Source organism: Eubalaena glacialis, chromosome 6 (assembly GCF_028564815.1).
Source record: "Eubalaena glacialis isolate mEubGla1 chromosome 6, mEubGla1.1.hap2.+ XY, whole genome shotgun sequence".
Lineage (NCBI taxonomy): Eukaryota > Metazoa > Chordata > Mammalia > Artiodactyla > Balaenidae > Eubalaena > Eubalaena glacialis.
The window spans coordinates 65,891,609-65,963,697 of NC_083721.1; the positions used below are offsets into that span (position 1 = coordinate 65,891,609).

At 39.6% G+C, this 72,089-nt stretch overlaps 1 non-coding gene across 1 annotated transcript; it reads right to left on the bottom strand.

The window, feature by feature from the left end:
- Window positions 1–39,334: 39,334 nt before the first annotated feature.
- Window positions 39,335–39,407, bottom strand: TRNAR-GCG (transfer RNA arginine (anticodon GCG)). The gene has a single exon. It is a non-coding gene; the product is annotated as a tRNA-Arg (tRNA).
- Window positions 39,408–72,089: the final 32,682 nt, after the last annotated feature.

The window sequence follows — 72,089 nt, forward strand, 5'->3', positions numbered from 1 at the left end:
TATAGCACAGGGACATATTCATTATCTTGTAATAACCTATAATGGAAAAGAATCTGAAAAAGAATACATACATATGTATATGTATAACTGAATTACTTTGCTGTATACCTGAAATTAATACAATATTGTAAATCAACTCTACTTCAATTGAAAAAAAAAAAGGAAAAGAACTATCCCTGTCAAGAGTCAGGGAAAAGCATCCCATGCAGAGGAAACAGCTAGAGTAAACGCATGATATGGGAAAAAAGTATAAGTTAAGGAAAAGTTGGCCAGAGTGGCTGGATAGAGTGAAATAGCAAGTGACATAAAGAGTTCAAGCAGTAGGCAAGTGCTGGATGAGTAGATCCTCATGGGACATGGCAAGGCAACAGGACTTTACTCTGACCTCAGTGAGCTGATCGTTTGGAAGGTTTTAATTCAGGGAGTATTATATGTCAGCTCTGTTTTAAGAAGAACCCTCTGGCTGTGGTCAAAAGCATAGATTAAAAAAAAGCATGAGAGGAAGTAGAAACAGACCAGTTAGCAGGCTACTGATATGGTCTAGTTGAGAGAGTTGTTGGTTCCTTAACACTGAGTTGATGGCTATAGAGATAGAAATTGTGAACTGGTTCAAGATATACTTTGAAATACAATAGAAAAGGCATATTGATAGAATTGATATGAATGGTGAGTTAAAGGAAGAAATCAAAGATGACAACATTTTTTAATGCAAATTTTCAAACTTAGAAATGGATTGAATAACGAGCAGCCATGTACTCACCATGAAGACTGTACAACTAACATTTTACTATATATAATTTATCACATAACCATCCATCTATCCATCCCACTGTCCATGCATCAATTCATGTTATTTTTTGATGCTGTCAGGGTGAAAAAAAAAGTTGAGAACATCAGAGCATTTCACCCCAACCCCCTACTACAGTATGCATATTATTAACCATAATAAGAAGAACCATATATTTTGGTTCTTTTATTTTTATGGGAAAAATCTGCATACAATGAAATGCAAAAATCTCAAGTATACCATTTAATGAGTTTTAAGAAATGCATACATTTATGTAATCCTAACTCAGGGTTTTTAAACCTTGACACTATTCTCAACCTTAGATAATTCTTTGCTGTGGAGGCTGTCCTGGGCATTCTTGGATGTTTAGCAGCACCCCTGTTCTATGCCCATGGGGTGTCAGTAGTTCCACACACCTCCCTCCTCCAGCTGTGACAACCAAAAAGGTCTCCAGACTTTGAAAAAATTAACCTGGGGGGCAAAATTGCCCCCAGTCATTAACCACTTCCCTAATTCCTATCATGATATAGATTATCACCATCATCCAGAAAGTTTCCCCATGTACCCACCCAGCAAATCCCCACCCACCCCTCTCTCAGAGGTAACTAATATTCTAAGTTTTTGCCACATAAATTAGTTTTGCCTGTTCTAGAATTTCATATAAGTGAAATCATACTGTATGTGCTCTTTTGTGGAAGGCTTTTTTCAATAAGCATAATGTTTTTGAGATTCATCAATGTTGCTGTGTATACCAGTACTTTGCTCCTTTTTAATGCTAAGCAGTATTCTATTGTATTACTATACCCAAGTTTGTTTAGTCATTCACTTGCAGATGCAGAATTTTATATATTAGGAATAAACCTGATATGAACATTCTCATATAATTCTTTTTGTGGATATGTTTTCATTTCCCTTAGGTAGAAGCAGAATTGCTGAATTACAGGATACATATATATTGTTAAGAAACTGCCAGACCTTCTTACTAAGCAGTTATACTATTTTACACTTCCATCAGTAACATATGAGAGTTCCAGTTTTTCCATATCCTTGCCAACACTTGGTATTGTCAGTGATTTTAATTTTAGCCATCCTGGTGTGTGTTTAGCATATCTTATTGTGCTTTTAATTTTTATTTCCTTGGTAATTCTAATGCTGAGTGTTTTTTCATATGTTTATTGGTCATTCACATAGTTTCTTTGTGAAGTATCTGCTTAAAAGGTTTGCTCATTTAAAAAATTGGGTTGTAGTTTCATTACTAACAGGATTTCTTTATATATACTGGATATCAGTCCTTTGTCTCATGTATGTTTTATGAATATTTTATGCAGGACTGTGGATGGCCTATTAATAATGTCTTTTGATAGGCAGAAATATTTTAATTTTGATGAAATCAAATTTCCCAATTATTTCTTTTTGGTTATTATTTTAGGTGTAATTGTAGACTCCCTATTCTGTTCCATTACCTATTTGTAAATCCTTTTGCCAGTACCGCACTTTCTTGACTGCTGTGACTTGGTAGTAAATTTTGAAGCCAGGTTAAGTCCTCTAACTCTGTCCTTCTTCAAGATTGCTTTGAATATTCTAGATCCTTTGCATTTCCATACAAATGTTAAAATCAGCCTATTAATTTCTTTAAAAAGAAAAGTCTGGTAGGATTACTATTGGGACTGCATTGAATCTATAGGTTATTTTGGAGAGAATCAGCACATTCATAGTAATAGGTCTTCTAACCAATGTACATGGTATATTTAACTAGTTCTCTAATTTTTCCTAACTGTTTTGTAATTTTTAATGTAGTGGTCTTGTTAAACTTGTTCCTAAGTATGGTATGCTTTTTGACTCTGTCGTGAAAGGAATTTTGTTTTAATTTCATTTTCCTCTTTTATGCAGTTAAATATGGAAAATGCAATTGATTTTTGTATACTGATACTGTATCCTGAGACACTGATAAATTCAAATGTTAGTTATAGTGGCTTTTTTGAAGGTTCATTAAGCTCTTCAAAGTTGACAATCATGTCATATGTGAATAAAGACATATTAACTTCATTTCTCATCTGTATGCCTTTTATTTCCTTGTCTTTTCTTATTGCAACGTCTAAGATTTACAATAAAATATTAATAGAAGTGGTGAGAGTGGACATCCCTAACTTGTTTGTGGTCTTGGAAGAAAGCATTCAATATTTCACCATAAAGAATAATGTGCTGGTTTGTCATAGATGCCTTTTATCAGAATGAGGAAATTCTGTCTATTCCTAGAATGCTGAGAATTTTTATCAAGGAATAGATGTTAATTTTGTCAAATGATTGTTTTTCTCCATCTATTGAGATAATCATATGTTTTTGTCCTTTATTCTATTAGCATGGTGAGTTACATTGATTGACTTTCTAATATTAAACCAAATATTATCAGGGATAAACCTCACATGGTATTATCCATTTTATGTGCTGTTGGATTTTATTTGCTGATATTTTAAGAATTTTTGCATCTATGATCATGAAGTACATTGGAGAGTAATTTTATTTTTTGTAATGTCTTTGTCAGGTTTTCCAATCAGGATTTTTCATAGTTTTTTAATTTGGGCAACTGGTTGAATAGTCTTCTAAGATGGAAAAGAGGGGCAAGAACATGTTTGGGGGAATTGGGAATCACGAGGTCCATTTTATACTTGTTTAGCTGAAATCCTATTCAACATCCAAGGGAAAATGTCAAGTAGATAGTGGTATAAACAAATTTAGAGCCTAATAAAAGGGCTGGCAAGTTAAGTGTGAGAGTTATCAGTATCTAGATGATATTTAAATCCACAAAAATGGATGAGACAACCTACTATAAGGGTGTAAATTGAGAAGAGAGTGGAGGGAAAGCTCTGGGACACTTTAACATTTGGAAATTCATTAGGGGAGTAAGAGAAAATAAAAGACTGAGAAAGAACAGCCTGTAAGGGAGGAGGAAAATTGGGAGCTTGTGGTTCACAGAATTCAAAAAAGGAAAGTGTTTCGTGTTGAATGCTGCTGAGAGTTCAATAAGATGAGGACAGAGAATTGACAGTGATTTGGCAACATGGAGTCACTGGAGACAATGACATGAATCTTTCTGGGGGTTGGAGGTGGGGTGGAACAAAGGTAGACTGCAGCGTGTTAAAGACAGAATGGGAAGTGAGGGAAAGATGAGAGTATCACCAACTTGTTACAGAATTTTTCCTGTGAACAGTAGCAGAGAAATAGGGCTGGAGAGGATGAGGAGTGAAGAAACAATGAGGAAAGAGTATTGCAACCTTTGAGGTAAGTAAGCAAGACAAAACAGAAGACAGGAGAATTTCACTTAAAATATTTGTGATAGTGGAGAGAGCTGTGGACAAAGGATCAGACCAAGGTTGTTTCCAGCTTTAAAGTTAATCAACTACATGACTGAGGGTAGGTCATTTCCTTTTCTCTGAGCTTCAGTCTTCTCCTTGGTAAATGGATGTCTTTTGGACTAGATATAAAACAAGATGGTTTAAATATTCCTCAACTCCTGTGACTTCTCTGACAGGTCTCAAAATTAAATTGGTCTCTAATCTGTTCTGCTTACATCTTAAAATTTATGGTAATTTTGTTTTATCTACTGTGTCTCTTAATTGTTTGGTTTACCTGTATTTTGTAAGCAGTATTAAAATGAGAGGCCAAGTCTACTTTATTACTCTACAAAAGAAGGTATACAGAAAGTGAGAATTCTATTTATGTGAAAATAAGCTGTAAAGAGGAGAAGTCAGGCCAGCATGAGAAAGTTCCAGGGGAAAAAAGTGGATACAGAGCCAGGGGAATTTCCTAAACAGAGGAAACACAGCCACAGATGCTTTTTTAGATCCCTTACAGCCTTTACAGCAAATGGAAGAGAGACGATAGGGTACTTGAAGGTTAATGACAATCATCCAATCACATCATGGTAGATGAAGCGCATTTGATAAACTATAATAACTAGTCACTAAAATAACTAGGCCAACCAAATTATCTTGTTTGTTAAGATAAATGTATTAGATTAGCCATTTTACTAAATCCACGGATTAATGTTTAACTAATTAAACTCATTTCTTCAAAAAGAAGTGATTAATTGTGTTGATGTAGTGTCAAGTAAACAGGACAAGTTGATTTGGAGAGGAACAAAAATTAAATAGATTTTTCTGCAAAGAATATGTATATTTAAATAGACTCAGAAGTCAAGACATCGCCATGGATCTGTTGAGTTTTTACAATTCAATGTTTTCTTTCTACAATTATTAGACACTAGGAGGGAAACAAAGAAACTTAGAGGAAATGATTCCTGCTTTTAAGTAGCTTCTAACTGAATTGAAGATAGAGAAAACAGTAGTGAATATACTGACTAATATAACTTCATGCCTAACTGGGGAAAAGACTAGAAAATTAGTAGTTGTGCAGAAGAAATGGGATATTATAGGGCAAAAGGTAATAAGAGAAGGGTCATGGAAGATGTGGATTTTAAGTACATTAACGGCATTGATAGAATTGAGAATTAGAACACATTTGTTTAGTGACAAAATCCAATATGAACTGTATCAGGTATAAACTGGAACTTGCAGAAGACACAAGTAATCAAACGGATTAGCAACTGTAGTGGCAGGTACACAAGTACCTTCAGGACCCCTTCCCTCCTTTTTCTCTTCTCTGCTTCTTTTGGTTTCTCAGCTTCATCTCAGTTCATATCCAGTGGAGGATCAGAGAAAAAGACAAAAACCCCACAAAATCACAAAAGGGTGCAGCAAACCAGGGAAAGTATGTATACAGGTGGGAAAAGACAAGCTTATTGTTTTTCCATGTAACTCGAACTTCATTAGGTGACCGAACCCCCTTCTTTCACGGTTCAGCTATCTGAAGGAGAAACTGAATGACAGGGAGACTACAGTTAAGAAGCAGAAGCAAGAAATCAGTAAATATAAGAAAGAAGGAGCAATCAAAGAGATTTTTTAAATGCCAATTTTAATGTAATCAAATTATCAGATGCATCAAAAAGAAAAAGAATACAGAAAAGTTCAGGGATAAAACAGTCTTTTAAAGTAGATTCGAGGAGACCTTCAAGATGGCGGAAGAGTAAGACGTGGAGATCACCTTCCTCCCCACAAATACATCAGAAATACATCTACATGTGGAACAACTCCTACAGAAAACCTACTAAACGCTGGCAGAAGACCTCAGACCTCCCAGAAGGCAAGAAACTCCACACCTACCTGGGTAGGGCAAAAGAAAAAAGAAAAAACAGAGACAAAAGAATAGGGACAGGATCTGCACCTCTGGAAGGGAGCTGTTAAGGAGGAAAAGTTTCCACACACTAGGAAGCCCCCTCACTGGCGGAGACAGCGGGTGGCAGCGGGGGAAGCTTCGTAGCTACAGAAGAGAGCCCAGCAACAGGGGTGCAGAGGGCAAAGTGGAGAGATTCCCTCACAGAGGATCGGTGCCGACCAGCACTCACCAGCCTCAGAGGCTTGTCTGCTAACCCGCTGGGACGGTGGGGTGCTGGGAGCTGAGGCTCGGGCTTCGGAGGTCGGATCCCAGGGAGAGGACTGGGGTTGGCTGCGTGAACACAGCCTGAAGGGGGCTAGTGCACCACAGCTAGCCGGGAAGGAGTCTGGGAAAAAGTCTGGAACTGCCTAAGAGGCAAGAGACCATTGTTTTGGGGTGCGCAAGGAGAGGGGATTCAGAGCACCGCCTAAACAAGCTCCAGAGACAGGCGCGAACTGCGGCTATCAGCACTGACCCCAGAGACAGGCATGAAATGCTAAGGCTGCTGCTGCAGCCACCAAGAAGCCTGTCTGCAAGCACAGGTCACTATCCACACCTCCCCTCCCGGGAGCCTGTGCAGCCACCACTGCCAGGGTCCCGAGATCCAGGGAAAACTTCCCCGGGAGAACAAACAGCACACCTCACGCTGTTACAACGTCACGTTGGCCTCTGCCGCCGCAGGCTTGCCCCACATTCCGTACCCTTCCCTCCCCCCGGCCTGAGTGAGCCAGAGCCCCCTAATCAGCTGCTACTTTAACCCTGTCCTGTCTGGGGGGGAACGGATGCCCTCAGGCGACCTACATGCAGAGGCGGGGCCAAATCCAAAGCTGAACCCCAGGAGCTGTGCAAACAAAGAAGAGAAAGGGAAATCTCTCCCAGCAGCCTCAGGAGCAGCGGAATAAATCTCCACAATCAACTTGACGTACCCTGCATCTGTGGAATACCTGAATAGACAATGAATCATCCCAAAATTGAGGCGGTGGACTTTGGGAGCAACAATATATATATATTTTTCCTTTTCCTCTTTTTGTGAGTGTGTATGTGTATGCTTCTGTGTGTGATTCTGTCTGTATAGCTTTGCTTTTACCATTTGTCCTAGCGTTCTGTCTGTCCGTTTTTTTTTTTTTTCTTTTTTCTTTTAGCAAAGTTTTTAGCACTTGTTATCATTGATGGATTTGTTTGGTTTGGTTGCTCTCTTACTTCTTTTTTTCTTTTTTAATTACTTTTTTAATTTTTAATAATTATTTTTCATTTTTTATGTTAATAACTTTATTTTATTTCTTTTTTTTAATCTCTTTCTTCTTTCTCTTTTTCTCCATTTTCTTCTGAGCCTTGTGGCTGACAGGGTCTTGGTGCTCTGGCGGGGTGTCAGGCCTGTGCCTCTGAGGTGGGAGAGCCGAGTTCAGGACATTGGTCCACCAGAGACCTCCCAGCTCCACGTAATATCAAATGGAGAAACCTCTCCCAGAGATCTGAATGTCAATGCTAAGACCCAGCTCCACTCAACGGCCAGCAAGCTACAGTGCTGGACACCCTATGCCAAACAACTAGCAAGACAGGAACACAACCCCACCCATTAGCAGAGAGGCTGCCTAAAATCATAAAAAGGTCACAGACACCCCAAAACACACCACCGGACGTGGTGCTGCCCACCAGAAAGACAAGATCCAGCCTCATCCACCAGAACACAGGCACCAGTTCCCTCCACCAAAAGCCTACAAAACCCACTGAACTAACCTTAGCCACTGGGGGCAGACACCAAAAACAACAGGAACGACGAACCTGCAGCCCGCAAAAGGAGACCCCAAACACAGTAAGTTAAGCAAAATGAGAAGACAGAGAAACACACAGAAGATGAAGGAGCAAGGTAAAAACCCACCAGACCTAAAATGAACAGGAAATAGGGAGCCTACCTGAAAAAGAATTCAGAGTAATGATAGTAAAGATGATCCAAAATCTTGGAAACAGAATTGAGAAAATACAAGAAACGTTTAACAAGGACCTAGAAGAACTAAAGAGTTAACAAACAATGATGAACAACACAATAAATGAAATTAAAAATTCTCTAGAAGGAATCAATAGCAGAATAACTGAGGCAGAAGAACGGATAAGTGACCTGGAAGATAAAATAGTGGAAATAACTACTGCAGAGCAGAATAAAGAAAAAAGAATGAAAAGAATTGAGGACAGTCTCAGAAACCACTGGGACAACATTAAACGTACCAACATTTGAATTATAGGGGTCCCAGAAGAATGAGAGAAAAGGAAAGGGACTGAGAAAATATTTGAAGAGATTATAGTTGAAAACTTCCCTAATGTGGGAAAGAAAATAGTTAATCAAGTCCAGGAAGCGCAGAGAGTCCCATACAGGATAAATCCAAGGAGAAACACGCCAAGACACATATTAATCAAACTATCAAAAATTACATACAAGAAAAATATATATTAAAAGCAGCAAGGGAAAAATAACAAATAACATATAAGGGAATTGGCATAAGGTTAACACCTGATCTTTCAGCAGAAACTCTGCAAGCCAGAAGGGAGTGGCAGGACATATTTAAAGTGATGAAAGGGAAAAACCTACAACCAAGATTACTGTACCCAGCAAGGATCTCATTCAGATTCAATGGAGAAATTAAAACCTTTACAGAGAAGCAAAAGCTAAGAGAATTCAGCACCACAAAACCAGCTGTACAACAAACACTAAAGGAACTTCTCTAGGCAGGAAACACAAGAGAAGGAAAAGACCTACAATAACAAACCCAAAACAATTAAGAAAATGGGAATAGGAACATACATATCAATAACTACCTTAAATGTAAATGGATTAAATGCTCCAAGCAAAAGACATAGACTGGCTGAATGAATACAAAAATAAGACCCATATATATGCTGTCTATAAGAGACCCACTTCAGACCTTGCGACACATACAGACTGAAAGTGAGGGGATGGAAAAAGATATACACATGAAAGAATGCTCACCATCATTAATCATTAGAGAAATGCAAATCAAAACTACAATGAGATATCATCTCACACCTGTCAGAATGGCCATCATCAAAAAATCTACAAACAATAACTGCTGGAGAGGGTGTGGAGAAAAGGGAACCCTCTTGCACTGTTGGTGGGAATGTAAATTGATACAGCCACTATGGAGAACAGTATGGAGGTTCCTTAAAAATAGAACTACCATATGACCCAGCAATCCCACTACTGGGCATATACCCTGAGAAAACCATCATTCAAAAAGAATCATGTACCAAAATGTTCATTGCAGCTCTATTTACAATAGCCAGGACATGGAAGCAACCTAAGTGTCCATCAACAGATGAATGGATAAAGAAGATGTGGCACATATATACAATGGAATATTACTCAGCCATAAAAAGAAACGAAATTGAGTTATTTGTAGTGAGGTGGATGGACCTACAGTCTGTCATACAGAGTGAAGTAAATCAGAAAGAGAAAAACAAATACCGTATGCTAACACATATATGGAATCTAAGAAGGAAAAAAAAAGGGTCATGAAGAACCTAGGGGCAAGATGGGAATAAAGACACAGACCTCCTAGAGAATGGACTTGAGGATATGGGGAGGGGGAACGGTAAGCTGTGACAAAGTGAGAGAGTGGCATGGACATATATACACTACCAAACGTAAAATAGATAGCTAGTGGGAAGCAGCCGCATAGCACAGGGAGATCAGCTCGGTGCTTTGTGACCACCTAGAGGGGTGGGATAGGGAGGGTGGGAGAGAGGGAGACGCAAGAGGGAGGAGATATGGGGATATATGTATATGTATAGCTGATTCACTTTGCTAAAAAGCGGAAACTAACACACCATTGTAAAGCAATTATACTCCAATAAAGATGTTAAAAAAAATAAGTAAATAAAACAAAGACTATTACAAGAGACAAAGAAGGACACTACATAATGATCAAGGGACCAATCCAAGAAGAAGATATAACAATTGAAAATATTTATGCATCCAAGAGAGGGGTGCCTCAATACATAAGGCAAATGCTAACAGCCATAAAAGGGGAAATCAAAAGTAACACAATCAGAGTAGGGGAATTTAACACCCCACTTTCACCAATGGACAGATCATCAAAAATGAAAATAAATACGGATACACAAGCTTTAAATGATACATTATACAAGATGGACTTAATTGATATTTATAGGACATTCCATCCCAAAACAACAGAATACACTTTCTTCTCAAGTGCTCATGGAACATTCTCTACGATAGATCATATCTTGGGTCACAAATCAAGCCTTGATAAAGAAGAAAACTGAAATCATATCAAGTATGTTTTCTGATCACAACACTATGAGACAAGATATCAATTACAGGAAAAAAATCTGTAAAAAATACAAACACACGGAAGCTAAACAATACACTACTAAATAACCAAGCGATCACTGAAGAAATCAAAGAGGAAATTAAAAAATACCTAGAAACAAATGACAATGAAAACATGACAACCGAAAACCTATGGGATGCAGCAAAAGCAGTTCTAAGAGGGAAGTTTATAGCAATACAATCCTACCTCAAGAAACAAGAAACATCTCAAATAAAAAAACTAACCTTACACCTAAAGCAATTAGAGAAAGAAGAACAAAAAACCCCCAAAGTTAGCAAAGGAAAGAAATTATAAAGATCATATCAGAAATGAAGTAAATAATAGCAAAGATCAATAACTACAAGCTGGTTCTTTGAGAAGATAAACAAAATTGATAAACCATTAGCCAGACTCATCAAGAAAGAAAGGGAGAAGACTCAAATCAATAGAATTAGAAATGAAAAAGGAGAAGTAACGACTGATACTGAAGAAATACAAAGGATCATGAGATATTACTACAAGAAACTATATGCCAATAAAATGGACAACCTGGAAGAAATGGACAAATTGTTAGAAAAGCACAACCTGCCGAGACTGAACCAGGAAGAAATAGAAAATATAAACAGACCAATCCCAAGCATGGAAATTGAGACTGTGGTTAAAAATCCTCAACAAACAAAAGCCCAGGACCAGATGGCTTCACAGAAGAATTCTAACAAACATTTAGTGAAGAGCTAACACCGATTCTTCTCAAATTCTTCCAAAATATAGCAGAGGGAGGAACACTCCCAAACTCATTCTACAAGGCCACCAGCACCCTGATACCAAAACCAAACAAAGATGTCACAAAGAAAGAAAACTACAGGCCAATATCACTGAAGACCACAGATGCAAAAATCCTCAACAAAATACTAGCAAAGAGAATCCAACAGCACATTAAAAGGATCATACACCATGATCAAGTGGGGTTTATCCCAGGAATGCAAGGATTCTTTAATATAAGCAAATCAATCAATGTGATATACCATATTAACAAATTGAGGAATAAAAACCATATGATCATCTCAATAGATGCAGAAAAAGCTTTTAACAAAATTCAACACCCATTTATGATAAAAACCCTCCAGAAAGTAGGCACAGAGGGAACTTACCTCAACATAATAAAGGCCACATATGACAAACCCACAGCCAACATCGTTCTCAGTGGTGAAAAACTGAAACCATTTCCACTAAGATCATGAAGAAGACAAAGTTGCCCACTCTCACCACTATTATTCAACATAGTTTTGGAAGTTTTAGCCACAGCAATCAGAGAAGAAAAAGAAATAAAAGGAATCCAAATCGGAAAAGAAGAAGTAAAGCTGTCATTGTCTGCAGATGACATGATAGCATACATATAGAATCCTAAAGATGCTACCAGAAAACTACTAGAGCTCAGCAATGAATTTGGTAAAGTAGCAGGATACAAAATTAATGCACAGAAATCTCTTGCATTCCTATACACTAATGATAAAAAATCTGAAAGAGAAATTAAGGAAACACTCCCATTTACCACTGCAACAAAAAGAATAAATTACCTAGGGATAAACCTACCTAAGGAGACAAAAGACCTGTATGCAGAAAACTATAAGACACTGATGAAAGAAATTAAAGATGATACAAACCAATGGAGAGATATACCATGTTCTTGGATTAGAAGAATCAACATTGTGAAAATGATTATACTACCCAAAGCAATCTACAAATTCAATGCAATCCTTATCAAACTACCATTGGCATTTTCACAGAACTAGAACAAAAAATTTCACAATTTGTATGGAAACACAAAAGACCCCAAATAGCCAAAGCAATCTTGAGAAAGAAATACAGAGCTGGAGGAATCAGGCCCCCTGACTTCAGACTATACTACAAAGCTACTGTAATCAAGACAGTATGGTCCTGGCACAGAAACAGAAATACAGATCAATGGAACAGGATAGAAAGCCCAGAGATAAACCCACACATATATGGTCACCTTATTTTTGATAAAGGAGGCTAGAATATACAATGGAAAAAAGACAGCCTCTTCAATAAGTGGTGCTGGGAAAACTGGACAGCTACATGTAAAAGATTGAAATTGAAACACTCCCTAACACCATACACAAAAATAAACTCAAAATGTATTAAAGACCTAAATGTAAGGCCAGACACTACAAAACTCTTAGAGGAAAACATAGGTAGAACACTGTATGACATAAATCACAGCAAGATCCTTTTTGACCTGCCTCCTTGAGAAATGGAAATAAAGACAAAAAACAAAACCAAATGGGACCTCACGAAACTTAAAAGCTTTTGCACAGCAAAGGAAACCATAAACAAGACAGAAAGACAACCCTCAGAATGGGAGAAAATATTTGCAAATGAAACAATGGACAAAGGATTAATCTGCAAAATATACAGGCAGCTCATGGAGCTCAATACCAAAAAAACAAACAACCCAATCCAAAAATGGGCAGAAGACCTAAATAGACATTTCTCCAAAGAAGATATACAGATTGCCAACAAATACTTGAAAGAATGCTCAACATCATTAATTATTAGAGAAATACAAATCAAAACTACAGTGAGGTATCACCTCACACCAGTCAGAATGGCCATCATCAAAAAATCTACAAACAATAAATACTGGAGAGGGTGTGGAGAAAAGGGAACCCTCTTGCACTGTTGGTAGGAATGTAAATTGATACAGCCACTACGGAGAACATTATGGAGGTTCCTTAAAAAACTAAAAATAGAACTACCATATGACCCAGCAATCCCACTACTGGGCATATACCCTGAGAAAACCATCATTCAAAGCGAGTCATGTACCACAATGTTCACTGCAGCTCTATTTTCAATAGTCAGGACATTTAAGTAACCTAAGTGTCCATCAACAGATGAATGGATAAAGAAGATGTGGCACATATATACAATGGAATATTATTCAGCCATAAAAAGAAACGAAATTGAGTCATTTGTACTGAGGTGGCTGGACCTAGAGACTGTCATACAGAGTGAAGTAAGTCAGAAAGAGAATAATAAATACCGTATGGTAACACAATTATATGGAATCTAAAAAAAAAAAAAAAAAAAAAAAGTGGTGCTGAAGAACCTAGGGGCAGGATAGGAATAAAGACGCAGATGTAGAGAATGGACTTGAGGACACAGGGAGGGGGAAGGGTAAACTGGGACGAAGTGAGAGAGTGGCATGGACTTATATACACTACCAAATGTAAAACAGACAGCTAGTGGGAAGAAGCCGCATAGCACAGGGAGATCAGCTCGGTGCTTTGTGACCACCTAGAGGGGTGGGATAGGGAGGGTGGGAGGGAGATGCAAGAGGGAAGAGATATGGGGATATATGTATATGTATAGCTGATTCACTTTGTTATAAAGCAGAAACTAACACACCATTGTAAAGCAATTATACTCCAATAAAGATGTTAAGAAAATAAAATAAAAAATAAAGTAGATTGGAGGCAATTCAAATCAAATTGAAAAGAGATTAAGAAATAAGTGAATTAAAAGAAAATGGAACTTCATCTTCCCACCATGTTGGAGCAATTTGTACCCAACTAGCGCCCCTACCATAAACCGTGGTCTGCTGGTAAATGTTGAAGAACCAGTTCTCTAATAAAGAAAAGAAATCCTTGATTTATAACACTTGCCTCTTTCCATTACATACATACTCCCCCTGTGGCTGATTTCAAGCCACAAATGGTTTAACAACTGGCTGGTAAAATTCCTAAAAGTTTAAAATTTGCTTTTCACGAGCTGGCATGGGCTAACTCCAAGACCCCTTAATTTGCTACAAAACTCGGTAAAATATTAAGGCAAATTATTTTTAGGCATTGGAAAACCGGGAAGCTTACATAGTGAGCACGAAGTGTACCAGCTACCACCCCACCCTGTTTTCTGCCTGGGGAAAATTTCCCAAAACAGGTGGAGCTAGACCTGGAGTCTAAATAGAATACAGCATTCCACCTGAGATAAAGAGTCTCGCATTCATTTGGATATAGGGAGGGGGCTGAAATCTGAGCAGCCTTCTAATAAATAGGAGGGATCTGTGCAGAAGTGAGAACCAGAAATCTAAGTAGGGTTCTCCAGTGAGTCCTTGGCTGAAGGCTGGGCTGTACAGGTGCAAGGAGAGACTACACAAGGCTTACAAAAAAGTAATTGCTATAGGGCTAAGAATAGAAAAGAAATACTGAAAGTCAAACAGAGTTATGAGTTATATTAGAGTCTGGACTAGCCAGGGTGGAGACACCACCTTAAAGTACTGTTAACACCTCATTTGCACTCAGCATCCAGCAGAGACTTCAGAAAAGCCATACATTAGCGGGAAGGAATGATATCTTTAAAGTGCTGAAGGAAAAACAACAACAACAACAACAGTCAGCCCAGAACTCTATAACCAACCAGCAAATATTTCTCTACAAAATGAGGATGAAATGAAGACACTTTCTTTCCAAAAACATCTAAGAAATCTGTTGTCTACAGACCAGTACTTCAAGAAATGTTAAAGAACATCTTTCAGGTTGAAGGGAAGTGATACTAAAGATTTGCAAGACTTCGATTATAAAAACTATAAAATATTTTGGAAAAATAATTTGAAGAAAAATTTAAAGGAAATTAAAAAATAGAGATATACCACATTCATGGATTGAAGGACTCAATATTTTTTTTTCCTTAAGGAAAAGGAAATAATTTTATTATTGTAGTATAATTGCTTTACAATGTTGTGTTAGTTTCTGCTGTACAACGAAGTGAATCAGCTATATGTATACATTTATCCCCTCCCTCTTGGACCTTCCTCCCATCTCCCCCATCCCACCCATCTAGGTCATCTCAGAGCACCAAGCTGAGCTCCCTGTGCTATACTGCAGGTTCCCACTAGCTATCTATTTTAAACATGGTAGTGTATTTATGTCAAACTTAATCTCCCAATTCATCCCACCCTCCTCTTCCCCCTGTTCCATGTCCACATGTCCGTTCTCTGCATCTGTGTCTCTATTCCTACCCTGAAAATAGGTTCATCTGTAATCTTCTCCTAGATTCCACATATATGCGTTAATATACGATATTTGTTTTTCTCTTTCTGACTTACTTCATTCTGTATGACAGACTCTAGGTCTGTCCACTCCATCTACATCTCTACAAATGACCCAATTTCATTCCTTTTTATGGCTGACTAATATTCCATTGTATATATGTACCACATCTTCTTTATCCATTCCTCTGTTGATGGACATTTAGGTTGCTTCCAAGTCCTGGCTATTGTAAATAGTGTTGCTATGAACATTGGGGTGCATGTGTTTTTTTGAATTATCTTTTTCTCTCGGTATATGCCCATTAGTGGGATTGCTGGGTCATATGGTAGTTTTATTTTTAGTTTTTTAAGGAACCTCCATACTGTTTTCCATAGTGGCTGTATTAAATTACATTCCCACCAACAGTGTATGAGGGTTCCCTTTTCTCCACACCCTCTCCAGCATTTATAGTTTGTAGTTTTTTTGGTGATGGTCATTCTGACCAGTGTAAGGTGATACCTCATTGTAGTTTTGATTTGCATTTCTCTAATAATTCGTGATGTTGAGCAGCTTTTCATGTGCCTCTTGGCCATCTATATGTCTTCTTTGGAGAAATGTCTATTTAGGTCTTCTGCCCACTTATTGATTGGGTTGTTTTTTTGATATTGAGCTGCATGAGCTGTTTGTATATTTTGGAGATTAATCCTTTGTCCGTTGCTTCATTTGCAAATATTTTCTCCCATTCTGAGGGTTGTCTTTTTGTCTTATTTATGGTTTCCTTTGCTGTGCAAAAGCTTTTAAGTTTCATTAGGTCCCATTTCTTTAGTTTTGTTTTTATTTTCATTACTCTAGGAGGTGGGTCAAAAAAGATCTTGCTGTAATTTATGTCAAAGATTGTTCTTCCTATGTTTTCCTCCAAGAGTTTTATAGTGTCCGGTCTTACATTTAGGTCTTTAATCCATTTTGAGTTTATTTTTGTATACGGTGTTAGGTAGTGTTGTAATTTCATTCTTTTACATGTAGCTGTCCAGTTTTCCCAGCATCACTTATTGAAGAGGCTGTCTTTCCTCTGTTGTATATTCTTGTCTCCTTAGATTAGGTGACCATAGGTGTGTGGGTTTAAAAAAAATAAATTAGACTCCATCAAAATTAAAACTTTAGTTTTTCAGAAGATACCATTAAGAAATGAACAGGCAAGCCAAAGACTTGGAGAAAATACTTGCAATACATATATCTAACAAAGGATTTGATTCACAAGTCATTAAAGAAAAGTCTTCTAACTCAATAATAAGAAGACAAGCAAGCCAATTTACAAAAATGTGGGAAATGTTTACAAGACACTTCATAAGAGGAGATATACAATGGCCAGTAAGTACATAAAGAGAGGCTCAACATCATGAGTCACCAGAGAAACACATATTAAAACCAAAGTGATATACCCTGTCATTGGAATGACGAAAATTAAAACTGATATAATACCAAATGTAATATGATTATGGAACAACTGGAACTTTCATACATTGCTGTTTGGAGTGTAAAGTGACATAGCCACTTTAGCAAACAGTTTTGCAGTTTCTTAAAAAGTTAAACATACACTAACCATATGACCCAATAAGTGTATCCTTAGGTATTTCTCCAAGAGAAAAAAATATATACCCTATACACATCCATATAAACGCTCATAGTGACGGTTCATAACAGCTTCATTGACAATAGAAAAGTTGAAATAACTCAAATGTCCATCAAGGGTGAAAGGATAAATAAATTATATATTGAATACAAAAACAACTGTGTATATTCCCACAATGAAATACTACTCTGCAATACAATGAATGTTCATTCAACAAATGTTACATTCAGCAACATGGAAGAAAAAAATTTTTTAATTATGCTGAGCAAAAGAAATCATATACAAAAAGTATATACTGTATGTAAAGTACACAATAACTCCAATTGAATGAAGTCTAGAACATGTAAAACAAATCTAAAATGATAGGGATCAGATCTGTGTTTGGAGTAAGAGACAGAGGAAATTGATTTTAAATGGGCATGAAAGAACTCTCTGGAATAATGGGAATGTTCTACGTTTTGATTGGGGTGCTGGATACATGGTACATATACATACAAATCCTCATCAAACTTAAAATTTGTACATTTTATTTTATGTAAAATATGACCCAATAAAGTTGATTTTAAAAAACGAAAATAGAAGGAATAAGCATAAGAATAGCTAGTACTTACCAGTGTTTTGTATGTCTCAGATACTGTGTAGGATGCTTGTACATACCACTCAATTCTTCGAGCATCCTTCAAGGTAGGAGTTATTATGAAAACGGAGGTTGAGAGCAATGAAGTAACTTGCTCAAGGTGACACAGAAGAGAAGTGACCCACAAGAAGGCCCAGGGGAAGAATTCTATGGAAAAGCAGAAATCAAAACTGTTAGAAGGAAATGATGGGAACAAGCCATAACTTCTGAAACTAGAGGGAAGAATCAAAAGGTGTTTGTAGAGGCAAATATGTATGAAGAAAGAGAGCTAGCTGGATATGGGGGATTTATCTTTGATGAGCTTGGTCTTCTCAATAAAGTAGAAGATGGGATTGCCTGTTAGAGGGGGCTGGAACATGAGGAGAAATCTGGAATAGTCCCAACAGAAATAAGAAAGGATTGATGGACAGCAACAAAGACCCTCTCCAAGGGAGGGAAAATTAGGCATGTACTGGGATAGCTCTACTGGACTCTTCCACTTTCTCTGGCAGGTTCTGCAAACTAAGAACATCAGTGATGAAAGTGATGGTGGACACAGCCTAAGAAAATGTAAATCTGTCCCAGGCAAGAGCGACCCAGAGGCCTCTAGGAGAGGGTAAGTAAAGCCTTCTCAGTTGAAGTTTAAAATATCCACTATCTTGACCATCCTAGCCGAGGGGAAAACTGCCAATTCTCTCTCTTGTTTAATTATAATACGTGACTTACTAGGATTCTGTCAACCTACTAAACTGGAAATGGAATAAAATATAATAGAGTAGAAATTTTAGCTGAACCAATTAAAATATTCTGTAGGGAGTCTTTCCTGTCCAAGCAATATTATGTACCTCTGAATAAATTGGGTCTGGGCCCTGGTTTGTTATTTTTAATTTGGACTAATATAGTTGACATAAAAGACTAAAATTTGGAGGTTATTCAGTCACTCACATCCTCATCAAAATTCCAACATGTCAAAAATTGACATCACCTTCACGATCTCAATTTCCTCTGTTACTGCCAATGTTTGCCTCATACTCTTCCTTCCCAGACTTGAGACAGAGGTCTCTGGACCTAAGAATTGTCCCCCTTCACCCCTCAGCCCCTATCCTTTTCTCCTATTCCTCTGTCAAGAACTAATGCCACATCTTGCTAATAGGTGCTATGCATGAAGATGGTTCTGTAGTCAGCTACGTTTGGGAAACATTGTGCTAAACATAGCTACAAGGTTTTGCACAGGACCTTTCAGAAATTTTAATGTGTTTCTGTGCACTGTGAATCTCCAAGGGAGAGATAAAATATTTGATCATGGAACACCTGTGGTTGTAGCATTGCCTGAAATTCACCCTGGGAAGCATTGGCCTAAATCGCAGTAACTACCCCCTAGTCATCCTCTCTGTCTTCAGTGTCTGATGTCCCAATCCATCTTAAATACAGCTGTGGGGAATTAGCTCAAACCACATTTTCCTTGAGCTGGTCCTCAGCTGTAAAAGCTTTGATGACCACACACAGTACCTATAATGCCACATCCGAGCCCCTCCCGGTGTGACCTGCGAAGCTCTCCTTACTCAAAAGTGAGAAACCACACAGCTGACAAGGATGTCACATGCTCTCAGTGGAAGGAAGTTACTGTTTCCAGAATGCATATGTCCTTAGAGTTTACATTTTAAACATAAGATGAGTGAAAAAAGTCTAGATGACCCTCCCTTTGGGGGAGGAGGAGGAGACCTGGAGATCAGGTTTGCCCATGGTTTTTGCCTGGATTCTAAACACTGTGGGTTACGTGCAGACCAGCAGATAAGAAGTGAGTCAGAACGGGGATGGTGGGGGGGTCACTTGCCAACATCTTCTGAACTGGCTTAGCTCTACCAACAGCAGAGAGACTTCCTTTCACTAAGCACCTTACTTCATTCAGGAGTAACACAGCCCAGCGCCACCCCAGCACCCCCTTAGGTACCCAAAGCCATAGACAAGTTCCCACAGTCGAGCCTTGGAGGCAGCACCACCAGTAGCCTAATGTTGCCCCTTCAAAGAAGTGCTTTGCTTTATCACATGCTATATATACCGTAAGAATTACCTAAGACCCATTTGCTCTCAAATGCCTTGACCTCAAATTATTTGAATACTTCAGGTCAAAATGTGGTGTGGACCTGAATTATCTAAATAATTAAGTTGTGTAGACACGTGCTTGGTTTCAAGAGCATGTGACTGGAATAAAAAGAGCCTGTTTCTTTAAGCAGTTTTTACAAAGGCTTTCTAAAGCCCTCTCCTGTTTCATTGATTCATTTTTTTCAAGAGAGAAAGATGTGTTGATGAATGAGTTGGACTTCTGCAGGATCCCAGGAGAGGACAGGAGGGGCTTGCGGGAGAGGGAGAGGTGGGCGGCTTTTTCTTCTGCTTTGCAAAAGCTCCAGGGTCCCCAGTCTTCCCTGATTACTTTCCAAGATGCTACACTCACTGTCTGGATTGACTCGATGCCAAGAAAACCTTTCTTTCGAGCCTGGGAGAGTTCCATGCTGTGGGATTAAAAAGTAAATGAGAACAGAAAGGGATGAAGGATAGAGAGGGAAAGGAAAAGAAAGCTGAGGAAATGAGTCTATTTGCAAGCTGGGGAGTTTCTGTATCTCCTGGCTTGCTAGGCTCCAGTGATCCTTAGAAATAAAAGGGACGGCACTAATATAAAATGCCCCAATCCAGAAAGGAATAGGCTTTTGCACAGGAGGTGGCCAAGCAGTCTCTCTGCCTCTGGTCTGGCAAATAGCAGGCCCTCAATAAGAGAACAAGTGCGTGAATTTGTCTTGAAAATCAGCTGGAGACTGCAGCACCCACAAGGCTCTTCACAGGGACTTGTGGGTCTCATTGGACCCTTTTCTCATGACTGTGTAATCAGAGCTGTTAAATCTCATTCATGCCAGGAGGGAGGACAATGGAGCAACCCTGTATCACCCACCTGGCAGACTAGAGGAGCAGCAAGGTACCCATCAAAACAGAGACACATCAAAAAAAAAAGTTTTTTGATAGAATGCAATATATTTCAAAAAAACATAAAGTAATCACTGGATTACTTTATGGGACACTAGAATAGTTTCTTGTATTTATGTAACAGTTTCATGTACTTCAGATCAGTCGGCCATTGCTACAAAAATACCGTGTAAACCATCCAGAATTCAGTGACTTAAAACCTCAGTAATCAATAAGTCAGCTGGGCATTGTCTCATCTAGGCTGGACTCAGCTAGTCAGGCAGGTCTTCCTCAGGCCAGAGTGGCTGGAGTGGCTCTGCTTCTCAGAGTGGGGCTGGAGACAGCTGGGTGGCTCTGCTGAACTTGTCTCTCCTTTTCCTTGCACCACCAGGCTAGCTCGGGCATGTTCTCCTCTTGGTATTGACAGAAGCACAAAAGAGGGCAAGTCCAGTGTGTAAGCACATATCAAGTGCCTGCTAGAATCTTGCCTACTAACATCTCATTGGACAGAGCCATGCCCAAATTCAAGGGGTAGGAAAGTACGCACTGCCTTTTGAGAGACACTCTGTAAAGTTACATGGCAAAGGGTGTAGATATAGGGAGAGGTGAAGCATCGGGGTCAATGGTTCCACCTGTCATGATGAACCACCATCTCTTCAGTTTTAGGGCCTCTAAAGATCTTCTCGAGGCATCACTGTTTCTTCACCAGTTAGTAGCTACGTAGTGTCAGGGATGTCTCTTTGGGACTCAGTTTCCTGATCCATAAAATAGGGATAATGTTTTCTCTGCCTGTCTCACAGGGCTGGTGTGGAGGTCAAACGATAAGATGGATGTAACAGTTCTTAGAAAGCTCTAACGTGTTATACAGTGCAAACTGTTACCACAATTACTACCAGAGGACAGTACCCTTTGTATGTATTGGGCTTATAGACCATACATTCTCTGTGCAGCTGCTCAGCTCTGCCATTGTATCATGAAGGCAGCCAGGGACAATATGTAAATAATGAGCATGGCTGTGTCCCAGTAAAACTTTATATACAAAAAAGGCAGCTGGCCGATGGTAACAGTTTGCAGGCCATGGTGTATGTCCATGAACTGTAGGAATGGATGTTAGGATGGCTTTTCATTTGCCTGACATGCTTGGGCAAGGACCCCTTCTACAGATTCCCTCCCTCCCTCATACTCATCTTAGCGTTTAACAATCTTCACCATTAAAAGATGCATTATATATATGTGTATGTATAGCTGATTCACTTTGCTGTACAGCAGAAACTAACACAACATTGTAAAGCAACTATACTCCAACAAGAATTAAGTTTTAAAAAGATGCATCATAATATGTCAATTATACCCCAATAAAAAATAATAATTTTTTTAAAAGACACATCATATTATTAAAGCTCCTCATTCTGCACTTTAAGCCCGTGTTCTCTAGCTCTGAATGGGGGAGAGTCTGTTTGTTATAGATCAGGTACTTTGTACACTGTAGGTACTTCATAAAGCCAAGTTATTTTGGAATTTCTGAAATTTGAGAAGAGACGGAAAACATTCTCTATTTTCTCTGGAACATAAGAAGATCCCTGGCTTCCTCCTTCCCCACTACAAGCCCCTGTGTGATCCTCTCTTGCAGAGACAGCAAGCAGAGAGAAAACATGGGTCCTAGGACATATTTGCCAGTCCCTGTTAAGGGGAGAGTCCCTTCCTTTCTACTGAAGAAATAGCTGCCGCCACTGAGAGCTCTCTACAACCCACTTTGCTGTTTTCAGAAATGTCTTTGCATTTTTCCTTCCCTGTCAGCCGGAGGGGTGATTCTCCATCACAATCAGGTATAAGCCTGGCTCCAGCCAACACTCTTGGGAGATAAGTGAAGAGAGCAGACTTCTCACTTCTAAGCTCTGAAAGGTCAGTAGGCCTACCTTAAATGAGAAAATAAACAGAAAAACAAGCTGGAGGAAATCAAGAATAGTCACACAACCCTATGATTTCTTACCTGAACTCTTCATTAGGCATTCTGAATGATCCATTTTGGAAGTGAAAACAGCTGGTGCGAAGACTGCAAAGGCTGGTAAGGGGGACTTGTTTTTATGAGAAGGCAAACAACCCAGAACTTTCCATAGGAGGCAGGCTGAGTCAGGAGCCCACTGCAGAAGATTTCATTGTCCTGGAGTGATCTTCTCCACCTGAAATGAGGGTTTCAATAGTAAGTAAATTACCTGAAACTGCCTAGTGAGTCAGTGCAGGTAATGAGGACATTTGGGGTGACAAAGCTTGTATCTTCCCACTTGGTCCATAGTTTAGAAAGCAGGCAGGACCCCATATTGACTTCATGCCGTCTCATCCACAGAGCTGGAAAGGCTCTCAGGGTACATTAAACTCAGTGTGGTCATCATGGGGACAACCTTTTCAGGAACCTGCAGGAGGTTGGCAGATGCCCAGTTTTCCCAGGCTGCTCTGAGAATCAATCCCTTGTAGCACAGATCAGTCTCAAAGAGTTCCTGCTCAAAGGGAAGATTCCCTTTCTCTGTGCTCATCTGAGAATGGAGATGTGCTGAGGAACTGCCTCCCGGGAGCTGGAGCCCTGGGTGGGGCATTCACTCTGCCTGGGTTAAAACCAGGTCTGGCTGCCATTTGTGGCACACAAATTCCATATGACTAACCAACCTGGCTCACTAATGCTCTGGCTTTACAAGCTATCTCCTATGCATCCTTCTCTCTGTTTTCCTCCCAATCACAGCTTTCAACTAAATGCTGCCTCCCTGCTGCCAACTTCTCTATTCCTACAAATCTACCTCATGTTCTGGCCCCTCCTTAACTTTCCTATAGGTTGACTTTATTTAGTCACAGTCGTGTTTTCCTAAACACGTGTCCTTTACTGCAAATGGGATTACTCACTATTCCCCAAGCTCATCTTGCTTTCTGCTATCACTTCTTTCCTCACACCATTTTCTCAGCCTGGAATGTCCTACCCCATCTCTACCCAATCAGATCTTTCAAAGCCTAACTTATACATTATTTCTCCTAGAAAGTCAATCAAAAATGATATACTTAAGTCCCTTAAACCCTGGACTTCAGTTGAACTTCTCTTATGATGTTAATCATGTTCTCTCTCATAAGGAAATACCTTTTCTGTCTTTTTAGATTTGGAAGCACCGCTACCTCTACACTGTCTTCCTCTTCCCAAAATATAGTTCATAATAGATGCTCAGTTAATACCTGTCAACGAATTTATTTGTCAAATGCAAAACTCACTGCCTGAAAGAGTTCATTTGCCTTCCTAAGCATCGAAAGAACAACCAGGAAATGTTACCGTATTGTGTGTATAACTTGCTCTGTCCCTTACAGAAAATAGGAAAGGCATTTTACAGGAGTTTTCCTAGGTTGTTTACCAAATCAGATCCTCTAAGCCTAAGAGAAGTAAGTTAAATCTTATTTTTCCCATAAGAGCAATCTTATAAAATTGGTTTCTGTTCTTAACCAAGACCTGGTGCCCAACTTCTTTATATGAATGGTCACAAGCAGGATATTTAATCAATTTTAAATGCTACACCTGTTACACTATATTGCATAAAGCTTTCTACAGTGTATATAAATAAATTAAACAAGACAACACAGCAGCCTATAAAATAAAGTTTTACTTTAAGTAAAATATAGGTCATAAAGGTCTACTGTACAAAGTTTTTTCATCCTCTTTAAAATCCCTTCTAAAATAAATCAGCCAGTAAAGATACTCCATTGTTAGGGTCATGGTTTCAGAAAGATTTCTTTGAGGAAATATTGTAAAGCCTCTTAGGAAAACTTTGCAGGGGATTAAAAACTGTGGTGACTTTTGGAGAAACTAATGCAGGAATGTAGGGTTGGTTGCCCCTATTTCTCCCTGATAATTTCCCCACAGTGAGCATAGATATTAACCAGCAAGCTTGAATTTCTCTCAGTATGGAAGCAGAAAGTTCGCTGCCTTCTCAACAGCGCTAGCTTATTTTCCCTGTTACATGACAATAACATACTTAGCCAAGAAATCTGCCCTGACATTAAAATGAATGCATTAATTTTTTTCCCTACATGATGGTGTCTTATTTTTTGCATCTGATAAAAAAACTTCACCTAGGTTCCTTCCACTTTGACAGACTAAAAGTCTACAATGCTCACAGCCATCTCCACATTACATCTCCACAATGATAAGCCTCAGGGCTGCCTTTCACAACTGAAGGTGGTCTGACTGCATGTTATTGATCCATCTCTGATTTATGAGAATATCAGGCCTTTCTCCACAGTTATCAAATCTATTCCAGAGGTGCTTAACCCTGGCTACACATTAAGAATATCATTGCTATTTACTCAAAGGAGTTGAAAATTTATGTCCACACAAAAACCTATGCAAAGATGTTTACAGCAGCTTTAAACATAATTGCCCAAACATGGAAGCAACCAAGATGACTTCCAGTAGGTGAATGGATTAAAAAAAAAAAATGTGGTACTTCTAGAAAATGGGATATTATTCAGCACTAAAAAGAAGTGGGTTATCAAGTCATGAAAAGGCATGGAGGAAACTTAAATGCATATTAGTGAAATAACACAAACTGAAAAGGTTACATACTGTATGACTCCAACTATATGACATTCTGGAAAAGGCAAAACTAGACACAATGAAAAGATCAGTGATTGCCAGGGTTAGCAGGGAGGGAAGAATGAATAAGTGGAGCACAAGATTGTTAGGACAGAGGGCAGACAGCAGAAGCAAGAAGAACTACAATCCTGCAGCCTGTGGAACAAAAACCACATTCACAGAAAGATGGACGAGATGAAAAGGCAGAGGGCTATGTACCAGATGAAGGAACAAGATGAAACCCCAGAAAAATAACTAAATGAAGTGGAGATAGGCAACCTTCAGAAAAAGAATTCAGAATAATGATAGTGAAGATGATCCAGGACCTCGGAAAAAGAATGGAGGCAAAGATCGAGAAGATGCAAGAAATGTTTAATAAAGACCTAGAAGAATTAAAGAACAAATACACAGAAGAATTAAAGAACAAACAAACAGAGATGAACAATACAATAACTGAAATGAAAACTACACTAGAAGGAATCAATAGCAGAATAACGGAGGCAGAAGAACGGATAAGTGACCTGGAAGACAGAATGGTGGAATTCACTGCTGTGGAACAGAATAAAGAAAAAAGAATGAAAAGAAATGAAGACAGCCTAAGAGACCTCTGGGACAACATTAAACGCAACAACATTCACATTATAGGGGTCCCAGAAGGAGAAGAGAGAGAGAAAGGACCCAAGAAAATATTTGAAGAGATTATAGTCGAAAACTTCCCTAACATGGGAAAGGAAATAGCCACCCAAGTCCAGGAAGTGCAGAGAGTCCCATACAGGATAAACCCAAGGAGAAACATGCCGAGACACATAGTAATCAAATTGGCAAAAATTAAAGACAAAGAGAAATTATTAAAAGCAGCAAGGGAAAAATGACAAATAACAATACAAGGGAACTCCCATAAGGTTAACAGCTGATTTCTCAGCAGAAACTCTACAAGCCAGAAGGGAGTGGCATGATATACTTAAAGTGATGAAAGGGAAGAACCTACAACCAAGATTACTCTACCCGGCAAGGATCTCATTCAGATTCGATGGAGAAATCAAAAGCTTTACAGACAAGCAAAAGCTAAGAGAATTCAGCACCACCAAACCAGCTCTACAACAAATGCTAAAGGAACTTCTCTAAGTGGGAAACACAAGAGAAGAAAAGGACCCACAAAAACAAACCCACAACAATTAAGAAAATGGTCATAGGAACATACATATCGATAATTACCTTAAACGTGAATGGATTAAATGCTCCAACCAAAAGACACAGGCTTGCTGAATGGATACAAAAACAAGACCCATATATATGCTGTCTACAAGAGACCCACTTCAGACATAGGGACACATTCAGACTGAAAGTGAGGGGATGGAAAAAGATATTCTATGCAAATGGAAATCAAAAGAAAGCTGGAGTAGCAATACTCATATCAGATAAAATAGACTTTAAAATAAAGAATGTTACAAGAGACAAGGAAGGACACTACATAATGATCAGGGGATCAGTCCAAGAGGAAGATATAACAATTATAAATATATATGCACCCAACATAGGAGCACCTCAATACATAAGGCAACTGCTAACAGCTATAAAAGAGGAAATCGACAGTAACACAATAATAGTGGGGGACTTTAATACCTCACTTACACCAATGGACAGATCATCCAAAATGAAAATAAATAAGGAAACAGAAGCTTTAAATGACACAACAGACCAGATAGATTTAATTGATATTTATAGGACATTCCATCCAAAAACAGCAGATTACACTTTCTTCTCAAGTGCGCATGGAACATTCTCCAGGATAGATCACATCTTGGGTCACAAATCAAGCCCCAGTAAATTTAAGAAAATGGAAATCATATCAAGCATCTTTTCTGACCACAACGCTATGAGATTAGAAATCAATTACAGGGAAAAAAACATAAAAAACACAAACACATGGAGGCTAAACAATATGTTACTAAATAACCAAGAGATCACTGAAGAAATCAAAGAGGAAATCAAAAAATACTTAGAGACAAATGACAAGGAAAACACGACGATCCAAAACCTATGGGATGCAGCAAAAGCAGTTCTAAGAGGGAAGTTTATAACTATACAAGCCTACCTCAAGAAACAAGAAAAATCTCAAATAAACAATCTAACTTTACACCTGAAGGAACTAGAGAAAGAAGAACAAACAAAACCCAAAGTTAGCAGAAGAAAAGAAATCATAAAGAACAGAGCAGAAACAAATGAAATAGAAACAAAGAAAACAATAGCAAAGATCAATAAAACTAAAAGCTCGTTCTTAAAAAAAAAAAAGATTGTTACGACAATGAAACTACTCTATTTGATATAATAATGGTTGATATATGTCATTACATATTTGTCCAAACCCATAAATTGTACAACACCAAGAGTGAACCCTAATGTAAAGTACAGACTTTGGGTGATAATGATGTGCCAATGTAGGTTCATCAATTGTATCAAATGAACCACTCTGGTGCAAGATTTGATAATATGGGAGGCTATGCATGAGTGGGATCAGGGAGTATATGGGAAATACCTACCTTCCTCCCAATTATGCTGTGAACCTAAAACTGCTCTAAAAAATAAAAGCCATTTTTTAAAGTTTTAAAATAAATAAAAGAGAGTCCTCTCCCACCAAAAAAATTATATATATATATAACTTTATTTATATATATATAGTTATATATATATGCTTGGGTGCTCCTCTCAACCCCAAAGCCAATTAAATAAGAAAATCAGAATCTCTGTGAGTGGAAATCAAGCCTCAGTATTTTTTTTTTTTTAAATGAATGGGTTTTCTTTTTGCTTTTTTTTTTTTTAAATTTTTATTTATTTATTTATTTATTTATGGCTGTGTTGGGTCTTCGTTTCTGTGCGAGGGCTTTCTCTAGTTGTGGCAAGCGGGGGCCACTCTTCATCGCGATGCACGGGCCTCTCACTATCGCGGTCTCTCTTGTTGCGGAGCACAGGCTCCAGATGCGCAAGCTCAGTAATTGTGGCTCACGGGCCCAGCTGCTCCACGGCATGTGGGATCTTCCCAGACCAGGGCTCGAACCCGTGTCCCCTGCATTGGCAGGCAGATTCTCAACCACTGCGCCACCAGGGAAGCCCAAGCCTCAGTATTTTTAAAGCTCCCTAGATGATTTCAATGTGCCAGCAAAGTGAGAATCACAGATCTCTGCAAATAAAAAGCAGCCTGCTCATTCATTTGAACCTTAAACCAAATAACCAACTGAGAGAATTTAGAAATCTTGGGTTCTAGACTCAACCTGACAATAATATCCAGATGCATAACTCTGAATACATCATATCCCCTCTCAAAGTCTTAGTTTCCTCAAGTATAGCATGAGCAGAGTGTCCCCCATTATCAAACAGTCCGATTCCTCAACAAACACTAGCAAACAGGATTCAACAGCACATTGAAAGGATTATACAACATGACCAGTAAGATTTATTCTTGCAGTGCAAGGATGGTCCAACATACAAAAATCAATCAATATAATATACCATATAACAGAATGAAGGAAAATAACCACATGATCATTTCAATTGATGCAGAAAGGGATTTCACAAAAGTTAACACACTTTCATGATAAAAACACTCAACAAACTAAGAATAGAAGAAAATTACCTCAACATAATAAAGTCAATATATGCAAGGCCCTCAGCAAACATCATACTCCATAACGAAAGACTGATAATCTGCCCTAGAGTGCTACATTTGTTACACTCAGTGAACTGACATTGACACATCATTATCACCCAGAAGTCCACAGTTTACATTAGGGTTCACTCTTGTACATTCTGTGGGTTTTGACAAATGTATAATGACATGAATACACCATTATAGTAACATACAGAGTATTTTTGTTGCCCTAAAAATCCTCTGTGCTCCACCTATTCATACCAACCTTTTCAGACTGACTTCTTTCACTTCGTAATAAGCATTTCAGTTTCCTCCAAGTCTTTTCATGGTTTGATAGCTCATTTCTTATGGGAAATCACTGTACTTTCTGCTCAATTTTGCTGTGAACCTAAAACTGCTCTAAAAAAAAAAAAGTATTTTTTTAAAGAAATGAAATGGTGCTATTGACACAAAAGAACAAAACAGGGCAAATTAAAAGAAAGTAGAAGAAACAAATATTTATGCAGTGCCTATTATCTGCCATTATTCTGCTGGATGCTGTGACACAATGATAAGCAAAACAGACATGGTCCCCATGTTCTTAGAGCTTACCATCTAGTATAGGAATCAGATATCAAACCACACAAATAGAAAAGTATAATGATCAGTGACAGCATATACAGGCATACCTCATTTTATTGTGCTTTGCTTTATTACGCTTTGCAGATACTTCATTTTTTTTTTTAAAAACTGAAGGTTTGTGACAACCCTGTGTTGAGTATCTCTATTGGTGCCATTTTTCCAACAGCACTTGCTCACTTCATGTCTCTGTGTCACATTTGGGTAATTCTCGAAATATTTCAAAATTTTCATTATTATTATATTTGTTATGGTGACCTGTGATCAGTGATCTTTGATGTTACTATTGCAAATGGTTAATGGTTAGTATTTTTTATCAATAAAACATTTTTTAATTAAAAAAAAAATGGAAGAGTGAAAGCTTTTCCTCCAAGATCAGAAACAAGACAACGATACTTGCTTTCACCACTTCTATTCAACATAATTCTGGAAGTCCTATCCAGAGAAATTAGGTAAGAAAAATAAAAGGCATCCAAGTTAGAAATGCAGAAGTAAAATCATCTCTGTTCACAGATGACATAATCTTATATGTAAAAAATCCTGAAGATTTCATTAAAAAACTTAGAATTAATAAATAAATCCAGTAAAACTGCAGGATATAAAATCAACATGCAAAAATCAGTTGTGTTTCTACATACTAACAATGAACAATCCGAAAAGGATTTTTTAAAAATACCATTTATAATATCATCAAAAAGAATAAAATATTTAGGAATAAATTTAAACAAGGAGGCAAAAGCCTTATACACTGAAAATTTTAAAATGTTAATGAAAGAAATTAAATACACAAATAAATAAGAGACATCTGTGTTCATGGATCGGAATATTTAATATTGTTAAGGTACCAAAACTACTCAAAGTGATCTGTAGATTCAACACAATCCCTATCAAAATCTCAACAATATTTTTTGCATAAACATAAAAATCCATTCATATGGAATTTCAAGGGACATCAACTAACCAAAACATACTGAAAAGAAAAACAAAGTTGGGGGACGCACACTTCCCGATTTCAAAACTTACTACAAAGTCACAATAATCAAAACAGTGTAGTACTAAAAGATAGGCAGACATGTAGATTAATGAAATAGAACAGAGAGCCCAAATAAATCCTAATACACTTGGCCAAATGATTGCTGACAAGGGTGCTAAGACCATTCAGTGAGGAAAGGACAGTCTCTTTAACAAATGGTGTTCGGAAAACTGGATACCTACATGCAAAAGAATAAAGTTGAACCCTTACCTTATACCATATACAAAAATTAATTAAAAAATGCATCAAAGACCTAAATGTAAAAGCTAAATCTATAAAATGCTGAGATAAAAACAGAGGGGAAAATCTTCATGACACTGGATTTAGCAATGACTTCTTGGATATGACACCAAAAGCACAGGCAACAAAAGAAAAGTTAGATGAAATGAACTATACCAAATTTAAAACTTCTGTGCATCAAAGGACACAATAAACAGAGTGAAAAGGCAACATACCAAATAGGAGAAAATATTTGCAAATCATATAACTGATAGAGGTTAATATCTAGAATATATAATAAATTCCTACAAGTCAACAACAACAAAACAATGTAGTTAAAAAAAGACTTGAATAGACATTTCTTCAAGGAAGAGATATGAATGGCCAATAAGCACATGAGAATATGCTCAACATCATTAATCATTAGAGAGATGCAAATCAAAACCACCTCACACCCATAAAAACAAACAACTCAATCAAAAAATGGGCAGAAGACCTAAACAGACATTTCTCCAAAGAAGACATACAGATAGCCAAGAGGCACATGAAAAGATGTTCAACATCCTTGATTATTAGAGAAATACAAATCAGAACTACAATGAGATATCACCTCACACCAGTCAGAATGGCCATCATCAAAGAGTCTACAAACAATAAGTGCTGCTGAAGAGGGTGTGGAAAAAAGGGAACCCTCTTACACTGTTGGTGGGAATAAAATTGGTATAGCCACTATGGAGAAAAATATGGAGGTTCCTTAAAAAACTACAAATAGAGCTACCATATGATCCAGCAATCCCACTCCTGGGCATATATCCAGAGAAAACATTGTTCGAAAGGATAAGTGCACCCCAGTGTTCATTGCAGCACTGTTTACAATAGCCAAGACATGGAATCAACCTAAATGTCCATCAACAGATGAATGGATAAAGAAGATGTTGTACGTATACACAATGGAATATTACTCTGCCATTAAAAAGAATGAAATAATGCCATCTGCAGCAACATGAATGGACATGCAGATTATCATACTAAGTGAATTAAGTCAGACAGAGAAAGACAAATGTCACATGATATCACTTATATGCGGAATCTTAAAAAAAATGATACAAATGAACTTATTTACAAAACAGAAACAGACTCACAGACTTAGAGAATGAACTTATGGTTACCAGGGGTGAAGGGTGGGGAGGAGGGATAGATTGGAAGTTTGGGATTGACATGTAAACACCGCTATATTTAAAATAGATAACCAACAAGGACCTACTGTATAGCACAGGGAACTCTGCTCAATATTCTGTAATAACCTAAATGGGAAAAGAATTTGAAAAAGAATAGATACATGTATATGTACAACTGAATCACTTTGCTGTACACCTGAAACTAACACAACACTGTTAATCAATTATACTCCAATATAAAATAAAATTTTTTTTAAAAAGTCCTTGCAAACCTAAAAAAAAAAAAACAGATGACAAATGTCAGCAGGATGTGGAGTAATTGGAATTCTTGTGTACTCTTCAAGGGAATGTAAAATGGTACAGCTGCTGTAGAAAACAGTATAGCAGTTCCTCAAAAAATTAAACATAGAATTACCATATGATCCAGCGATTGCACTTCTGGGTATATGCCCAAAAGAACTGAAAGCAAGAACTCAGAGAGATTTACATACCCATGTTTTTAGCAGCATTATTCCCAGTAGCCAAAAGGTAGAAGGAACACACGTGTCCGTTGACAACTGGATGGATAAACAAAATGTCTGGTACATGCATACAATAAAATATTATTCAGCCTTAAAAAGGAAGGAAATTCTGACACAGGCTACAACATGAATAAACCTGCCGAGGGTCCGGGTTCAGTCCCTGGTTGGGGAACTAAAATCCCACAAGCTGCGCAGCCAAAAAAAAAGTGGTGATGGCAGCACAAAATATGAATGCACTTAAATGCCACTGAACTGTACACTTAAGAATGGTTAAGATGGTAAATTTTATGTTATGTGTATTTTACACTTTTTTTAAAGAACAGTATGATGCACGGATTCTATTCAAATGCAACAGTTATTCAGTAGTTAGAACACATGAGTACCTACTACGTGACAGCTGGTTTAACACAACCACCTCCATCCCGATGATGATGAACCAGCAAACTCAGATTATATAGTTGACTGATGTTAGGGAAGACAAAAGTTACCTTGTTGAATTTCAAACCAATTATTTTAGGTATCATTGAAATACAACCATTAGCTGAGATTTCTGTCTGCTGGTTCAGTTTGAATAAAAGAAGAATTTCTTGCAGAACCCTCAATAATCTACCGTGAAGATGCTAATGCATGAGTGGTTTGCATATAATGTACAATATAAATGTGCATGCATGTTCATCCTTTTGGGGGTGAGATACAGCATTTTTTACTGCATTTGATATATCGAATCTTCTAAACTGATAATATTGGATATTAACCTAAAACAAATATTATATAATATTTTTTTTATTTAAAAAGGACACACTACTACTTTACCATGAGAGAAAATTTCTGTCTTTTGAATGTGCATAGTTGATTGGACATTTAGACCAATCAGACTCTATTAAATATGAATATAATCAGCCAGAACTCCTCACCACTGCCACACACACACCTATCTAGTTGAACTTGGTAACTACAGTAATAAAGTGGTGCATTATAAACAACATAGGACAGTTAAAAGTGAATTCTTACAGTTATTAAATATTATATTGAATATTTTTAAGTAGATTATATGCACTGCAAAAATCTCTACAAATTGGCGTCCACAGAGCATAGAAAATTCCCAATCAAATCACACATGCCCAAAAAATATTGATATCTGAGTTTCATGAGGATGACTTTTTTTGCTCTCTGCAGTATCTCCCGTGTCTAGAATAGTACAAAGTGGATGCACAATAAATATTAGTAGAATGAAAAAATAACGTGTATAGTTTCACTGAGGGTCTCTGGTCAGACATCCTGAGCATGGCATGGGTGGGACCAAGCCCGTGGACCAGGTGAGCCAATGAAAGGGAACCAGACCGAACACTTCCCTCCTCACCAGGCAGAGCAGACTTGAGGAAAATGCCTCCCATAAAGCATAATGTTTATGGACTGTAGCAATTTCCTGTCAGAGCAACAGACAGTAGGCCCCAATATGAGGGGTACCAAGGGTTCCAATATGAAATGGGAAGGAAGTGATAAGGAATTTAGGGTGGGCTATATGCAGAAGCCCAGACAGGAAAGAGGCCACTAAAATGTAGGAGAACCCCAGTCACTGAATTCTTGGAAGAAAGCCTTCTGCCAGGAAGGCATTTCAGAAATCAAGGTCAAAGCTACAATGCAGGGAGCTGGGAAGAAGGAGAACTAGGTTAAAACCAACAAACCAGAAATTTCCATTTCCTAAACGGAGGCAAATCACAAGGGTTAGATTAGCTCATAGCAAGTCCTAAAGTGTGGGTCTGAGGACACTTACAGATCTCCTATGCCTGGAACTGGGGATAAGTCCAGTGTGTTCATGTAACCTGGCTATGAAGAGTAAAGGGATTCAGAAATCCCTCAGTACCACAAATCACCTGTGTGCTGCCACCTTAGAATTTACAGTATAGCTCTTCAGCTGAATCCCTGATCCAGGAAATAACGTTGGGAGGAAAGGAAGAACAGAGGAGATGAGACATCCACACACAGAATGCACAATGGGAAGGCTTTCCACTACAAAGAGAATTACACTGACAAGACACTGACAAGACATGAACTGGATGCATAGAAGTATTCCTGCCATGAAAAGGATTCTACAGATTCTTTTCCCCTTGCTTATTGCAGTAATGTGATTTCTCTAGTCTGTGATAAACAGCCTAACTGTTCATTCTTAGTTGGTGGTTTCTCTGACTCAATCTAATTAATGTGTTCTAAGACTCTCCACTCCTTGTCAAGTGTAGCTGGAAGGTAATAATAATAATAATAGTTTGTAGTGGTAATAATAAATAGGGTTTGTTTTTTTTTTTTGAGAACTTACTCTTTTAATTGTCACATGACCCTATAGTATAGGTATTGCTAACATCCTCATTTTATTGATGACCAAACTGAGGCACACAGACAAAAAGGAATTGGTCCAAGGTCACACCCCTAGTAATCTGGGATTCAAATTCAAACAGACTTACTAACAGTATAGCCCTTGCTATAAACCACTCTGTATAGTGAGCTATTCTCACTGACCCCCTTTGGTAAATTTGTTTCTGAGCATGATCTGTGATCTAGTATGACCTCTTTTAAAAGACTCATACCCTTTCTTACAGATGTTAACTCAATACAACTTTACAGTACATAGCACACTTATAAAACAGTGATTGAATCTGATCTACGGGTCCATGTAGCCATAGCAGAGGGTGATGATTCCCTCTCATTTCATTCAAACTTCCCTCTCCGTGTGGAGAAAAGCACATTTCAACCATCTTCAGAGAGAAAACTTTATGTGCTGGGCAAATAACAGGCTAGTCAGACATCTTTCAGGGACTTTGAATACCAAGCTTTCTTGAAGACCTGAAGCACAAAAACATTGTGAAACCCATGTTAATTCAGGGAGGTTTCATTCTAATTAACATGCCCTGCAAAAAAATTAGAATTAGATTATGCAGGGATTCATTACATATAAAGTGTCCTGAGAGGTACCCCTGTATCAAAATATTAGATTTTCTTTAAATCATACTCTGAATTTATGTACTCTGATTAACATACTACACTTGTTTTTATACATTGTTTGTTTGTTTGTCTTTAATTCATTACTTCCATCTATCAGGAATCGGACAGAGCAAACTAGCAAAGGCATCCGACTGCATGGCTGAAACCAGCTCTAATAGCCGGGTAAGAACTAAGAAGGAGAAATACAGCAACCCTAAAGCAGCAAGGAGCTGCAAGAGTTAGAAGTACATTTTACAATGAATCAAAGGCCAGAAATGAAAAATGGGCCCTTCAAGAAGCAGGCCTTCCTATTAAGGAGTTGATCAGGCAATAAATGCATGTATGAGTGAGTTCTTCACACCATCTTAGGGAATGAGGGTTACAGAGACAACTACTCGCTCCCTGCTCTTGAAGAATTTTATATCTAGAACCAAAATGTCTAATAGAACTTCCTGCACTGATGAAAATATTCTACATCTGCCCTGTCCAATGTGGAAGACAAAAGCCACATGAGGCTATTTAAATTTAACTTTAAGTTAAAAATTCAGTTCTTCAGTCACACTAGCCACATTTCAAGTGCTAATTAGCCAAATGTGGCTACTTAAATTGAAGTTTAAGTTAATCACATTTAAAGAAAATTAATAATTTAGTTCTCAGGAATACGGGTCACATGTCAAGTGCTTAGTAGCCATCCATGGCTCATGGCTGCTGTGCTGGGCAGCACAAACATAGAGCATTTCTTTCATCACAGGAAGTTCTATTGGACAGAGATGTTCTCGAAAATGTCAGAAGAGGAGGAAAGTATAATGTGTTATTTTTAAGAAGTATTAATTGTATGGTCTTCTTTAAATGAAATCGATCGTGAGTGATACCAAGCAGGACCCCGTACACAAAAGGCTCATAGGCTTCTGGCACAAAAGCCTTTCTGTGTCCCCCATTTCTTGTTTGTAGGAAATAGGCTTCATTCAGCCTCCAGGACCCTCCCTGAGTTCCAAGGGCAGGTTGAAACAGATGCTAATTAGGGAAGGGAGGAGATGCAGAGACAAGGGGGAGCAGTCAAGAGGAACAACAGTGCAGCCTTGGGGCAGGGTCCTGGTCCCCCCCTCAGGGGATACACATAACGATATCTGTGAGCTGTTGTGCAGATACGGAAGTGCCACCAGGTGGGAGAAGTTAGCAGTCTGCTGCCCACAAGCCCACAAGCACGTAGACCCCAGACCAGTTGGAACCAGAAGGATGACGATGCTGCCTCCCACTTACCTCACCACCAACCAATCAGAAGAATGCCCACGAGCTGACCACGCCCTCTTTGAACCATTACTATAAAACTCCTCACTACCCCTCCAGGTGGGGACACAGAGTCTTGAGGGCTTTAGCTCGCTGTGGACCCCTTTGCCTAGCAAAGCAATAAAGCTATTCTTTTCTACTTTGTCCAAAACTCTGTCTCCGAGATTTAATTCGGTGCTGGGGAACAGAGGCCGGATTCGGCTTCAAAGGCATGATGAAAAGTAAAAACAATGGACGAGACTCTTCTTATCAACTGAAGGCAAACTATATATACTTAACAACATACCTATATCCAGATGGATACTCGATCTTAAATTGGCTTTGAATTCATACATAATTATAACACTGTTAAGCAACGTCTTTAGCAATTGACGGTAAAGTGTTAGGCACAAAAAGTCTCCACTTAAGAAGTTTCCTATGAAAAGAAGTTAAATCCATTCAAGTCTTGACTTTGTAGTCAAAGATGATCAGTGTGTGTTGATACAGCCATCAAGGAAAGAATGAAATTTAGGGTAACAGAGATACCACTGAGGTGAATTATTTTGCTCCAGCAAACCTCATGGCGAGATTTATTTCTTCTCCTTGGTAATGCATAACGAAGAAAGTCAAGTGTGGACTTGTGTCAGTGGACCATTTAAGCTGATGCATTACAAAACTAGTAGTGGCTTTCACCTCATTTGAGCTATAGACCTATCGATGTTCTCATTAAGAACTAATATTCTCAGTGACTTGAAACTCATCATAATTATTTAAGTAGAATTACTTCTAAAATTAGAGCTTCCTCCCTGGCCTTCATTTATGAAAGGGTCTCAACCCATTTATGACTATGTTTCCGAGGAGGAGCATAACAGGTACGCCCACAGTGACAAGCCCTCAATATTCATGTAGACTTTGATACACATGCCATGAAAATGGAACACAGTAGTTGTACAGAGTAGAGTACATGGGTCTCCCATCATCTTGTTTACATACCTGGATGTTGGGGTTACCTTTTCGTTACCATCTTTACTTTTTTTTATATTTATTTTTTTTATTATTATTTTTTTAATTTTGGTAATTTATTTTGGCTGCACCAGGTCCTAGTTGTGGCACGCAGGTTCTTTGTTGCGGCATGCGGGATCTCTTAGTTGCAGCATGCGGACTTCTTAGTTGTGGGATGCAGACTCTTAGTGGCGGCACGCATGCGGGATCTAGTTCCCCGACCCGGGATCGAACCCGGGCCCCTTGCATTGGGAGCACGGAGTCTTACCCACTGGACCACCGGGGAAGTCCCTTGTTATCATATTTAGAACTCTGGTCTTCAATGACTTTGGCCCAGAAAACACTCAATAAGGCAATTTGATTTTTGAAAATTGGTTTCTTCACACATGAAATAATTTAATTTAATAACAATGATAGTAATCTTGTTAATTGAAGGAAGGAAATTCACTGAGCGAAGCCACATTAATGCCTAGCATCATTTTAATCTGTTCAGATTTTCTGAACTTAGCAGACTATGCCCTGGCTTCTGGAATGCTCCATCCCAGGTGTGACTGAGCATCTTGGGTGAGCACTGCCCACCTCCAGGGAAGAGATCTCTGCCCTGGTCATGGAAGTTAGCCAAAAATATCTGGTGTCAAGTGGGCTGCCTTCCCTTTTCATTTCCTCATTCCAAACTCCTCTTTTCCCTGGTGTGGTTTTTTTCCCCCTTTTCCCTTAAAAAAAAAAAAAAAAAAAAAAAAAAAAAATATATATATATATATATATATATATATATATATATATATCCTAAAACAGTCCTTTTAAAAATAGCCTCTCATGCTTTCTTCCATTTGGTGATCCATAGAAACCCTCAGGATAAACCCCCAAACCCCAGCTCCAGTAGTTATCTAATCATGATAATCGTTGTTATTACAACCATCAGCCATTCATCCACTGTTTCCATCCTTACTGGTTTCATTATATTGGTTAAAACTATCCCACCAGCACTGAAGCTCCTGGGGTACTACCTTATCACCTCCTCTGGGAAATGACTGCCATGAAATGCTCCCAGGTACGGGCTCCTTTTAGTCATGGCTGATTGGATTAAGAGCGAACATCTGAACCAAGAGAAACTAGTCACATTGTTTCTTCCTAAAAAATTTAGAATTAGAATTAAGAGTTTAATCAGTCTGACCTGGTTGTTGCAGTTGCACACTTGGGAGATTTGAGTTGGCTATCACCTGCCTCACATGTAATGGAGGAACAGGAAAAAAAAAAAAAAAGGAAGCCTATTGCAAAAAAAACAACAGGAACTTCTGGCAGTTTTTCAGTTCAAGCTCCTATCTCCCCAGTCCCACCCCTCCACACCCCTCATGGATACACACAAAAAACCACAATCCTCCTTCAAAGATCACCACCTCTCTAACATAATCATCTCCATCTCTTTTCTTTTTTGCTTTTAAATGACTGTTTTCATATATCCTCTTCTTCCTTCGTATAACAGGTACAAAGATTCCCACCCATCCCCCCCTTTTTTTAATATTTATTTATTTATTTGGCTGCGCTGGGTCTTAGTTTTGGCACGCAGGATCTTCATCGCGGCATGCGAATTCTTAGTTGCTGCATGTGGGATCTAGTTCCCTGACCAGGGATCGAACCTGGGCCCCCTACATTCGCAGTGCAGAGTCTTAGCCACTAGACCACCAGGGAAGTCCCTGCTCCTCCTTTTTAAGGCCAACCCTTCAACTTGACTTGGCCCTACTCCTTTCCATCTCCAAAGAAACCCTCAACAGCTATCTTCAATTACCTTCTCTGGCACTCATCTGTTCATCTTCCATTTCTATTTCTCCAGGGAGAAAGCTTCAGGTGTGCTTCTGTTTTCCTTCACTTTGTCACCAAACTACTGGAGAGAGAGGTCTGCACTTTGTAAACAAGTACTGAACTCTGGCTACCTCTGAGTAACAATAACCCCAGAGCTCTGCGTATGGCATGACTCTGCTACCACCTCCTGTCCACACTCACCCTCCATTAAGCCCAACAAGCTGTCCTCTGCCCTCATCACTCCATGGAAGCAATTATCCCAAAGGGCACCTTAGACTTCCAATCACCAAGTCTTAGGTCCGTTTCTTATTTCTCACTCTATTTGGCTATTGCATCAGATAACAATAACAGTTTACTCTCGGTGGTAGGCAGAAAAATGATCCCCCCAAAATGCCCAGCTCCTAATCCCTGGATCCTGTGCACATGTTACATTATATGGCAAAAGGGACTTGGCAATGTGATTAAGGTTATAGACCCTGAGATAGGGAGAGTTTCATAGATTATCCATGTGGGGACAATCTAATCACATGAGCCAAGAGTCAGTCAGAAAAATGTGATGAAAAAAGCCATAGGAGAGATTTGAAGCATAAGATGGACTTAATCCACCATTGCTGAAGATGGAGTAAGACAGCCAGGAGCTGAAGATGGAGTAAGGCAGCCTCCAGAATCCTTAGGCAACAGCAAACAAGGAAATGGGACCTCAGTCCTACAACCACAAGAAAGTGAATTCTGCTAACAATCCTAATGATCAAGTAAACAGATTCTTCCTTAAAACCTCCAGAAAAGAATACAGTCCTGTGACATCTTGATTTTAGCCAGGTGAGAACCCTGCCAGGATTGTGACTTACAGAACTGAAGATAATAATTTTCTGTTGTTGAAGCCACTAAGTCTGTGGTAATTTGTTACAGCAGCAACAGAAAACTAAAACACCCCCTTCATTCTGAAATTCTCTCCTTGGCTTTTGTAATAATGTCTTCTGTGGTTCTGCCCCATCTCCTGGAACTCTTCTTCTTTTGCTTTTCTTTACTCCCATTCTCCCTATACACAGGTAATTACTAAATTTTTGTTTTCATTCCTAATCTCCTCCTGGCCATATTATAAAATTTCATAATCTTACCAACCACTTCCACTCATGGCACCAAAAGCTAAACTCCTGCCTCTGACCTTTCCCCCAACTGCCTGGTGGTCATCATCATCTAAATAACCTACCGCCTAAAATAGTATGTCCAAAACTGAACCCATCATCTCTTTTCCAAGGGTTGCTTCCTCTCATTATTGTTCTGTTTTTTTACTCATACTACCATTGTCTCAGTTACCCAAATTCAAAAACTCCAAACCATCATGGATATCTACTGAGATTCTAAAATACCCACCTCTACAATTATTTTCAAAGTCCTATATAATCATCTTTCTATGTGTTACCCTTTCTCTACTTCTACTGGCCTACTGTATCAGCTGGGGTTCAACCATGACAATAGAAACTACACTAATTATTTAAAATAGAGAGACTTAGGGCTTCCCTGGTAGCGCAGCGGTTGAGAATCTGCCTGCCAGTGCAGGGGACACGGGTTCGAGCCCTGGTCCGGGAGGATTCCACATGCCACGGAGCAGCTAGGCCCGTGCGCCACAACTACTGAGCCTGCGCTCTAGAGCCCGCGAGCCACGACTACTGAAGCCCGTGCACCTAGAGCCTGTGCTCCGCAACAAGGGAGGCCACCGCAATGAGAAGGCCGTGCACTGCAATGAAGAGTGGCCCCTGCTCGCTGCAACTAGAGAAAGCCCGCGCGCAGCAACGAAAACCCAATGCAGCCAAAAATAAAATAAATAAATTTTAAAAATAAATAAATAAATAAATAAATAAATAAATAAATAAATAAAATAGAAAGACTTAAATACAGAATTGTAGCTCTGCAGGTGACAGAAAAACAGAGAAGCTAAACAAGGGATAATCAAGCAATCCAGAAATAAGTACAATGGTGAATTGCTACTATCCTTAATGCGGAGAGGCAAAAGTGAAAGACAGGATTACCAAAGCTAAAGCCATAAAGAAGTTACCACTGCTGCCAGAAGTACCACCTGAAGCAGACTGAAAGAGAACTACTCTTCCTTCCTCCTTCCCTCCCTTCTCCCACCAGAGCCTCTCATTGGCCAAACCAGTAGGAAGCCAGCTGACAGGTGATGTGGAGCCTGGGAAACACAAGCTGTAAGAGTCAGCTCCCTTGCAGTCAGGGGTAGAGAAAGGCATAGGTCTGAAAGCATATAAGCAGTTGGCTGATATATATGCTAGTTCCATCCCTCGTTTCCTCTCACCTTGACTATTTATAATAGTCTCTTAATTGGCCTTCCTGCCTCATGTGTCTCCACACCATCCTATAACACTACTGCCAGATGCATCTTTCTAAAACAATAATCTCATCCTGGTACTTTCCTCTCCAAATTTTTCAATAGCTCCCTATTACCTACTGAAAAAGTTCTTAATCCCTTTGCCTGGCATGGCAGATGGTTACTCTGATGGCCCCAGTGAAGCACATCTCTCAGTACCCTTGCCCTTGTGTGTCCTCTCCTACACAGACTCTAGGCTTGAGACCAATGGGACACTTGCAAGCATGATGCAAGCAGAGGCTTAATATGCATTTGTACATTGTTGCTTATCCTACTGGAGTGAGAGTTCTTAGGATTCAGCCACTATGTAAAGCATCCAAACTATGGATGATCCTGAGAAATGCTATGGAAAGTGCGATGTGGAGAGAGAGAGGTCACAGGCCCCCAGCCATCCCTGCTAAGCACCAGATACAGGAGTAAAGCCATCTTGGAGATTCCTACCTAGCCACCTGAGAGATCCCAAGTGGGACCAGCAAAAAGCCACCCCGCTGAGCCCCAGTGAACTTACAGAATCATGAGCAGGTAACATGGTTGCCTTTTTTAAGCCACTAAGTTTTGGAGCGATTTGTTATACAGTAATAGAAAGCCAAAATATCCCAGCTCCTCTCACGAACGTGTAAGATCTAATTCCTGTAATAAATCATTATTCCACAATATTTGTAATGATTTTGCTTCTCTAAGCAAATCCTGACGGCTACACCTGGCATTAAAAGCTCTCTGCAATCTGTCCCCTGCCAACCTTCCCCTGCTCACCTCTGACTACTGTTTTCAATCACCTTTTAGTCCAGCCAGTCAAATCACAGGTTCTCACACATGGCATGGCATGGCCTCCACTCTCTAGATCCACACACTCCTTACCCAGAATGTAGCCTCCTGCTAGTATTCACGTAAGTAAACATCGGTTTAATATCACCACCTGCAGGAAGCATTACCACATCTCCACAAATAATCATCTCTCTTTCCTCTGTAACACTCATATTTTATGTTGGTATGGTACCTATCTTGCATTATTGCTAATCAGTTCCTGTGCAGAACTAGTAGCTCCGAGAGGACAGGGTTGAGATCCTTAGTGCTTCTTTTTCTCTCATCAGCCCCCAGGACAGTACCTTATACATAGTGTATGCTCCTTAAATGTTTGTGGACTCAATTAAATATCAGTTAATCTTGGGTGACCAAGAAGTTAAAGAAAATAATGATGCATGTCTACCACTAGAATGAAAACTGCTGGGCACTGACAAGAGACTCAAAAAATACTCGTAAATTGAATGACACACTCATGTGGTACGTTATATGAACCTTATATTTCAGGGTCATCGTCCTTAAATACTGTGCAGTTCCCAACATGTTTGAAACGTTTAAAGTTACAATTACAATCCTCCCTTCTTTTCCTACAACTCATTTTCTCCTTCCTCTTTTTGTATTATTTTCTCTCCCCAGGTCTTACTTCTTTTCTCTTACTCAAGGGCAGGGAGCCTTTTCCAGGCGGGCTGAGTGCTGCCCAAACCCCCAGGCCTAGGTCCACGGAGATGTAGGGGTCACCACAATTATATTAATCTGACCCCTTTCCTTCTGTGTAGATTTATTTCCTGTGCCTGGAACCAACAAAATGGAATGTTTTCAGAGTCCTAACCCTTTGAGGGTAAATTTTAATTTAATCATTTAAAAATGATAAGAACAACCAAGTTCTTGGTTAGCACAAAACATCTAGGGGATTGTTGCAAATATTTGGCAATATTCACTAAAGAGGGAGGAAAGCATGTGAGGCCAAACTGGTTATAAATGCAAAGATATTTTCATGGAAATTAAAAACTAGAGCCTGAAAATGAACTGGTACCACATAACGTGATAATTTCTAAGAGTGCCATTTAAAAGAATCCACCTACTAACACGCCGTATTTTTCTCTTTTTCTTTTTTGTTTTTTGAAATGGGGCTTGTGCAAAATTCTAAATTATAAACCAGATTCATACTTCACATAATAAAATGGAAAAAGTAAGGGCTTTGCATTGAGACACGATTTGAATCCCAGTGCTACACAGCATTTGCTGGGTACATTACTTCAACCCTATCGCCCTCCAAGCTTCCTCCCCTGCAAAACAGGGATAACAGCCCTTACCCCACAGAGCTGTTATGAGAGCTATTTGTATGAACACAGGAAAAACACCCTACCTGGCACACTGCAGGTGTTCAAGAAATGGCCAAGTTGGGATGCTTAATGAATCTTTTTTCTCCCACCAGCACTCAGAACAGGACCTTGTACATAGTATGTGTCCTGCAACCGGCCCTTCCCTAGAGGAGATGGGGAGTCATTTCCATGTTGACTTCCTTTCACTAAACCAGTTATGCAGTTTTCTTACTTACGTAATGACAAGACACAGTCCTTGAAGTTCGAGGATCATTAGTCCCTTTCAGACTCAGCAAGCACTCGTAGCAATGCAAGTTCAGGTTGGCAGGTAAGTGTCAAGCCCCTTCCAAGCTCTTCTCTGGCCCTGGAACTCTGAGGAATATGTGAGATCCAGGGTTCCTGATCACTAGGAATTTATCATCTGTGGACACAGCACATACACCTATGAAACAACAACAACAACAAATCCACCACACATTTTATGGCATTTTTATAATATTTTGTGTTCTTTCATAGGAAATGTTCCATTCAATCTTCTCCAAAGCTCCAGGTGCTTCTGAGGTAGGCAGGATAGGTATTAGCATTCTAACCATAGAGTGGATGAAATCGATGCTCAGAAAGGCTAAGCAATGTGCCAGGACCACATAGGTGCTTTGTGGCAGAACCCAGAATAAGCCCTGGGTCCCCAGATACCCTGCCCAGTGCTCTTCCCAGGAGACACTCATCTTCCTGTGTTTCTCTCCCCTACCCTCTGATTTCTTTGTGACTTTACCCAAAAGAAAGAGATTTTCAGATCATTCATTCATTCAAAGGCATTTCCTGAGCTCTGTCTTTGTGCAAGACTCTGTGCTGGGTGTTTTGTGGGGTACAGGGATGGCTACAAGAGCCACAATACCTCTAGAGAGAGGCAGCATCATGGGAGAGGAGGTGGAAAGTGCTTCCATTCATGACAGCCCAGAAAGGATTCCAGAAGGACATGGTTCTCCGTTGCCCCTGTGAAGACGAGATATAAGAGCAGGTAAGTCAACCCAGGCCATTGACTCAGATCCACAAGAAATGCGGCTTCATTTCTACTGTGAGTTCCCTCTGCACATAGAGGCAGTAGCCTGTTTTCTGTACGTTTGTATAATCTCAGTCCATTTAGGGTATGATGGTCATTTTTACGTGGCAACTTGACTGGGCCACAGGATGCCCAGATATTTGGTTAAACATTATCCTGAGTATGTCTGGGAGGGTGTTTCTGGGTGAGATTAACATTTGAATCAGTAGACTGAATAAACAGATTGTCCTCTCCAACATGGTTGGGCCTCATCTGTTCTGTTAAGGCCTGAACTAAATAAAAGGCTGAATAAGAAAGAATTCTTTCTCTCTGCCTGTCGTTGAGCTGGGACACCAGTCTGCCTTTAGACTCAGACTTGGATTGGAACTTCCACCATCAGCTCTCCCAGGTGGCAGACCTTGGACTCAGACAGGAACCATACCACCGGCTCTCCTGGGTCTCTAGCTTGCCCACTACAGATGGTGGACAATCAGTCTCCATACCTGTGTGAGCCAATTCCTCATAGTTAATCTCCTTCTTTAGACACGTAAGTATCCTATTGGTATCGTTGCTCTGGAGAAGCCAGCCTAATACACAGGGTCTTCTCTCACCCCTCGCTGATGGGGTATCGGTCCCTGGGGGTAGCAGAAGAGGGACTGACTCAGGGCCAAGACACAGGAAAGAGGAGACAATTGGTCATCATCCCTCATGACCTATATTGCCACTGGCACAACTAGGGGCTCACACTTCTGGCAGATGACAGTTGCACCCTCCTGGTTCAAATCACCACAGGTCCCAGATCTAGCTCTCAAGGCCTCTCCCACAACCGTCCAAGGTATTTGGGACGCCTTTGGCTGTTCCCTTGTCCATGCCAGAGAGCCAAGAAATTTGACGAGGCTGCCTCAGACCCATAAGCCTAGACACACCACGCAGCCCCATCTCTATGATTCTCCGTGACTGGGGGGCTGGGGGGCTGGGCACAACTTTCATATTCTCAGGATCTGCTATAACATGAGACACAGGTCACACCCACCTCAGATCCGTACAAGCAATCAAGTATTTCTATTATGGCACATCCTCAGCATCCCACAATATCCACTCCTTCCTCGCCTCCCCACACAGTAAGTCCCCTACATACGAACCTTCAAGTTGTGAACTTTCAAAGATGTGAACATGCAGCTGGTTCCAGCAAGGAACCAGAGCTTGTGCCATCAAGGTCAGGTGTGAGTGAAACTGCAGCTTGCCCTCCATCTCCTATTGCTGACAATCCTTCAGCTCTACCATCTCCCGCCTCTTCTCCTTCCTCCAGTCAGTAACTCTTCTTGCCCGTTCACTTGATGCCAGCCCCCGTATGCCAGCTGTGGTACAGCTGAGATCTTTCTCCAGCTGGTAGCAGAAAGGGACGTAAAGATCCAAGGCATGATAAGGATTTGATGTGCCATTATTGGCTTGAAGATTAAGGCGGGCCATATGTCAAGGAAATGGCAAACTCAGTCTTAAAATCACAAGCAACCTGAATGAGCCTGGAAGTATTGGGTTGGCCAAAAAGTTCGTTTGGGTTTTTCCATAACATGGTACAGAAAAAACGAATGATTAGATTTGGCCAATCTAATATAGTCTTCCCCAAAGCCCAGCCAACCCCTTGATTTCTGCCTTGTGAATCTCTGAGCACAGGAGCCAGTTGAGCTATGCTGTGCCCAGACTTCTGACCTACCAAACTATAGGATAATAAATGGTTGTGCTTTAAGCCACCAAGTGTGTAGAAATTTGCTATGGCAAGAATAGAAAACTAATATACATAATAGAGATTTTAACCATTTTTAATTGAAATATAGTTAATTTACAATGTTGTGTTAGTTTCAGGTGTAGAGCAAAGTGATTCAGTTATACATATATATATATATATTTCCATTATAGGTTATAACAAGATACCGAATATAGTCCTCTGTGCTATACAGTAGGTCCTTGTTGTTTATCTATTTTATATATAGTAGTGTGTATATGTCAATCCCAAACTCCTAATTTTATATATATATACACATATATATATATACATACACACACACACACACTCACACACACACACAGTTGACCCTTGAACAAAGTGGGGATTAGGGGCACCAAACCCTGTTCGTTCAAAAATCCATGGATAACTTTTGACCCACACCCCAAAAAAAGCTTAACTACTAATAGCCTACTGTTGACCACAAGCCTTACCAATAACATAAAGAGTCAGTTAACATATATTTTGTATCTTATATGTATTATATACTATATTCTTACAACAAAGTAAGCTGGAGAAAAGAAAATTATTAAGAAAATAATAAGGAAGGGAAAATACATTTACAGTACTATACTGTATTTACTAATATCCTAAGTTTACATCATCTATTTATAAGATGAATCATCTGTCTGTCAGTACCAACATCAATATTGCCTTATATGATACAAAACCCTGTAGATGTTATATGCATTAGTAACACTAGACATTAAGAAATGAAAAGATAGTGAGAAAAAGAAATTCATCTTTATTTACAGGTATCAAAATTCATGCACTGGAAACAAAGAAGCAGCAATATGATTGCTTTATGGTAGCCTAGTGTAATTGATAAAATTGTTTCATGGAAGCCTAGCCTATACACTAATGAATGAATCATTACAAAATTTTTATGGCACAGAGTATTACAGGCATAGCCATAATACACTATTGGAAACATTGTTACTTTTTTTTAAAAAAACCACTTACCTGTGATGATAGACTGATACATAATTTCTCCAATTATGAAAGGGAGAGAAATAATGTACAGTAATGTAATTCCTTGAAAGCAAAGTTATAAAATAGTAAGAAAATTAACACATTCTTAATTTTATATTAAATATCACTCACCTTATGCCTATATAAAAATACACTAATATCTACATATATTTCAGGCATTCATAACATACCCTTTTCTTAATCATCTCAATAGTTCTAGGCTACAGTTTGTCTGAGTTTTTTCAAACTGTCACAAATCTCAAAAAATGTTTCCCATATATTTATTGAAAACAATCTGCATATAAGTGGACTCACACAGTTCAAACTCATGTTGTTCAAGGGTCAATTATAACTCGGAATACATATATGTATGTATTCTGAGTGCATATTCTGTATGTATGTGTGTGTGTATATATATATATAAATCTTGCCTGGCACATTCTAACTACTAATAGTGTTAACTAGAGCTGGCCATCTTCATGGATTACATCTGAATATCTAGGTTCCTCCTCAACCCTTTCTTGGTGACCACCTCCTAGCCCTAATCACTTCATTAATTTTCTAATGAGGCACTCCCTATGGACCTAATTTTGAAATAACTTTTTAGGCAAGTTTCTCTTGCTGAGAATAGAATCAACACTGAAGGACCATTTGTGTGTGAAAAGCCTTTTTCTACCAAAGCAGTCTGTCTCTATTACGTTATCAGGAGGGTTGAGAAGAAAGGGAAAGGAAAGTGACAAGTAAGCCTGAATAAATGGCTCAGTGGGCTTCCATAGAAGAGAAGGGGGTTGCTGCATTCCCCAGGTGCAAGTGAATCATCATAGACGGCTTTAAATAAATGAAGCCCTCCTTCAATGAAGTCTTCTGCATGGGTGCTGGTGCCGGAGCCTGACAGTTGTCAATCACAACAAAGGTTGAATATCTCACTATTAAGAGTAGAATTCTACAATGTCAGAGATGCCTGGGAGTTTCAGAGGTCATCCAAATCAGGGGGGTTCAGAGAACAGAATTCACTCTAGATAGTTTGAGCAACACGAGATTATTGCACTGTATACTGAGTTGAATAGTGTCCCTCCAAAATTCACGTCCACCCAAAACCTCAGAATATGACTTTATTTGGATTAGGGCCTTTGCAGATGTGATTACTTAAGTTAAAAAGAGGACATACTGGATCAAAATGGGCCCTAAATCTAGTGTCTTGTGCCCTTATATGAAAATCATGTGAAGACACAGAGACACATACAGGGAAGAAGGTCATGTGAAAATAGAGGCAAAGATTGGAATCATGCACCTACAAGCCAAGGAATGCCAAAAATTGCTGGCAACCACCAAAAGCTTGGAAGAGGCCAAAAACATTCTTGTTGGAGCCTTCGGAGACAGCGTGGTCCTAGAGACACCTTGATTTTGAACATCTAGCCTCCAGAACAATGAGAGAGTAATTTTTTGTTATTTTAAGATATCCAGTTTGTGGTGATATGTTATGTCAGCCCTAGAAAATGAATACACAGTGCATTAAATGGCTCAGAGTATCACTGTGGGGAAAGGCTGCTGAAGAAATGGACCATAGTCCTAGCTTCTGGGAATAACCCCAAAGCTGTACTATGGAAGCAGTCAGCCAAAGGAGCCCCTGCTTCTGACTCCCTCAGAAGACCACCACATCCACCAGCTCTAGAACCACACTGTCTCTGCTACTAGGGGAGTAGGTAAGATAGGATGCCTGATGTCCTGCCTCTCTGCCTTCTTAACTCAGTCCCGAATTTAAGTCTCTAGCAAGGGTTTCAGATCGGTAAAAGTGACTCACAAAATCTAGCTGCAAGGGAGTCTGGAAATGTCGGTTTTAGCTCTCCAGCCTCTGCAGCCAGGAGACACAATCAGAAAGGTTAGAACCCACACAAATCACACTAGACATCAACGTGTCTGCTCCTTATTCCTCACATAGATCCAGATTCCACTAACCTTTACATGGGCCGTGCACTGTAATATATGACCCCTCCTTTTATTTCATTCATATTCTCAATAACCTTTTAAGGCTATGATTATACTTATTCTACACATAAGGAAATTTAAGTTCAATAACATTTTGAATCTCACTGACCACCTCACAACAATTTAGTTAATATCCAACAGGTATTTATCGAATATCTACTATGTGTCAGCCTTGCTGGAAATAAACAGGAAAGACTTAATCCCTAATTCCAATTGCTTAAAGTCTAATGTCATTGTTTTAAACTTTGGTGTTCATAAGAGTTGCCTGAAGCCCTAGGTTTTGAGGTAGATTGCTGAGCCCCCATGACTAGAAGTCTGAGAAGAGAAATACAGTCTGAGGGCTGATTCTTATCAAAGTGATGATATGAACCCTAGTCCTTTGATTTCAGGCCCAGTTGCCCCATCAACACCCTGAAAATTCCTTCAGGTGCAAGGCAGGTAAAATAAATATGTGGATAAGGTAGATACAAGTCAGTAAGTGTTAAGTCATTTATTTGTAACTGAACCCATCCTGGTGAAACTAACACATTCTCAGATTATTTAGAGCCTTTGAGTATCCAGGCTAGGAGCCCTGCAAGGTTCTTCACCCTCCTCTTTACCAGGCATGAATCCAAGTGAGGAGGAGACGGCACTTCTAAGCCCACCTCCTCCCAGAGCACCTCTCACAGTGAATCGTAGGTGCCTCTTGTCTGATCAGCCCTGCTGGTCTATAAGTAGCAGGAGAGCTGGGGATTGAGTCTTCCATGTTCACAGTTCCGTAACTATGGGCCAGGTACTATGCTAAATCGTAGCACACTATAAACATTTGTGGAAGAGCGAAAGAAAGGGAAAGAGTGGATAAATAATGTCCTTTCACACAGAGGGAATATACGTCTTCTAGCCTTAAATTTCATAGAGAAGAAAACACCCCCAAGAATTCAGGATGGTCTGCACAATGTCCCTCTTCCTAGCTTTGGCCATGGTGTCTCCTCCACGGACTGAAGGTGCACTGAGTCTCCTTCTCTACCACAGGAGGAACCCCCAACTCCAAGAAGGGCCTGAGCTGCACCCTCTGTGGACACTACTTTCTTCAGACTCTGCTCTAGGTGCTTGAAGTACAGTGGTGAACAAGCAGTTCTTGTTCTCATGAAATTGATATTCTAGCCAGATGATAAGTGCAAAAACGGGTAAACAATAATCATAGATAATGATAAGCATTAGGAAGGAAAATAGAAGACAATGTGATAGAGGAATAGGGTGATAACTTTAGGTAGTTGGTCAGAAAACACCTCCTGTGTAGGTGAAATTTAAGCAGAACCTTGAAGGATAAGAAGGTACCATGAGAAGACCAAGATGAAGAGTGTTCCCCCAAAAAGGAACTCCAAGTACAAGACCCTTGTACTGGGGAAAGGCTGACTGTTTTAGGAACAGAATAGATCCAGAGTGGTTGGAGCTTAATGACTGGGAATGTGACAGAGGCTGAAAATGTTGCATGACTCGGGTCACTCAGGACTTTATAAGACATGCAGATAATGCAGTTAAGTAACAACCCCCAAGGACCTAGTCTTAGAACTTCTGAGAGGGGTCCAAGCACAGTACAGTAACAACTGCTCCCTTGTAGATGGCTCTGATCCACACCCTTGAGGAGAAATCTAGAAAAGTCTTCCTTGTCCTCTGCTGTGAGTGGACACATTCCCAAGGACACAGAAGAGACCTATCTTATTAAAATGAAAACCTACTTTAATGTAACAATAGGAAAAGTGTCTGAAAACTACTAGATTCTGTAGATTGCATTCATAGTCTCATTTCAAATGCACCAAAGTTATAACTCAATATATAATTGTTCTTACTGCTCTGCAACCAATGCCAGCTGGGATTTCACAGCCCATCTTACCTTGATGCATTCCTATTCTTCCCCATGGTTATCTCAGTGTAGGCTGGCATACATTAGCATAAACAGGGCCCATCTACAGATGGGTGGTGGGGTGGGAATGTGTGCCCCTACCAACGTGCACAGGGGTTGCTTGAAGAACCACCAGAATGAGGAGGCAGCTGGCAAGGTGAGGTCTGGGTTGAGAGATTTTTGGAACATGCATGTAGATTAACTTTCCCAGATGTCATTTTTTAAAATCTTTTATTTTAAAATAACTTCTCACTTGCAAAAGAGTTGCAGTGATAGTAAAGAGATTTCTCATATACTCTTCACCCAGATCCTCCTTGGGAACATCCCATGTTAGCATCTTACATGACCATAGTACAATGATCAAAACTAAGAAATCAACATCTATAAACCAAACTACAGATATTGTTCTGATTTCCCCAGTTTTCCTCAGTTCCCAAAAATGGAACTAACCTCCCACTCTCCACCACAGCCAAGGGGAATAGAGGGAATTAGGATAGGTGGAACCCAGCTGGGAACTGGAAGAGCCCAAGAAAGGTGAACTAGTACAGAAAGTAGAGGAGAAGGAGGGAGGGAACACACCTTCTGTGTGATTGTGTACATTGAGGGACAGAGGGGGCTGTCACCTCACTTCCTCAAGAGGAAGGGGGTGCCATGAGCTTCCAGAGGGTGGGAACAGTGGAAGAAGTGGCTCCAATGTGACCCTATTTGAGAACCAAGGCTCTGATTCACTTCCACTGGGCCTGTCTAGGATGCAGCGTCTCTGGTTGATGGCAGTGTGCAAAGAAGGTGGACGCCTCCCTCTGGGTGGCACTGAGCACTCATTCCAGTCTACATCAGAGTCTACATAAATGGCACCCCTTAGGCTCTCCAGTACCTAAACCGCACAATTACACAGGGCAGGACACAGCACAGAAACCAGGGTGGTATCTGCCATGTTTAATAGCATTTGGGAAGCAACAAGATGGGTGTAGGCAGGAGTGAGAGAGATGAAGAGAAAGAGAGGACAACTAAAATTGCAACAAATTACCTAACTGAAATTCCTCTAGAAAAACAACATTTTACTGCCATTGGGGAGTTAACTATCCTTCTTCATACGTGCACCCAGGCTTGTGGGTGGATAAGCAATTGTCACAAATACTTTCCTGGCTTCCGTGAAATCTGGAGAGATGCAACTCAAGGAGCATCAGAGTGTTTTTCAGAAGTACCTTAATAGTAGCTGTTCCCACCCCCTCCTCTACCCCACCCCAACAGAGGTAGAAGTGGCTTATTAACCAGTTGGATTTTCCAATCTATGAGCCAGAGAAAGGATGTACCTAAGCTAGTAGTAAATATCTCTGATGTCTGCTTAAATATGAGGGAAGGAAGTTAGAGAAGAGAAAAAGGAATTGCTTGCATTCAAGGAACGAGTTTTCTGCTTCCACAGAGGGGGAGACTCAAGATGAACATTTAAAAAGCAGCATAAATATGCCTGTTTCTTCATCAATAAATGGAACCAGAATCTGGATGATTAATTCATTAAGTCACAATTCCTTTGATTTTAGTGTTTGGTATTCTTTTACATTCTATGTTATATGGGGCAGAACTCTGGGGTCTCAAGCAAGCAGTGACACAAGCACTTAAAGATCCAAAACTCTTTTCTGAAAAATAATATTATCTGTAGCAGCAACTGCAAGTGAAGGAGAAGGTTGGTCTTCTCTCGAGTGAGACGACAAGTGTAGTTCCTAAACTTGGACAATGTAAAAGCGCTGCAGGCTCCTCTGAGGACTGGGCAAGAAGGCGTGCCCTCGTCCAGCATTTCCCAGGTCCTCACCCCTAGTCATGGGAGTGACGACAACATTAACTCCTAATGTGATTAGTTTTTATCACCATATACAAACAATGGACTGAATTGTGTCTCTGTAAAATTCATATGTTGAAGCCCAACCCCCAATGTGACCTTATTTGGAGACAGACCCTTTAGGGAAGGAATTAAGGTTAAATGAGCTCAGAAGGGTGGGGTCCTAATCCAGAATTGACGTCCTTAGAAGAAGAGAAAGAGACACCAGAGACCTCTTTCTCTCTGCACGAGCACCGGAGGAAAGGCCCATGTGAAGACATAGTGAGAGACGGCTGCCTATGGGCCAGGGAGAGAGCTCTCACCAGAAACCAAGTTTGCCAGCACCTCGATCATGGACTTCTAGCCTCCAGAGCTGTGAAAAAAAAAGTTCTGTTTTTTAAGCCACCCAGCCTGTGGTAGCCTATTATGGCAGCCCTACACACACACACACACACACACACACACACACACACACACACACGCACATTCTTTTCTCCCTCTTTTTTTCACACAATGAAGCATGCACACCCCCGCACCTTTATTTTTCTGATTAACAATGTCTTTGAGACTTCCATATCAGAATATAAAGATTGTTTCATTCTTTTTTATAAACACTAGCATAATATTCCATTGAATGGATGTGCCATGATTATTTCACTGGTCCCCTTTTAATCAACACTTAGGCTGTTTCCAAACTTGGCAGCACAAATAATGTTGCAATAAATAACCATATGTATAGAAATATACACATATGCATAATAAATACATACATGATTTTGCACATGTCACACTGGGCATTTTTTAAACATATGAATTAGTTGCCAATATGTAAAAATAGGGGGATTTCATGTATAATCTGGATTTGTTACTCTTCTTGAAATATGAGAAGATCTGAGGACACCAGCCCACATTCTCTCATGGCATCCATCGGCAGGAGCTGAGAACTTGCTGCCCTGTCAGTGGGCCACGTGCTCTCCTGCTTGCCACTGCCTCCGCTCAGCCGGCTCACTCACCAGTATTACTCATCAGACCCCCAGGGATGCAGGAGTTTTTGACCCCAATAGATTCTCCAGTTCCATGGAAGCTTAAGATAAGTTATCAGCAAGTGCAGTAACTATGTACTAGCTTAGTTCATTCTCATCGCCTTCTCCAAAAAAGGTGAAAAATAGCCTTTACTAAGTTAGAATTTAATGTTATGCCTTCTGCCTCTATAGAAAGTTGAAATAAGAATTGTCTACTTAAGAAGGATTTTAGTGTCTTTTATGGGGCTGTCACTGAAGATACTGTCCACTGAGTTACTCAAAGTTCTTTAAATAAATTCTCATTCCATAAATGTCTGCTTAGGTTTGATTCCAGAATAATAAAAAGGTCTCTTTGGGTGAATGCATCTACTTTCTCTTGTCAGAAAATGAAAATGGAATAATGCAGAAACTTCTTCTTTTGCATTAGGAAACAAAAGAAACTTTTACCCAGATTCAGCGTCCCTTGAGAGTTACCAGCTGGTCTCCGCTGCCTTGGAAGATTCTACCTCTCACATTTTATTTAAATCAATAATGAGCGACCCCCATCGCTCAGTCACAGGCAGTCCATCTAGGTTCAAGTTCCCACCTTTTAGTCCATTTCAGGATGAACTTAGTCCCCAAATTAACATTTTAATGGCTAAAACTCAGTGCCATTTAATAATGTAGATAACCTAAGTTATAAAAATATACATTTCCCCTGAGGGACCTAATGTACCTATTTTCATTTTGAATGAAATAAAAATTACATATAAATATGTATATTTGTCCTGTATTAGCTCTTACAGAAAAAGGAAGGTTGCTTATTTAGCAATGAGTTAGGTGAACTTTTTTTTTTTAATCTCTGAATGTCTTCTTGAGTCCTGTGTTTCAATAGGAATCTGCATCGTGGCAGTAGGTGCGGTAAAAATATTGAATAGTGAAAAGAATGCTGTTTTTTATTTTTTAATTTCCATTGTTACTATATAATGCTAAAAATACAACCTAGTTTAAAAGTTAATTTCATATATGTAATGACTTAAGGAAGTTCTAAGTCCGCTTAAAAACTCTGATCGCAAATCCAAAATTTAGTTCTTAGCTAAGCAATCAGTCTGCCATGGTTACTTGTTAAGTAGGCTGGCTGTCATTTGTGTCTTCAGCTCTTTTCCCAGTTTCAGGATCCAAGGGAACAATAGCCAAAGCATACTGTAAAGAAGCCTGGACAGTCGCTGCAGTGCTGTCATTGGTTAGTTGTGTGAGCTTGAGGAAGTGACGGCAGCAATCAGTTTCCTTCCCTGTGAAATGCGCCTGCTCCTGCTCAAGGTGCTGTGATGACAGTCAAACGACATGTAACATGTGAACATCCTTGGAAAAGGTTCAAGTGACATAGTAGTTACAATAATAAAAGCTAATATGGACCAGACTGTCCTCTAAGTAATTTACATATATTAATTCACCTAATCTTTACGAAAATTCTATGCGGGCTATTATTATTATAAATCATATTTTATAATATGATATGAGAACACTCATATTTTATAGTAGAAAAACTGAGGCATGGAGCAGTCATATGGCTTGCCAAAGGTCACACAAGAGCCAGGATTTGAACTAGGATGTCTGGTTCCAAGGCCCATGCTCTTAACCACTTTGCTGCCTCCCAAATGTAAGGAAGTGTAAAAATTACTAAATTACTACCCAAAGGTAGGCAAATTTCTTCCAAATACATCTTTCCTATTTTCTTCCCAGACATTAGTTCATGCCCAGGAAAGGAAAAAGCAAATCTTCTTTTGTATCTTTCCTACAGGACTGTTTCCTACTAAATAGGAATGGATATATTGATTATTCTCTAAGTTGCTACAATGCATTTGTTTAGTGTGTCAAAATCTGCAATGTGCTTTCCCACCCATTATCTAACTTGAACTTCACCAGGGCAAAGCAAAACAAATACTCATCACTCTTTTCATATGACAGAGGAGAAAGTTAAAGTGTGAAGAGATGATGAAAATCACTGAGGTCTCATAGCCAGTAAAAGGCAAAGTTAGGACTAGAATTCATTTTTTCTGAATCTAAACCCTGGGCTCCACCTACAAACCCATCCATGTTTTCGCCAAGCTCTAACTAAGATGCAGCATGGTAAGGGGTGACATAATTGAATCCTTTGGTCCTATGCTTGTACATTTCTTCTGTGGGAGAGCAGAGGGCACGGTGGGACAGGAAAAATGCTATGTTGTTGAGCACAGGGTACTGGTCTTCCCAGAGAACGCTGACATAAAGATAGGGTGCCTCCAGTCGTGTGTGTGTGTTGGGAGTATATGTGCTCATCAAGACTAGGGGCCACCTACTCTGTGGTTCCTGGAATGTGTGCCTATAGATGAGGTTCCTTCCCTTTTCTCCTGTGCCCCAAAACCTGAAATGGAAGACAGAAGAGAAAGGAATGCTGGGTTCCTTCTAGTGCATTTCCAATCTTGACTGTAGTTGGTGGACTCTTGCCCATAGATGGTGGAATCCTGCCCTGGAGGCAGCATCAGGGATAGCCCTTATCCATGTGCTTCATTTCCCAGCCATGGCAGAAGATGGCCAAGAGGTAGTTAGGGACTAGAGAGGATAGCAGAGGACATAAAAGAAAGTCAAAGAGAGGAGGAAGGGCATCAAGCGTTACCTTTTGGAAGGAACAAGGAAGAATTAGTATGGAAGGGATAAGGAAGGCAACAAATATTTGAGGAATGTTTGAGGTGCAGAGGAAGTAAATGATTCTCTGGCAAATCCTTCATAGACCCACAATGCTCTTCCACGATATATGCCTTCAATTCGGCTAAAGCTCCTCATATCCCTCATCTCTGTTGCTTCACAAGAAGCCCAATGCCACTGTCTTAGCCTCAGGGATCAAAGCAAATCGGTAGGTGATGAGAAAACTGAGAAAGCAGAATTATCTTATATCTTAATTGAGATGAGCAAACTGGGGCCAGGATGGTGTCAGCCAACACAGGCACATTAGTGGCAGGCAACTTTGTCCCTGGCACTGCCTCTACTCTCCCAACAAACACACAGTCTCTCTGAGGACCCCACAAATGCTTTCAAAATTCATTAAACCCATCACGTTTCTGATGTCTCTTAAAATCACCATTCTCCATAATTTCAACGTGTTTGCTTCAATTGTCATCATCTGATTTTCACAACGCAAGTCCAGTGAGTCCACTTCCCTCCACAGGGGCACAGAGGGTGTAGAGGGTTTTCAGCTGTAGTAGATGCACTTAGATGACTTACCCATTCCACCTGAATGGATGCATCCTCCAGCAGAACCACATACCACTCATCCTATCATTCCAGTTAGTTGAGTTCACAGCTGAAGACTAGAGGCTGGTGGGTGGCATGTGATATGGTAAAATGAACATGAGCCTGGACATCAGAATTGGGATCTTAGCTCACTCTATCCCTTTCCAGCTGGGTGACCTTGGGCAAGTACCTAACCACTCTGAGTCCTAGTTTTCTCCTCCATAAAATGGAAATAATATCTTCTTCTAGGGCTTGTTATGAAGACTAAATTAGGTAACATTTATATAGTGCCAGAGACAGTGTCAAGCCTTGAGCGTAGATGCTCAAGAAATCATAGTAAATATCACTATTATCATCATTCTTGTTATGAATACCAAAATAATGAACAAAAATTAGAAAGGCAGCTACCAGAGAGATTTTTCATAGCAAATGAAGTTTACAAGCACGTATTCTTCGAAACACTCAACCAACTCTTCCTTCATGCTCCCCAAACAATTTGTACCTATCTCTACCGTAGAACTTTTATCAGTGGGATTTTGCTTGTGAATCTGCCTCTGAACTGGAGTGTGAGCTCTGCAAAATCAGGAAAATCGTATTCATCAAGAGCTTCTCTCGATGCCTAGAAAGAATAGGAATTAGTAAATTCTGAATGAATGGAAAGCTGTCAAAAAAAAAAAAAAAAAAAAACACTTCCTCAGAAGAAATTTATTCTACAAGTTGATTTGGAGATGTACTAGCAAATGAGTTTATAACGCTTCCCTAAATGTCACTAGGAGGTAGCCAACCTAAACTGTAATTAATTAAAAGTCATCTGTAAACTTGTTGAGTGTAAACTGTTACAAAAGGATGCTAAATGAGAAAGGGAAGGACTCATACAACTACAAAGGCAGCTGACAATGGTCACCAGAGGGGAGAGCTGAGGAGAGGGTCGCCTCTCTCCTGCTCTGCTCTCGGCACGAGGGTGCTCGGACTGGAAATGTTCTGGCTCTTCCGACAAAAACGTCTCTTGGGACGAGAGAGACAATTCATCGAGCTGCCAAGGCTTGACAGGACTGTCCCTTGAGGACATCAGCTCTGATTCTATATTCACCAAGAAACCTTCTGAACTGTCATGTTTTTTGGAGTGAACTCACAGTCTCAGGCCAGGTTTTTCTCCAGTTGCAAGTTAATAAACCCGCATTCTAACTTACATATCAGAATTGGGGTCGAAGAGGGTATTATCATGAGCCAATTATTTGGTGCCAGGAAAAAACTAAATAGGATAAAACTGCGGATTGGACTTAAATGTCAGAAGGTCCAGTCCTGCTAGCCTTACCTGTCATATCACTTCAACGAATACAGGAAAGATTACAAGAAAAGCTAAGGGCTGGAAGGAAGCCCCAACCTTCAATGTTATTATTCCCCATTTGAACTTCAGAGTTCAAAGAGGCATTATATGGGCTACAACAACAAAAACAATTTCTTTTGTCTCAGTAGACACCAAGCAAAAGATCAAAAGGCAACAGGTGTATATCATGGTAAAAGAACTATTGGTTAACTAAAAAAGAAAAAACTTTTGACAAGGCAATTGATACTAGAATTATTATAAAGCGTAGCTTTATAAGGTAGGTAATTATTGGTCTCTTATAGGTAACATTCAAACTTATCCTCTTAGTCACTTCTAGCCCCATGACTCTTCAAATGTACTTATAGGGTACCAAAATAACTCATTGATTCAATGCAAATAAATCAAATTAATCATTTTACCTTATATATACAAAATAACTACTTGAAAGACTTTTAACTTTACAACAAATTGGGTAGACATTGCAGAGATTAGGTATAGATGACCTGTGGTCTATGAGCCCAGAGAAATTCTCAATTTATTTACATCTGGACAACATGAAAAGTACCAAGAGGTGATGCCACTCACACTTACTTTTGCTTATAGTTGCAAAAATGCAACATGGCTTTAAAAACTGTTATCTGTGAAATTTTCGATCGCTAAAAAGTTAGAATGTCTTTCTGAAACTCTTTCTTCTACTCTATGTCTATGTACAATAATCTTTAGCCCAGTCTATCTGGGACTTTCATTCTCTGTGTGTGAGTCTGACTCTATGTAATTCTCTCTCTCACTCTTTCTCGCTCAGATGACCTACCCCATTGTCTGATTCTTGCCCCTCCGTATTCAATTTTCTTCTCATTCCCTGTTTATCTTTCTATCTATCCTAGTGCTGTCCAATAAAACTTTCCATAATGATGAAAATGGTCTATGTATGCACTTTCCAATAGTAACCACTAGTGACATGTAGCTACTGAGCATTAAAATGTGGCTAATGCAACTGAGGAAGTAAATTTTTATTTTTTTAAATTTTAATTCATTTAAATTTAATTTTAAATAGTTACATCTAGTTAGCAGTTACTATACTGAATAGTGCAAAATTCTAATACATAGAAGTAATACTGGAATTCATATTTTAATCACTGTAGTATGTGTGCATATGTGTGTATATAATCTTCATCTCTTAGAAATAAGAAATTAAATTGATGTGGCTCTCAAATGATTTCTCCCTTCCAACAAAACCATGGTCGCTGATCTTTTTTTTTTTAACTCTCTAAGCTTGAAATCTCTAAGGAATTCAAGTTAGAAAAAGGAATAGTGAAGCCATGAAGCAAGAAAGAGAAATAAAAAAATTTTTCAGGCTATAAACTTGAGCAGCAGTGTAAATCCATGAAGCCATTCCCCAACTCGGCTTTGGAACTGCCTATCATAGAACATTAACGGCTGAGTAGCAAATACTGAATATTTGTGGATTTGGCATGAGGAGATCTGTGCCGGGGGCTCTTCGATGAGGCCTCCCCCGTTCAGAGATTTCACACGACCGCATTCTGCCACAGCCAGAGCGGCTGTCAGCCAGAAAAGCCGCGCACGCCTTGAACCTGCGCGTGATTCAATCTAGAGCGAAAGCTCCGCCTACAGGCCACGGAAGTTAGTGCAGTCCGGCTAACAGGGTCTTCATTCATCCTGACAAGAAGCCTATAGAAAATCTCATCTCCAAATCCTGCCACAAAATCACACGTTCACGGGGGTGTGAGGAGGTGGATAAAGTGAAGCATTTGTCAATTCCATCTCACCAAAACACTTACCTCCCTGATTCCACCACAGTGAAGCACTTCATTTCAGAACAAACAGCTTATCACCCACCTCCTCTCTAGGTGCAGTTTAACTCAGCACCAGGGTCTAAGTCCCCCACAGTTCCCAATTCTCTGCCCACTGTACATGCCACTGTACATCCTTTTCTTTTATTTGGAGAATGAATAATGTAAATGATTTTACTGACAATGAAGTACTTATTAAGGAATCTAGAGATAGAATTAGATCCTCCTACTTTCCCTTCATTTAATGACAATGGGATAGTCTATTGTTACATTAAATGTATTAGAGATGAGACTAACCCTGCTATTTTTATCACTCCACCACCCTTACTGGATTTACTCTTTAATACAGACAATGCGGAACTGAGATTTTTAGGTTTCCTTTTTGACCCTGACTGCTTAGGGCATTTTTATCCAGATTACCCTGGACAAAAAGCCAGCCCTGAGTCTGAGGGGGAGGTGAGCTTGCCTGGAAAGCCATTTGAGGTTGCTGCCTGCCAGGAGTCTGAGCTCTTATGAAGGAAGACCACCTCGGCATTCAGGAATTGGGGCCCTTTGGGGTTTAATAGCACCGTCACCAGAATCCAGGCTTTTTGATCCTTAGAGGTCAGAATATAGAAGCATGGTTGGCCACCTTGCTATGTTTGTAAACCCTGCTGGATCTTTCATGTATGAGTTCCAGTTTCTATTTACCTCGATGACAGGGAACTAGATGAGGGAGGGTGAGGCCATGGAATAGGGTCAGAGAGCCATACCAGAATGAATATTCATTCATTCACTCATTCATTTGTTCATTATTTATTTGTCTATAATAGGCGGACACAGTACCAAAACTAGAGAGCGGCACAGTTGCTGCCTTCGCAGAGCGCATACTCTCTGGTGGCCGTCTGACAAAATGTGTTAGGCCAAAGCTCACGTTTCTGCTGAGCTCAGATAGTTATTCCAGGGGAGTTCAGCTAGGTTCATCTACGTTAGAAATATAGGAATGAAAATTCCAGTTGCAGCTTAGTTGTTTCTTTCATTCTGATGCTATTTGCTATCCCAGCAAATTAATCTTCATTTTTTCTTCAATCAAATATTTAAGGAGCCCCTATTGTATGGAAGGCATTATGCTAGGCTTTTTATAGGCTCTGTGAGCAACGTAAAGGTCCTCAAGGAGCTCACAGGCCAAACAGGAAAATAAGATGCATAAATAACTTTACTAAATTGAAAAATATATAAAATTGCATAAGAAAAACCAAACAGATAAACTGTTAGGAGAGATCATGGGATGGTGGGATTGCTGGAAGAGTCAAGAAAGTTGGAGGACATAGAATCTAAACTTGATGAGAGAGTGTGATTGTAACAAGTAGAGATTCTTCAAAAAAAATCAACAGAGCACTAAGTTTTTCAAAACACCGTTAAATTCATTAACCCAGTTGAGCTCCACCGCAGCTCTGTGGGATAAAGTTAGTAATATTGTTATTAACTTTTTTTTTTTCCAAATGAGGAAACCAAGCCTTGGATAATTTAAATGACACATTAATACAGAGGTCACCTAGAATTTTGCCATAACCTAGCTACCTAACTTCAGAGTTCTGTACTTACCAAGGCAAACTTATTACTCCAAAGAGGACAATCTTTCCCTTACTTGCTGAGGCATTGTCCCTTACAATCGCCTCAGCTTTGCTGATACAGTCATCCCAATTTGTATGATCTCATATCCTTTCTTCACTTTTATAAATTATCTTTATAATTTCAAAGGCATGTGGGACAAAAGGATTCATGCCTGACAAAAGGATACAAGGGTGTGGTAGGTTGCATTTCCCAAAAATGGTTATAATATTTCTGGTTCCACGTGCTTATCCATAATTGGCCATTCTCCCACCAAGAAGTGGAGTCTATGTCCCCTCACCTTGAAACCAGGAAGGTCTTTGTGACTACCTGGACCAGCAGAGTACAGCAGAAGTGACGCTATCTGACTCCTGAAACTAGGCCATAAAAGGTGATACAGCTTCCACCTAGTGTGCTCTCTCTCTCTCTCAGATGCTTGTCCTTGGACCCCAGTCACCATGCTGTGAAAAAGCCCAGGCCACATGGAAAGGCCCACAGGAGAGATTCCGAGACCCTGGCCCTCACCCCTAGCTGAGATCCCAGATAGTGATATCCTGTTAAATGTTGAACCACTGACTCTCTGGAGGTGAGTGGGAGCTCTGATTTGCAGTATTTGCCAATTGCCATGGTGTACATACTCCCACTATAACTGATTTCACACCAACAACATGAGGCCACTGAAAATGGATTTGAGAAATGGATGCACACAACTGGCTTTGCAAATCAATACAAGCGGCTGCCAGCAGGGCACTGCTCCCAGGCCTCAGCCTGCACCGACTTAGCCCCCATGAGAGTGAACCACGTCTGAAGCAAACACTCCAGCCCTCAGTCCAGCTGCCCAGCTGACGCCAGGTAGAGCACACACTGACTTCCCCTCCAAAGCCCTACCTGAATTTCAGGTTTATGAGTAAGTGATTGCTGGGTTTTGGTAAGCTTTTAAGCTACCAAGTGTTGGAATGGTTTGTTATAAAGCATGAAACTACCAAAACAAATGAATAAATGTGAAGGAGAGGAAGACCACTAGATGACTCTGAGGTTGTAAGCCCAAAAGACTGAAAAAGCAATTATATAGTTGAAGCTAAGGAATCTGCAGCTAAAATTTATAAGTCTGAAAATCGCAATTGTAGACTCAAGCAAAGCAAATAGATAACAGAGCAGCTGATATTGGCTAGACATCAGGTGATTATCTGATTAAACTAAGATGTTACTGGAGCCCAGCTTAACCTCTAAGGGAATGTTTGTATTTTAAAAGAAGAAGCTACAGAACAAATTAGTAGTCCTCCATGCCATGCTAGTCAGAGGTGTTCTGTTGCTAAAATCAAATAATGGTAGTTGTTTGTATCTGAATTCACAAGGAAAAGACATTTCAATGAATACAGTTTTCTCAATTTAAAATGTTGTCCCATTAGAAAACCAAAGATTTTCTTAAATCTTTCATGACCGCTACAGTTTTGCTGTTGCTGGGTCCTAGCAAATAAGATAAATTATTTAAGTACTACATTGATGTTACCAAAAAATTTAGAAGTGTCCTTAGTTCCTTGGCATATGTGATTATGGGAGTGATTTCATATTGCAGCATACAATACAGTCATATTTTCTGCTAGTTAAATGTTCTTAATTTGTAAATGGCATTAAGTATATCAATATTTCGTGGAGTTCTTCTCAGAAGATGACTTGCTCTATAGGTGTTTTCCCAAGTGAACAAGACTGAGAACCACTAACTTAAATGAATCTGTCATTAGTGGAACGTAAGAGACAATATTTTTTAACAGGTTGGGAAGACTAGCTGTACCGTCCCTGCTCCGAACGACTGCCAGGCCTTCACCACAGGACAGAGAGAACAGTAATCAGCAATTTGCATCTTATTTCTGAATGGCTTACTACTCTGGCCTTAAGGGAGCGGAAAGAAGCCAGAAGCTTTCTGAAGGCAAAGTTAGCCTGAAGACACAGAACCATATGGTGGTCCAAAGAGACATGTGATTATAAGATTAGACTGCATAAATATAAAATGAAAATTGTAATCAAAGTCTAGGGATGAAATCAAGGTGATTGAAAACAATTAAGGAAAGTGAGAAGGGACCCAACATTAGTAATCCTAGTTCTACCATGCTTAGTTGCTTTGAGAAAGTGTGTGTGTTACATCAAAGTCCTAAGAACTGTTTCTCAAGCAGGACTATGTAATAAAATAATCTATCATCAATAGATAAAAAAGCCCAGCCAATTCCAGAAAAATAATCATTCCTAAAATTTATGCTTTTTATACAAAAAGTATAAAATGAAAACAAAAGGCATAAAACACTGAACAGTGTTATGGACCTCAATATAATCCCACTGACACTCAAAATTGTGATGGCTGAATTTTCCAATATTTGGACCTCCTAATAAAAATGCTAGTTAGCCAGAGGATTCTGAGTTTATATAAAATACAATGATAATTATTTATTGATATTCTTTGTGGTTTACATTTCACTAATTTCCAAAATGGATTTGAGGCAGCATTCCTTTTTAGATCAAAGTTGACTCTCAATCTCTCTCTCCTTCTCTCTGTCATTACAAGATTAATAGGTCTTGATAGCTTCTTTTCTTTATTGTCACTTGACACTTCTTAATAATTGACAATATTGAGGAAACAAAACTCCTCTGAATTTCTTAATCAATCCTATTGCAGCACATATTCTTGCTAGAGCTGTCTTCTTTCTAACACTGGCTGGGGCAGAGAGATGCAGAGTGGGGAGGTGATTGGTACCCACTGCCTTCGAAGGAAGCCCCTGTCAAAGATTTTAAAACAAAACAAAACTCTTTGCTAGCAAGGGTGTGATAAATTCATGTGCTCGTACTACTATTGGTCTAAATGTGACAGAGCTTCAAAATTGCCCTTATCCTTTGACCCAATAATTCAAGTCAAGGAATTTGGTCTGAAAAAATTTCCAAAAAAAATCTTAAAAATTAAAGTAAAAGCATATTCATCTTATTGCTAGATATAATAGAATTTTAAAGTGACATAAATGCCAATAATACAAGAAGTTTAAATACATTCTAGTATATATCTATACAGTATAATAATTTACAGCACTCACATGCAGTATGATTTCATTTGTGCGTGTGTTTGTGAGTGTATGTGTACATGGATCAAAAAGGAAATAAATAAAAATCCTAACAACAGTTATTTCAAGTATAAGAATTATGTTATTACTATTTTCTTCCTTACATTTTTCTATGCTTTCTAATGTTCTGTAGAATGGACAATATTTTCATAATCATAAACAAATGATACTATAAGTAAGTTGCCCATTCCTATCCTTAAAAAATCAGCCAGAATTATTCTCTGAATAATTCTCTGAATTATTCCAGAGAGTCTGATGCTGGGCTAACTTATTTCCTTTTTTATTGGGTGTGCTCTGCCAGGACTTTGCTTCAGCTTGGTTCTCCCTTCATCACGCCTGCCTGAGTGCTGCCTGCTCCAGAGGCCCGCAGCCCTCTGTGTACCAAGTAGGGCAAAAAGCGTATGGCTTTCTCTCTCCCATCCACACTGCTCCTCTCTACTTTCTGCTTTTGCTCCAGCTTTACAAGCCAGGAACTCGGCATCTTACTTCTTACTTCTGAATGGCTTACTACTCTACTTGCTTTTCCTCTCCCTTTGTCCAAGCCTTGCCCTAGCAAACGTACTGGCATTAATAATGTTCTTTCTTTTTTTCTCACTGTCATGAAAAGGCTGAGAGTCAATTTTCTTTCTGGGTTCATATGCAAGTAAAAATTGTGGGCCCCCATAATTATTTAATTAAGAAGGAAATCTGTCAGAACTCTGAAGCTTGATTCAAACTGTCCTTCTTGTTTTTATCTTCTTTTGACACCTTTATGCAAAGATCTGCAGGAAAACATTCGTCCTTTGAGGTTTCTGGGCCTCTCATATGTATCAAGAGGCCAAGAATATTTATACTCTCTAACACAATATTCCATTTCTGGGAATATAGCCTCCCACCCAAAATCCAAAACTTGTGGGGAGGATACGCTATGAGATATTCACTGTAGTATAATTTGTAATAGCAAAAATTAGATGTAACCCAAGTGACCAAAATTGAGAAATAATTAAATAAAATGAGGCACATCCATAAAATAAAGGGGTTTTTTTTTTTTAGTTATAGACATTAAAATTAATAACTGAGACTAAGTAGCAATGGGCAAACATTTAAATATAATTTTAATTTTTAAAAAAGCAGGGCTTAAATAAATTATAATCTAAGTAAAAGGGTACAAGAAAATCTGGAAGAACAAGCAGAGATTGCAAAGAAAAGCATCATTTTTTTCTCTCCAGTTAGTTATTTTCATTAGTTTGGAATATATTCAAAGCCCAATAAAAAGGTACATATTAACAGGTCTAAAAGTTCCAGTATTGTAGGATCTTGCTACCCACCTGTGGACTGAGGTGAAGTTTCCTTCCTTCCCACTTACCCCATCCCAGCAGGGCAACGGTGACCTCCTTCTAGAGAACACAAAGTTCCGTGTCACAAACCTGGTGAAGGATTTCACTTTCCTCCCACCCAAATACCTCTGCTTTGAACAAAGTGAACTGAAGACCAAAGTTTCCCACTGTCCCACCAATCATTTGTGATCCAGTGTCTCTCCCTAGATCTCCTCCTAGCTGGTGCCTCGGGCTCTATTCCTACCATGGCTGTGTCTTGTACAATGGAGTTATTAGCAAGTCTGCAGGGAGGGACCTCTAAGTGCCAAGTGGGCAGTCTTGAGGGAAGGGATTTCCCATTACATTTTGGAGCTCATATGTCTGGTCTAGCACTGCTAGAGGCCAGCCCCCAGGGAGTGGAGGCTACACTCACCTTTACTACTGCTGGAGGGGATGCTTTAGCCCTCCTGTGACCCATATGACTCCTGCCAGACCTACTGCCTCCTCTGTCCTCCACTTGCTCCTTAGCTTTGCGGCTCTCTTCTGCCTTCCACTAGAATGTTCCTAACATCTCTCATTAAGTCAGCTAACCATTTTTCTGTTTCTCAAGGTGCTTGTATTGGGTTGGTCAAAAAGTTCGTTTGGGTTTTTCCGTAACATCTTACAAACCCCGAACGAACTTTCTGGCCAAACCAATACTTGAGGCTTCCCCCCCCACCCCCGGTGTTTGGCTGAAGAAAGACAGTTCATTCATCCTGATAGAACTCAGAACCCGCTGAGGCTCCAGCGGTGTCGGTCCCCTCTCGTTCCCATTCTGTCAGTGCTTCTGGGGAGCACAGAGGACCCATGTAGGAGCAGGTCCAGATTTACACTTAGACAACCAAATCTATATGCATCATCACAAGGTCATTTTTCAATGCTGCACAAATTCCCCAGCCTTCCAGCAAGAGGAAAATCCCTCATTAATCAGAGTGTCTTAAACTCCCAGGAGAACATATAGAAACTGTGTTGAAGGTATTCACTCCTAACCTCGCTTGCCTTTTTCCCAGCCCTCCTTGGGCCCAAGCTACGATTTTCCTAAAGTCCTGAGTTGTGGGTTCCCAGGTCCCTTATGTGCACATTTTGTTTTGAACTTTAGAAAACGACATGTATGTTTTAAAAGAATGAGTTGGAAGAAATACATCCAAGTGATCACTATAAATGTTAGTGTGGTGGAATTATAGATGACTTATTTTTCTAAATCCTTATTTTCCAAATTTTTGTTTTACATTTTTCACCCTAAAACATAGAGGGAAAATAACACAAGAATATTTCAAGATCTTCACCATTGATCAAAACTCCTTACAAAACCAGAATATTTCTTTTATTTGATCTTTGTTTTGTTTTCCCCAACTTCTATCCTTCTCCTCTCTGGTAGGGATACCTAATTGTGGTCTCATCCATCCATCCATCCATCCACTCATCAATGCATCCATCCATCCCTTTTCCATTCCTGCCTTAGCACAACCAAGTAGGGAAGCCATGAGCTGCCTTTAAAAAAAAAAGAAAGACAGAAACACTCAGCAGCAGCCACAGGCACTAATGTGAGAAGCTGGAGAAGGTGTCATTTTTCACTCAAACTGACATTTAAGCTGTTTCATAAATATGAAATCAAACTTGAGGGTCCAGATGGGCTGCCACCCCCTCTGCCTTTTGCTGGAATGACATGCTATTTACCAGCCTCAGAAAGGGGGACTGAGGAATGAAACTTTCAGAAGATGAGTCACTGAGGGAAATGACTGATGAGTGATGAATGAACTGGTGATTTTTTCATAGAAAAATCAGGAGAGAGTCACTGCACGATGGACAGCGATCCCCAGTGCGCACTACAGCCACAGTTGAACCGTGACAAGGAGCAAGGCAGTCACGTTTTTCCAGGAGCTGCACAGAGAACAAGTCAAGCTTATCCCCGAGGTACATGGAGGCATTTCCAAGAGAAGAGGGTCATTTTCTCTGTAGATGATCCCATGGCAGCAGCTGTCCCATATCATACATGCATCATAAGGAGAGCATCACATGAAGCCACATGTAAAATTTGAGTTTTGAGGACACAGGCATCTGCTAGGATCTTCAAATCATGAAGTGGAGTATTTATGACAGCACCACCCCACCAAGTGCTCCCTAGACACCTCTTTTGAAGGTGAGCCTTACAGAGCCTTGTCTGCATTTCCAGAGCCCTGTAGAGCAGGAACTGGGGAGGAAGGCAGGGGATTTAGAAGCGACACCATGCCCTGGAAAAGTCCCTCCTACTGCTATGCTGCAAAGCTACCATATGCTCCCAAGCTAGGGAGAGAGAATGTGGTTCTCCATCATTCTGGAGGACTCCTGAGAGTGTCCTGGCACTCATCTCTGATCCCTCCTTATAACTCTGAGGAGTTTCAGTTTCCTGAAAAGCAGAGAGACAGTCTTGGTTTATTTTATAGCTGTCGATGATAAAAAATCATGGAAATTTTTTAAAAGTCATATTTCAATGACAGAAGTAAAACTTTAATGATGGCCATAAGCTTGAATTTTCTTCATCATTTGAAAGGCAAGAACCTGAGGTTGTGTGGGGCACTTTCTTCAGTAAACGTGTGGTGGTGATGTGTAGGCAGGAGCTGTGATCTTGAGCCACACACCTTCCCCTGAATGGGCAGAACAGACCTTTCCAAATAGGACAGATTCCAGCTAGATTGGTCAAATTCTTTGGAGATACCAGCTGTGTATGTATATGAGCACCCAGGGGGAAAGAGTCTTGTTATATTTCGAGAGATCAGCAATACCATAGAGCTGCTCTACCTACTTCTTCGAAGCACTCTTCTGCAAAAGAGAGTCCCCAGAAGGGGCCTTAACGTTAGCGCAGTGTTAAGACAGGAAAAATTCTCTCCCTCTGCTCCTCCCTAGACCAACAGCACCACAGTCTAATCCTTGCCAAAGCAGTATCAATGTCTCCACCCTGCTCCAACTCCAAACTGCCCCACCCCATATGCCACCTTTGGGGGTCTGATCAGGGACAGCGTGCAAGCTTTGCACTTACCTATGAGCAAACAAGGGGGAGAGTAGCTACTGTGTCACCTGAAGAAGGATTAAGAAACTCTACGCTAGTAAAATAAGAAAATTTGTAGGAGAGATAAGGAGGCCAAGAGGTGGAGACAGAAATATCTGGCCAAACCTGTGACACGCTTCATTTCTCTCTTTTAAGGTCTTCGGTTTTCAGTGGGTCAGTGGTTTGCTTGCAGATAAATGTCTTTTGTCTTGATTGAGTCTAGTGGCAAAAATGAATTTTCATACATACATATATTTCATATATGGATATACTTCATATATATAGTGGTATGAAATTTTACTTATTATATATATATAAATATGTATATATATAAAGTTAACTCAGAAGGTATTTATTGTTTAGATTGATTTGACATGATTTATACAACTTTCAAATTGTTCTAAATGAAAGTTTCCCTTGAATGGGCCATTTGGCTTTCCAGCCGCCAGGATTACTAATTCCAGACACACTGTCTTACGCTCACATGCAGATGTCTGTGGCAGGGGTCCCATTACGGCTATTTGAGAGAATCACTCAGGCATGTTTGGACTAGAATATCAGTAGTTTCCATTACAAAGATGGGAAGATGTGCACCAATTCAGGGCATATAGAACCCAAATGTAAAGCTGGTATAAAGAAAATGTGCCACTTAAAGAGAACTAGTCTCTTCTCTACTATTTAGGATCCTAATCGTTTCATTGAGATACTGGGCCATATGCTGGCAACTTCCACACTGGAAGAAATTCAAAGGTTTAGCAAAAGAAAGTTCTATCTCAAGCTCACCAGTAAATATTAAAATCTACATTCAATTTAATTCAGAAAGCATATCTTATTTGAATACTATGTGCTTAATCCTGTGCTAGACATTGAACAGGGTTTTTTAAAACATTGGGTGTTTTCCTACATCTAATGGCATAATATGTTTGCTATGAAAAAAATAAATAACAGCATAAGGCAGTAAATAAAGTACTCAGCCAGTTCACACTGTAGAAAAATTCTGTTTTGTTTTCATAGCGATTGTATGATCTCCTACGAAGGACAATGGAAGTAAAGTAGGGGTTGGTGGGCAGGCATTGAGGTCAAAGTTGCTACCATAAGATAAAAGAAAATGCCTAGAAATGGTCCCACCAGACACACCCAAAATATCAGGATTAGCTACAGTGGAGAAAGATCTAAAATTAAGTACCTCCCCAGGGAGTATCAAGTATCCACAGAAGATGCAATAACAGGCAGCAGGTGGGAGCCAAGACAAGCAAATGGCCTCAGAGTCCTGCAATTTCAAATATATCAGTGGGACAGTGGGACAGTGGAACAGAATGGTGGCAGTCCTAGGATGAAGCAAAATGCAGAAAAGCCAACAAGCAGTATCAGGAAAATCTGAAAGCAGGAGGCAAAACCTCAGCCATAGGGCTGGTTTACAAGGCCTCTGGGGAAGACAAGAAAAGCAAAGGTCTTAACCGTAAGAAATTGGGCATGACAGGGCTTCAAGACAAGGCATAAGATTTGAGAGAACAAGATAGGAACCTAGCCACCAACACAGGGGTCCAGAGGCAGGAAGTAGTCTCAGGAACCAAAGGACACAGGATTAGAGCCAGGCAAGAACACTAACTAATATTAATACACTGCACTGAATAGTTTCGAAGTATTTTTACTTTCAGTATCACATTGTATGGGTTCCCAGGTCATCTGTTTAATAAATTCACCTAACATGTGCCAGGACCTGTGGCAGGGATGGAGCACCTAGAAATAAAGAACTTAGAGATGAAGAAGACACGATCCCAAGACTTAGGGGACTATCGTCAAGTGTGAAGTACTGATGGATGAAAATGCAGTCACTCCTGAACATCACAGAGTTCAAAAGGAGAAGGAAGGCATCGTGTCCTCTGTCCTTTTTCTTACTCTTTGTAACTGAATGAAAAGTTCACAGTGACAGCCTTGGATCTAATGGTAATGACTTAGCAACATTACACATACCAAACAACTAGAATTTAAATTTCCATACAAGTGAACATTTAATTTCTGTCCCACAGGGCTGCACTCAGAGCAAGGGATCATTTTAAAATTCCATAGAATATGCCCTGCCATGCAGAGTACCAGAGAACTTGGAGGTGGATAGGCTCTCATG